Source organism: Nilaparvata lugens, chromosome 2 (genome assembly GCF_014356525.2).
Source record: "Nilaparvata lugens isolate BPH chromosome 2, ASM1435652v1, whole genome shotgun sequence".
Taxonomy (NCBI): Eukaryota; Metazoa; Arthropoda; class Insecta; order Hemiptera; family Delphacidae; genus Nilaparvata; species Nilaparvata lugens.
The window spans coordinates 34,660,740-34,730,729 of record NC_052505.1 but is presented as its reverse complement, the minus strand read 5'-3'; the positions used below and the strand labels follow the sequence as shown (position 1 = coordinate 34,730,729).

The following is a 69,990-nucleotide window of genomic DNA, read 5'->3' as shown; positions in this document are numbered from 1 at the left end:
CAGTTGTTATTTAACTGATGTTAAAAAACACTATAACCAAGTCAGCATATTGTCATTTCAAAACAAAAACCGAAACCTCAACCTCCCCTTTTACATTTGAAACATCAATAAACATAACTATTTGAAAAACTTCTAATCCCTTCCAGCATATTGCAATTTCAAAGCAAAATCCTAACCTATCTTTCCACCTTTGAAATATCAAAAAGCATAATTCTACCTGGACCCTAGCCCTTTCCAGCAAATTGCAATTTTAAAGCAGAAACCTAACCTTACCGCATGGAACATTATTAAATATAATCCAAAAAACCTAACCACTAACCCCTAACCCCTTCACATTTAATAATTTATATTTCAAAGCAGAATCCTAACCCCCTAACCTATCCTTTCACATTCGAAACATCAAAAAACATAACTCAAACTGCACCCTAGCCCCTTCTAGCATATTGCAATTTCAAAGCAAAAACCTAACCTATCCTAATAACACATTATTGGATATAACCTAAATAAAACCTAACCTCTAACCCTTTCACATTAAATACTTCAGACTTATTCATCATCTCTAGAACAAAACATAAACATGTGGTTCATTTCATGAACATGTTCACAAACATGTGGTTCATTTCATGAACATGTTCACAAACATGTGGTTTATTTCATGAACATGTTCACAAACATGTGGTTCAAAGCAAAATCCTAACCCCCTAACTTATCCTTTTACCTTTGAAACATCAAAAAACATAACTCTACCTAGACCCTAGCCCCTTCTAGCATATTGCAATTTCAAAGCAAAAACCTAACCTATTTTAATAAAACATTATCAAATATAACCTAAATAAAAACTAACCCCTAACTCTTTCACATTTCCTGACGTTGTTATAACATTGTTAAATGTTTTCAACAATAAAGATTTCGACTTTGACTTTGAACGATAGACAAGGATAGCAACACCATTGCAAATCGTACACTACCATTATAACGTGGACCTCACTATAGATACTCAAAGAATACTTTTGAATAACTATGTTATAACTGTGACTGTTGCTGGCCTTTACTCTGTTTCTGAGACAAAGAGAAGCTGCTTGCGAAATTTGTTTTTGTTGTTTTTGTTGCCAATGCCATTGTGATAAATTAAAGAGTCGCATAGTTCTGATGATAACATTCCGTTAGAGGGCAGGTAGAACGCCTACGTCACTAAACTACTAAATTTTGCGCACAACTGCCAGCGCGCACAGATTGCGATGCAAACAACTGATAGTGCGCACAGATTTTGATGCGAACAACTGTATACCACCCGGTCTAAGCTGTAGCCACAGCGTATCTTCTATCGTTTTCTAACCTGAAAAAAGAGGAAGTTTTCACATGTGTTGTGTGTGTGTGTGTGTTCCTCTGTTTGTAACCTCAAATTAATGTAATAAGTTTTTGAAATGTTCTATTATTTTAATTAAAGCTTATTATTTTAATAGTTATTGTAATTAGTAATTGGGGCTGCACTTTAGTATATGGGCCGCGGAATCTAGCATTGAGACCTACATAGTTCGATAGAGGAGGTCAAGACAAGATCAACCATGTATAACATTGTTGTCAATTTCCAAGGATTAGCTGAAAAAACATGGCGGAAAGTTCAAAATGTTAATATCAATTTTTATTTTTTATAATTTTTTTATAGCTACAATATGTTTAAAACTAGTGCAATCTTATGTAAAATTTGACGAGGAATCCAATGAAACTAATTTCAGGTTCGTAACTTCAGTACCTAGTTTTTGAGTAACTGCAAAAAAATGTGCGAAAAAGTGCAAATTTTTGGTTCAAAAGAGGTGAACCTGTTTGCATGGTGATTGTGATTGATAGGTATTTGAAACTACGGTATTGGATTTAGTAGAATGATAAATTCTAAAGAAAAAATGTCCAGTAACTTGATTGCCCAAACTCAAAATGTTCAAGATATTTGGGCAAATAAAAATATTGCAACTCCATTTTTTGCTACCTAGGGAGAACTTAGGTTAGAGAAAGCTTAGATTGGGGAAAGCTTAGGTTAGGAGGAGCTTGAATCAGGAAAATATTAGGTTAGGGAAGGCTTAGGTTAGGAAAAGTTTAGATTAGAGAAAGCTTAGTTTAGGAGAAGCTAGGGTCAGGAAAAGCTTAGGTTAGGGAAATCTTAGTTTAGGAAAAGCTTATATTAGGAAAAAAAGCTTAGATTGGGAAAAGCTGAGGTTAGGAAAAGTTAAGGTTGGGAAAAGCTTAGGCTGGGGGGAGCTGGGTCTGAGAAAAGCTTAGGTTAGGAAAAGCTTAGGTTAGGAAAAGCTTAGGTTAGAAAAAAGCTTAGGTTAGGAAAAGCTTAGATTAGGAAAAATCTAAGGTTAGGAAAAAGCTAAGATTGGGAAAAGCTTAGGTTAGGAAATACTTAGGTTAGGGAAAGCTACTTTTGAGAAAAGCTTAGGTTAGGGGAAGCTTAGGTTAGGAAAAGCTTAGATTAGGAAAAATCTGAGGTTAGGAAAAGCTTAGGTTATGAAAAAAGGTAAGATTGGGAAAAGCTTAGGTTAGGGAAAGCTTACATTGGGAAAAAGCTTAGATTAGGAAAAGCTTGATTTGATTCAATTATTTTTTCGCCACACTTGGATGTAATGAGCTGGTTTACGTGTGTCATATGGAGGCCAAAAGTGATTGTATGCTATGTGTTATCAGTCAGGCCCTAATTTTCAACAATACGCAATGGCTGAGAGCATAAAGGCGTAATACATCAGTACTTAAAGTTCGTTGAATAACAAACATGATCTAGGTTTGAATCTCGGTCAATGATATTTTTTTTCAATAAGAAAAAGAAGAGGGCCCAAAATAGAACCTTGTGGGACACCTGCCACAACATCTCTAAAGCCAGAACATTTACCATTAATAACAACCCTTTGCCTCTGATCAGACAGGTATGATTTTATCAGCTTAAGCTCATTCTCTCTCACTCCATAGAAGAAGAGCTTGTCATAAAGAATATCAAAGGGTAAACAATCGAAAGCTTTGGTGAGATCAATTAAGGCTGCTGCTACCATGTTTTTATTCTCAAAGTTTTGGAGGACAAAATCAACAATTTTTTCAATAGCCATGACAGTACTGTGTTTGGGACGAAAGCCATGTTGATGTTCATACAATAAGTCATTATTTACAAAGTATTCGTATAATTGCAAGGCAAGACATGATTCAATAACTTTACCAAGAATAGGGACAATAGCTATGGGTCTGAAATTTTCTGGTTTACTCGAGTCACCCTTCTTAAAAATTGGAGTGACATTTGTATTTGAAACATTTAGGAAAAACACCGTCCTTGAGCACTTTGTTTATTATGAAAGTCATTGGATCTATCAGACTGTCACTAACTGCTTTTATTGTGAAATTAGAGAGACCAAAAACATCTTCACTTTTCGAGAGGCTGAGATTGGCCATAACCTGCTTTACCTGTTTACAATTGACTGATTTCCATTTGAAACCTGAGGTAGGAATAGGCTTACGAAAGTTCACCAATAGGTCAGAATGTTGCACTTCCCCATTTTCCAAGCCTGCTCTACATTGAGAAGATTTTACTGTCAAAGACACATTGACAAAATAATCATTGAGATCATTGGGAGTTATTAAAATTTCATTACTTGGTTTGATGGTCCCAGACTCTTTTTTGACAATCTTCCAAGCCATTCTACATCTATTTTTAGCCAATTTAATCAAGTTATCATTTTCTATTTTTTTATGATTTTTATTTGTTTATTGTATTCTTTCTTATAATTCGAGAATCTCAATTTGTCATTTATGTCATCAGTGAATTCCCACTTGTCATACAATAGGAGTAAATAATCACGCATGGCTTTTAATTCAGCATTGAACCATTTATTAGAGCTAGGGCTGTACTTAGTATTTAGTTTTTCTGGTTTTTTATATATGAGCGGGCATATTTCATTGAATAACGAAGACAATACAGCCACAAAAGTTGTGGAGGAGAAATTCGCATCCTCTATGCTATATAGTCCAGACCAGTTAATTTGTGATAAGCACTCTTTGAAATTACTAATTTTTTCCTCGCTCATCAATCTCACAAATGTACCTTGACTTTTTTTATATGGTCCATCTCTCTGTAATTCATTCATTCTAATCTTCAGCCAGACTCCTACATGGTCGGAAATAATATCTTGCGGCAGTAAGGACACCTGTTGAGAGTCAGAGGGGATGTTCGTGTGGATGCTGTCCAGACATGCATTGAAGCGGGTTGGACTTTTGTTTGTACTGTACAGATTAAATGATCTTAACACTCCCAGAACCTCTGAAATTTCTCTTCTTTCATCATCTAAAAGATTCACATTCAGGTCACCAGCTACAGCAAGCCAATCATTCTTTTTGAGATGTTTTCCATTGAGATGCGCAAGAAGATTCTCTAGTTTTTCTACGAAAGCTTTAAAATTTGATTCTGGTGAACGATAAATGCACAGGATAACCAGGTTGGACTGAGTCAATCTAACAGCCGATGCCTCGCAAATAGACAAAATTGTGAGATGTCAATACATTTAAATGGTATTCCTATTTTCACAAATATAGATGAACCACCATATGGAGATTGCCTTGCATAAAAATTGGCTTGCTCAAAACTTTCAGGCACATAATAGTCAACTTCTTCTTTACAGAGCCAATGCTCATTTAGACAAACTACGTCAGCAAGTTTCGAGTTAAGGACAGCCTCCAATTGACCAAGCTTGTTTCTAAGTGATCTGATATTAAGTAGGCAGATATTCATGTCACATTGAGAAAAAGGAGTTCTCTCTTGAGCCTTGTCATTATTTATTCGTTTAAATCAGTCAATGAGACATTTTCTCCACACCTTCTAGAAGCATCTACATAGCCAAGTGATGAGTTCAATTCAGCGGAAACCGAACGAGATACTAAAGTGGCTGGACTAGATACTATGTGGTCGGTACATGATTTGTCTTTTGTTTCTTGACTAGCCAATGGAGAAACTTTTATAGAATTACAGGGCTGGCATGAGTGTGAAAGTTTGACTCTTCGAAATGTTTCAATGATTCTGTCTGCGATAATGTTCTTTCCTATTGCGTTCAAATGTAACCCATGTAGGGTGTGAAATCTTCTTCCCAAATTGTTCATATCCATTATTTCAACGTTACTGAATTCACTGGCAATTGATTCGATCATATTATTGGTGTCACATATGAGATTATTGATATGTGAGTTCGAAGGGAGGTCGTGCCTATGTGGAATATTTGCAAGTAGGATTCTAGTACATGTTGTCAGCTTTGGGAGAAGACTATTTATCGAGCTCAGTAGATCATTATTCCGTGTAGCACCATCAATATCATTTGTACCGCCCATGATTACCATCATGTCATTGTGAGATAGATTTCCACCTTCATTCACACACTCCGAAGTCACTTTGGAGAATTTAGCTCCAGGCTTTAGAATACTAGAGAGACGACAACTAGATTTACTTGAAATTAAATCGCTCAATCTTCTGCCATGGCTGTCAGCAAATAGTTTTATAATACCCTGTGTTGCGTGATTATAGCTTTTAGTGTTTGAGGATTTTTGATTCTTATTTTTCAATACCTGCGGGAAAGGAGGCTCAGAAGTTACTCTTGAATTTTTTATGGAATTCATTTCTATGATTTTATTTTTTAGACCGCATACAGTCTCTTTTAGCTCATCAATTTCTTGCAATAAGGAGTTAATTTTGTCAAATTTGGATCTTAATTCATTCCCCAAGTCTTCAATTTCTGTGTGGAGGAGATTGTTATTCTCATTTAATATTTTTATTGTATTTTCTCGGAGATGTATTATATCCAACCCATCGCAGTCAGGCTTACATTTCTTTGTTGACAGATTGTAGCATGATTCCGTTTGCGTGGCAATGCTTTGAAAATCATATTGTTTCTCAATAGTTGTAGTTGGCAAGTCTTCGATACTCGGTTCAGTCTGAGTTCCATAATCAATGACATATTCATTGATCTCAGTCTGAATTCCGCGATCAACAAACGACACCTCACCTGGATTTTTACTCTCTGTTTGAGATCCACAATCGACAACAGATTTATCTATAAAGCTCATTAATTTTATATCGTTGTCAATCGATCTTTGTATTGCCGCGTCCCATTCAGATCTTAACTTTTTAATTTCACTTTTTAGTGTTCTATTCTCCCTCTCAAGCCTATTTATATTTGTGGAGCAGGAAAATTTGGAATTCTCAACGCATTTAGGTGAGGAGCACCTTTCTGTATTTACAATATTTAAACCTATGCTTCCTATTAGCGAAAAGGAGTGATTAGCGACACAGTCATTCTCAGAGCACTGCTCAACATCAGGGGTGTAGTTGATTTCATTAGCTCCCACACTCACAATCTTCTTACTACTACAGTCAGTATCCAACTCAGAAGGAAATACTCTTTCTTCCTTGTCAATACGGTAATCGGAGTCGAGCATGCGACAGAGTAATCTAACTCATTGTTACTTAGATCTACATTACAATCTGGAGCAGAATGATTATGTGAGATAGGAGGCTCAATAACTCTGGATACGGACCCATTTGTTTTGAGAGATGCTTTACATTTTTTATTAAGACACCACCATCTAATATCACCCAATGCAGTTGGTGTTGATTTCCTAAAAGAGTACTTTTAATTAAACAGTTGGTGTAGAGTTGACAGCTATGGTACTATTGGGCTTATTAATTAATATACCGTAATAAATTTTCAATAAAAATGAAAATTAAAATAGAAATAAAAATATATCATACTGAATAATCCAAATTTCATCGACATTTTTGAAGCATTTTCCGAGATCTGTCGAATATACAAACACAAGTAGTATTGATAGAATCGGATCAATTGATAAAAGCAACTCCCGTCATAAAATTCCGTCTCATGAAACATTGAGATTTAATAAAAATTATCTATACGCTTAAGAATAGCTCCGATTGAAGCAGCAGTGCCCAATCAAGTTTTTGCTCAATAAATGTATTTTAAGTTCTTCAGCTTTTGCCTTATGAAGTGACTGAACTCAAATCTTGTTTAGAAACCATCCTCAACTTATGCCAACCTGACAGAATTAGACTGTTAATCAATTTAGTTGTCAATTTTATCGTAATAGTCTGGGCGCAAATGTCATTCCGTGGTCATTTTTGAGTAACAGACGTGGAAGATGTCTCAATTCCCTCGTTAGGTCTAGCATAATAAGGATCGTAATGATGATAAGTCGAAATCACAGGCAACAAGATGGCCGCCAAAATTTTCAGGGTTCTGCTATATTGCTTGTATTTCAATAACAGTTCAAGATATTCAACCGTTTTTTTAGACGAAAATACTTTTAAAATCTTCCTCTACAATTTTTTTTCTATAAAATTTTCCTCTAAAACGCATATTTTTTCAGTTATAACTTTCAAAAGCCCAAAAAACTTTTTCTCTAAATTTGTTCAAATTTCATACCATTATAACTTTCTTTGTACAAATGAGTCCTCCAGCACCCTCCAAAGAAAACCCTGCATGATTTCTGGTGCGTTTTTCCATATGCATGAGGTTACAAGCTAGAACTATAAAATCGATTTTTTTATGACTATTCTCTAAGATAGAGACTTGCAAATGGTCTCAATCACTTCGTTATAACAAGACGATAGAATATCGATAGAAACAACAAAATTATTATTTGATTATCATTAATTATATTGATGATAGAAACAACAAAAATATTCCACATCATTGAAAAATACAAGATGGCGGTCATTATTGACAGAAATTATTATATCGCTTGTTATTCAGTTATTGTAAGAGATATTGGATTGATATTACCACTAAAGTGTTCAGAAGTAACCAAAAAATGATGTTCATAGAATCAACTCATTTCGACCACTCTTCCCATTATTTATTCAACTTTAAAAACTTGAAACATACATTTTTCGGGGACAATATTTCACTTTCTACCCTGTAAATATATTCGCAGTGGACAAACACTAGCATTATTGGCACAGTGTTGTAGAATATTTCCAAAGTTTCAAAATGACATTTGGTTGGAGGCTGTGAGTCCATATTACGGCTGGAGCGTCATCGGAAAAAGAGTAGTGTAGAAACACAAAGACAGCGTCGAGTAGCGTATGTTTTGAAACAAAGTCATGCATTGAATGGTGGTTGTACACACTGGGTAGCGTATTGGAGCGTAGCGTAGAGTAGTAGCGTAGCGTATACCGCAGGAACAAACTAGTTTGTTTTTCTCGGAGCGTATTCGAGCGTATAACCTCAAATATTACGATGATCACAATAACTCTGACTGGCGGGAGCATTTAAACACTGTGTGGTAATCGAGTATATTGAAAATGAGTATAATTTTTCATGAAAAAAGAAATATGTTGGAAATAATATAATATGCTCATTCATTTTTTAAAATACTGATTAATAATAACACTGATTAAAGAACTTCTATAATATAATTTTCACTTATAACTTATAAGTTATTGAGTTATAATAGTTATAATTATTGTAGTTATTATTTTATGAATAATAACTCATAACTTGAGGTAGCACTAGTATTATGAGGTATAATCTTCCTTTTAGAATAAGGTATAACTTTCCTAGCATAGAATTTTTCAACACACTACAGTTGAAAAAATATAGACATACAGAGTTATTGGAAATCATGGAAAGAGCTTAACATTATTTCTTTTACAAGGGTAATTTTAAATAAATAAAAACATTGAAAATCTGAATAAAATATCAAATTCTACCATTTAAAGTTTTAACAAACACTCAACTTATAGTAACATCTACTTATATATTTAAAACTATTAAAAGAGAAGTCTGATCTGTGAAATTTCCAATGTAGCCTATCTACTCATTTATTTCTATTTTCCATCTTTCCATGGATTAATAAATTTATAGGTATTCATTATTGCTTGCAGACCCAGAGTATTGAACTCTCGGCGAGTATTATTCATTAATCCCAATTCATTGATTAGTCCTGATAATAGATAGTAATATATTATTCCAAGTTTTTGTCAAAAAATATTGTTCAATAATTAATTATAAGCCTACTCAATAATTGTTAACTTAATATTTTCATCTTGTTGAACTGTGTAATCTTCTTATCTTCTTGATTATAATTTGTAAATATTGTGAAATGGATTGAATCTGAATTTGAATTTTGCCGCCTTTACGCTAAGCTACGCTTTCTGTGTGTTTTCGAATACGCTACTCTACGCCACGCTTTTCTGTGTGTTTCTACACTAAAAAGTACCGTTTGCAGCGGAAAACACGCTTTCTCCACCAAATGCCAATCCCAACAATTAGAAAACCGTGTAAATCATGACTCCTTGAAGGTACAGAATTGGGAATGGTATCAATCTCTTTATAATGATGTGTAGAAAGATATTATCCATGATGGCAATCTCAAAAATGTTTGTCATCATGAAAAAACAAGGTGGTGGCAAAAATATGTCGATTTTCAAGAAATCGTCTGTAATTCTAATAATGTGGAGGATATCGGATCAATTATAATGAAACCACAATATCTGAAAGATTTATCCAATTCCACCAACTTTTACTATGGTGAATATAACTGGGTATAATCGACTGGATTGATCTTGAATCTGTCCGCTAGGCGGAACTACGCGGTCAAGAGCGGATATCTTGGGAACTATAGAATTTACAGAAAAAGTTGTGAGATCAATATTGTAGGAAATTATCTGTAAGCCTCAATTTTCGACAGTCATGTTCGTAAAATACAAAGTTTCCTAGTTATATGTGAGATACCAAAAAACGGTAACTTTGAACCACCCCCACCCTCTTAGCACAGTGGGTAGGGCTGAGGACTTTTGATATGTTTACCTCCTTACCACTTCAATCAGAACTGCAGGGTCAAAAACTGTCTTCCAAACTTTTTCGTGTATAACATTTGATTGGGCTAATAATTGACTGCTCGATTAAACAGAGACATTTATTCAACTTCTTCAAAAGTGATAAACAAAGAAGTAACCGCAGGCAAGCATGGACATTGGAATACATAATATTATAATTAGTTACTTCTTGATTAACAAAATAAGCAATAAATATTATTTAATCAAATTCTACTAAAAATAGAAAGAAAAATAAATAATTCAAAAAGGGTATTGCGATTTTTATTTTTCTTTCTATTTTATTACAATTAGCACTATACAGAAAAGAGACAAATTTTACTAATTTGACAAACAATTTTTCGCCACACTGCACAGAAAGCAGCTGTTTTCCAGTCCCTACATAGATCTGAAAGACATTGTTTGCAGAGGACTCTCGTCTGACGTCAGAACAGGTTTCTTTCCGGCCTAGGCCGGAAAGAGTACCCTTTCCAGCCGCTAACATGGAACTAAGAAAGGTGATCAAAAAACGTTTAATTATTCAAAAATTGAAACATTTATAATAATATCATCTTATTGTCATTTGAAAGAAAAATAAAGTATAAACTCAACTTCCCACATCATTGAACATCATCTTTTAGGCTATTTAGACAAATCAGAATAAAAAATAAAAATACTTGGACAATTTCCTGATATTCAGATTACCTCAGATTTGCTAGAGCTATCACCTTCCACTTCTGCTTTCGGAAGTGCTAAGTAAACAACTATTCTCATATATATATATATATATTATATATATATATATATATATATACCTATTGTTTATTTTTGTGTGTGGCAAAAAATAGCGTTCGCACCACGGCCAGAAATGTTTTACCGACTCTCAATCTTTTCTAGTCCTCGGCATATTACGGCCGTGGACTTAAAAACCGATTTCGAGCCGGAAAAATCTCATTTTCTGCTGTAGGTGCAAAATATACTATTCACTTATACATTTATTCTTCAAAGCTAACCTTAAAACACTACAGAGAACATTGAATCATTGAAAAGAACATTTCTTAGACAAAATTGAAATGTTCATTTATATTTGTATTCCCAATAATTTCTGGTTTTTCGAAATTCATCAAATCTAATGTTTAATTGACAAGGAATTCAATGAGACTAGTTTCAAGTTTTTTACTTATATAGGTAGTTATATTGAAATAATTGAAGATTGAAGAGAATTGAACATTGAATTAGGTTTTCAAGAGGTAACATTTAAGAGGGATTCTAAATATAGTTGGAGGTAAAAATTCGAAGAATTTTTAGAAATAACTCAAGTTTGGTACTATGAGTTGTAGAGAGTTGAACAAGATGCAATCCTTTTTGACATTGGCATTTCATGTCGATGGCCATCTCTATTTGTGGGATATTATAGAGCCAACAAGTCAGTATTTCAGAGAACATCTCTCTAAAACATTTTCAGAATCACTGTGATTGATTTGGACTAAAATAAAATTCGAGTAACTATTAAATACCTAAGTTCTATTCAATCTTTAGTTAAACCTTTAATGTAAGCAAAAAATTATAATACTTGTGCAATTTATAGTAAATGACCAACAAAAATAAGCGTTTCAATTATTATTTATTTATCCAGGTTGAAAAGATATGACATTTTTGATCAGGAACCGATAATAGCTGCTCCTCCGCTTGGTCTAACAAATTCGGGTTGAACCTCCTCCCATACTTTCTCTAGAATGTTGCCATATTTTCTCTCAATCATGACATCTGGCTTCGAAGGTAATGCTACATAATAACCTGGAATGAAAAGAGGGAGTATTAATGCTTTATATTTTGTTATTTTCTTTACATTTATTTATTGTTGTCCCACATATTCATGTGTTTTTTTTGTGTAAGTATAAAGGTGCGTACAGATTTACACGCCGCGAACATGAGCAATTCACTTCTAATCAGCTGATGCCAAGCCTTTCATATCTATATCTTATACCGTTTCTGTAAAAATACAGATACAGTCAGCTGATTAAAAGTGAATTGCTCATGTTCGCGGCGCGTATATCTGTACGCACCTTTAGAAATAAAATTTTATTTTTATTGCCGTTGTTGTTGTGATTGTTAATGAAAACGGCAGATTCAATTCAATATTCAAATCAAAATTAAATGAAATATTAAGGACAGTCATTTCAAGCCAAATCATTCTATGATTATGCTTCAATGTTTTCGAATAAATAAATAAATGAACTACTTTAATATAGCTACTTGAATGTTCAGTTATAGAAAATCACTAGTAATCTTCGATAATTTGCTTTGTATATAAAATAGACATGTGGACATTTTCTGGAACAATATGGTGATTAAAATAAAAATTGAAGATTCCTCATTATCATTGAAGTTTATCAACTTTAAATATTAAGTTTAATATTAATTTAGATGACGTAATCAGAAAATAGAACACTATAAACTGTTTAAAACTCAATAAAACATTAATAAATTCACTTAAATAGAAAATATTTAAAGAGCACAAAGTTACAACACCCATCAGCCAGCCATGTTCAGAGAGAAGAACCCACAGGAAAAATCTATCTACCAGGAAGAGAGCAAAGCTTCTAGACACCTCAACGTTATGGACACGTCACCAAAAAATTATAAATTACAAGTTTAGAATTCACATTTTATATTTGTTCTCAATAAAACTTTATTTTGAAACTGTTATTTTAATTTTTATATATCATCTCTATTTAAATAACCATTTATCTATTAATTCTGTTAACCCGCCTCGGTGACACCATGGAACAATGCAACAATCATTTACGATAAAATTCTCAGTCAAAAAGTTTGTCCGTATATCGATGACTCTGATATTTACTATAAAGTTTCATAGATCTCGAATTGAAGATTCGATTCCAATGTGAGAAAAAATGTAATATTACAATACCCCCCTCTTGACATAAAAAATTTTACTGTTTGAAAATTGTTGAAATTAAATTTGAGAACAGTAACAATTTTTTCTATAAAAACATTACATGTCAACTATAATTGAAAATTATTATAAAATTCATCAATAGCATTTGTTATATGTTTCCAAACAATATTTCAAAGTATCAAAATTACTTTTGATTTAGCTTTATAATTTAAAGGAAAATATCTCAACAGAAAGTTTAATATGTAAAGAATAGTTTTTGAAATTGCAAATAAATTTAATAGATAGAAATTTAATTTTTTATTGCATAAAAAAATTAGTATGTTGAATGAAAATTTATTATTATTATTTATTTTTTTTTTAAATGAATTGATGAATTGTTACATTAATTTTCACATAAAATTTCAATAAATGAAAAAATGTTCATTTCTTTCACTATTGACGTGGTTGATTTTATCGATGCACATTTTGGAAAACAGTCCGTTAAGGCACTCAGTATGATTTTCAGTTAAGTGTGATGACGTTAGTGTTGGGCTGATACTTGTAGTCGACTGATGCATATCAACTCGATACAGGTGACATCTCAGTTAGCATTGCCTCATGCTTGTAGTAGACGGCTGCATATCAACTCGATACAGAGTCACGAAATTTTGTATCATATTTGTAATTATACAATGTACATTTCAGGCTTGAAATGACAATGTAATTCGTTTTTTGGAAAAGAGATAGACGGCATACAGGATTAATTTAGGTGAGGATTAATTTAGGTAAGGTTTGGTTTTTTGATATTTTCAGCTTTCAAGGTTTAGAGTTCTGCATACAGGAATAATTTAGGAGAGGATTTTTTGAATCAATTCTTCCATGATACTGTGACTGTTATTCTGAACTCACAGTTGCAAACGTGAACATGGATGGCAATTACCTCCAGGTAATGTAGTAGTGTGAAGTTTGAGATACAAAGTCAGCAATAAGCGTTGGCATTTTTATTGGCGTATGCTTGGTGTCGGCATTGGCATCAGCGTTGATATTGGCATTAGCATTGGCGCAGGCATTGGCATTGGCGCAGGCATCGGCGTAGATTTTGGCATTGGCATCAGCATTGGCGCAGGCATTGGCATTGCGCAGGCATCGGCGTAGATTTTGGCATTGCATCAGCATTGGCTCAGGCATTGGCATCGGCCAAGGCATCGGCATAGATATTGGCGTTGGCATCAGCATGGGCGCAGGCATTGATTTTGGCGTAGTTATTGGTTTGATATTGGTGTTGACATTTGGCGTAGTTATTAGTGTAGGCATCAGCGTAGATTTTGGCATTGGCATCAGCATTGGCGCAGGCATTGGCATTGATTTTGGCATTGGCATCAGCATTGGCGCAGGCATTGGCATTGGCATCAGCATTGGCGTAGATATTGGTGTAGATATTAGTGTAGATATTGGCGTTGGTATTGGTGTAGACATCAGCGTAGATATTGGCGTAGTTATTAGTGTAGGCATCAGCGTAGATATTGGCGTAGCTGAGTCACACTAGTTCGAAAATCACCCAAATGTTCTTAACACTCTTCATGGCGTTCACTTGTTGCTGATTTCGAGATTCACATGATAATTATTTCAATGTTAATGTCTGTGCTGTACCTGTTATCTTAAAATGCTTATAAACTAGAAGAAAATCTTGATTAGGCTATCAATACATCTAATACACATGATAATTATTTTTAAGTATATATCAATATAAAATTGAAATTTGTTAACATCTTATTAAGTCAGTCAGCAATACATAAATTGTGAAATATGGAGATATCAATTATAAATTAAAAAAAAAATATTTCATTTTCCATCTATTCATTGTTCAAATATTTTATAAAAAGCAAATTATTCAATATTATTAATCATAGTTTGTTGGATACTATAGTTTATTTCGACTTTTCAATGTTCTAAACACAACACTACATTTCATGACAAAACTTTACTATCAATCATTAAACAGAAATCATTCAAAACATCAATAATATTTTGCTTCAAGGCAATCAATATTCGTAAGTAATCTGCATCTATGCAATCAACATTATTAATCATTTTTTGCATCTATGGCATCAACTTATTAATCAACGCAAAAAATATTATCTCATTACTGCCTCTCTAAGTCATAACCTCTGGTCATTTCTTCTTTAGGCAATAATGGTTTTCCATCTCAAAAACAATCACATACCAGCAAAATTCTAATCAACAAACCCCACTAAAAATTCTACATACACTCCAGCATCCATTTCAAACGATAATCAATCATATCAAAATTTATAGAATAAACAGTTTTAAAATTTTGAAAAAGATATCAATTACAAAAACTTTAGAAAATTTTAACCTTTACTCATTTCAATTGATAAATAACACAACGTTTTTATTCAATGAAACATTATTATCAAGTAACTTTCATTAATACATCACATATATGGCTACACAATTCATTAATACTTTCAATGTTGAAGTTTATTTATTATAACAAAAGAATTTATACATAATAGATTCAGCTGTTGTAAATTGAACCATTTATTTTTTTAAATAATTTATAATTTAAAGACTGTGTAATAAGTACAAACATTTCAATATTACAATAAAAGACGATCAAGATGGATAATGGGTAAATAAGTTCACTAAAAAATACAAACAAGAGAAAAAGAAAACTGGTAAATAAATTTCCTAAAACAACACACATTTTCAAAGAGTGATACATGATGAAAAAATATGTCACAAGCACACAATTCTTTACACTACGTGGATAGATTTTAGAAAAGTTTAGTTTTATCAACAATTTAAAGATTAGGAAAATAAGCTACTATTTTAACTTCTAAAATTATTTCAGTAAAACAAATTTAATGACTATGGACAAGATTGGTTAAGATATGCATCATAGAAGAATTTTACTGAACATACACACAAACAGGAAAGAATCGAAATTTGAAAAATTAAGGCCAAGAAAATAGGCTACAGGAAGAAAAAAGACACAATTATGGACTCTTACCATACACTGCATGCGATTATGCTATTCTGAATCCCAGCATAACACAGGATTCCTAATCATTGTGTGCTGGGGATACCCTTTCATCATGTGATTCACAGTCATCATCTTGTAAATAAGCAACTTGAAACAACCTTGAATACTAACACATCAATGGTGACTTTGTGTTTTGTTTTCTTCAAGAACATGATTTTATTCAGGTTCATTTGTTTCACCAAAGCCGTTTGCTTACTAAGTTAGTCATGTTTACTAAATATGCTTTGCATACACCTTTTCAATTCTCAGTTGAAAGTTGAACTCATCACTTGATTCAAAGCAAGATTCATTTTGTTTACATTGTTCCTAACCTCTACAGAACCTGTCTCATGTAAACATTCACTTTGTTCATAGTTTTCCTAACCTTCAATGTAGCATATTACTTTCATGATAGTTGACTTTCAGTGAAGACAACTCCCTATCTACTTCTTTACTCAATTCTACTATCTCATTAAGGTTGACTTTTTCAACAACAGTAACTAGGCCTACATTGTCAGAAACTTGAATGAGTTGATCCTGTATCTTAACACTACTATTATCCTGCTTCAATTTATTTTCATCTTCATGATTATCACTCAATGTTTCATGTGCATTTTTCAATAGAAGGTTTATACTAACCTGCTCTAGTCTAATGCTAGCAAATTCTTGCTTCATATCATCAAACTTAGCATTTTGCTCATCAAACCTAGCATTTTGCTCATCAAACCTAGCATTTTGCTCTTGTTTAAAATTATCAAATCTTTGTGTTAGGAATGCTATAAGATTTATATCATTTTTAATGTTTGCCATCTTGTAATATGCACTGATATCTATTCATTAAAACTTGATCTCTCTTGAACCGACTTCCCATTCAGCAGTATACCATTCATAACCTATCAAGATATCTATCCTACTAATAATTTTTCATAACCAGGGATTTCATGGTGTACCATTTGGGACATATTTATTTTGTAATTCGGTCCCACCACAGGGGTAACATTTGCCGTGCTACCAGTTTCTCCTTAATCGGTTGGATAGCATTTAACACCTATTAACCTAAGGATAGTTGTCGGCTCCAATGTAATAGATTCTTGATAAATTCTGAATGGATCTATCGCCTATGAATGAGAAATCCAGTTTTCAGAGCAAATGAACTTATAATCTGCAGAAGAATTTTGGCAATATATTACACAAATATAGAAAGAACAATAACTTACAAGCCTAAGCATCTACAGTTACTATGAACTAAATACTTATCGAGTTTACAGTTGAAAAAACAGTGGCTATTGGCTTGTATACACACAAATCAATAAACAGACAAAATAGAACACTATAAACTGTTTAAAACTCAAATTAAAACATTAATAAATTCACTTAAATAGAAAATTATTTAAAGAGCACAAAGTTACAACACCCATCAGCCAGCCATGTTTCAGAGAGAAGAACCCACAGGAAAAATCTATCTACCAGGAAGAGAGCAAAGCTTCTAGACACCTCAACATTACGGACACGTCACCAAAAAATTATAAATTACAAGTTTAGAATTCACATTTTATATTTGTTCTCAATAAAACTTTATTTTGAAACTGTTATTTTAAATTTTTATATATCATCTCTATTTAAATAAACCATTTATCTATTAATTCTGTTAACCCAGCCTCGGTGACACCATGGAACAATGCAACAATCATTTACGATAAAAAATTCTCAGTCAAAAAGTTTGTCCGTATATCGATGACTCTGATATTTACTATAAAGTTTCATAGATCTCGAATTGAAGATTCGATTCCAATGTGAGAAAAAATGTAATATTACACATCTCGATGGCCATCTCTATTTGTGGGATATTATAGAGCCAACAAGTCAGTATTTCAGAAAACATCTCTCTAAAACATTTTCAGAATCACTGTCATTGATTAGTCCTGATAATAGATAGTAATATATTATTCCAAGTTTTTGTCAAAAAATATTGTTCAATAATTAATTATAAGCCTACTCAATAATTGTTAACTTAATATTTTCATCTTGTTGAACTGTGTAATCTTCTTATCTTCTTGATTATAATTTGTAAATATTGTGAAATGGATTGAATCTGAATTTGAATTTTGCCGCCTTTACGCTAAGCTACGCTTTCTGTGTGTTTTCGAATACGCTACTCTACGCCACGCTTTTCTGTGTGTTTCTACACTAAAAAAGTACCCGGAAAACACGCTTTCTCCACCAAATGCCAATCCCAACAATTAGAAAACCGTGTAAATCATGACTCCTTGAAGGTACAGAATTGGGAATGGTATCAATCTCTTTATAATGATGTGTAGAAAGATATTATCCATGATGGCAATCTCAAAAATGTTTGTCATCATGAAAAAACAAGGTGGTGGCAAAAATATGTCGATTTTCAAGAAATCGTCTGTAATTCTAATAATGTGGAGGATATCGGATCAATTCAACCATCTGAAAGCTCAAAAATAATGAAACCACAATATCTGAAAGATTTATCCAATTCCACCAACTTTTACTATGGTGAATATAACTGGGTATAATCGACTGGATTGATCTTGAATCTGTCCGCTAGGCGGAACTACGCGGTCAAGAGCGGATATCTTGGGAACTATAGAATTTACAGAAAAAGTTGTGAGATCAATATTGTAGGAAATTATCTGTAAGCCTCAATTTTCGACAGTCATGTTCGTAAAATACAAAGTTTCCTAGTTATATGTGAGATACCAAAAAACGGTAACTTTGAACCACCCCCACCCTCTTAGCACAGTGGGTAGGGCTGAGGACTTTTGATATGTTTACCTCCTTACCACTTCAATCAGAACTGCAGGGTCAAAAACTGTCTTCCAAACTTTTTCGTGTATAACATTTGATTGGGCTAATAATTGACTGCTCGATTAAACAGAGACATTTATTCAACTTCTTCAAAAGTGATAAACAAAGAAGTAACCGCAGGCAAGCATGGACATTGGAATACATAATATTATAATTAGTTACTTCTTGATTAACAAAATAAGCAATAAATATTATTTAATCAAATTCTACTAAAAATAGAAAGAAAAATAAATAATTCAAAAAGGGTATTGCGATTTTTATTTTTCTTTCTATTTTATTACAATTAGCACTATACAGAAAAGAGACAAATTTTACTAATTTGACAAACAATTTTTCGCCACACTGCACAGAAAGCAGCTGTTTTCCAGTCCCTACATAGATCTGAAAGACATTGTTTGCAGAGGACTCTCGTCTGACGTCAGAACAGGTTTCTTTCCGGCCTAGGCCGGAAAGAGTACCCTTTCCAGCCGCTAACATGGAACTAAGAAAGGTGATCAAAAAACTTTTAATTATTCAAAAATTGAAACATTTATAATAATATCATCTTATTGTCATTTGAAAGAAAAATAAAGTATAAACTCAACTTCCCACATCATTGAACATCATCTTTTAGGCTATTTAGACAAATCAGAATAAAAAATAAAAATACTTGGACAATTTCCTGATATTCAGATTACCTCAGATTTGCTAGAGCTATCACCTTCCACTTCTGCTTTCGGAAGTGCTAAGTAAACAACTATTCTCATATATATATATATATATATATATATATATATATATATATATATATATATATATACCTATTGTTTATTTTTGTGTGTGGCAAAAAATAGCGTTCGCACCACGGGCAAAAATGTTTTTCCGGCTCTCAATCTTTTCTAGTCCTCGGCATATTACGGCCGTGGACTTAAAAACCGATTTCGAGCCGGAAAAATCTCATTTTCTGCTGTAGGTGCAAAATATACTATTCACTTATACATTTATTCTTCAAAGCTAACCTTAAAACACTACAGAGAACATTGAATCATTGAAAAGAACATTTCTTAGACAAAATTGAAATGTTCATTTATATTTGTATTCCCAATAATTTCTGGTTTTTCGAAATTCATCAAATCTAATGTTTAATTTGACAAGGAATTCAATGAGACTAGTTTCAAGTTTTTTACTTATATAGGTAGTTATATTGAAATAATTGAAGATTGAAGAGAATTGAACATTGAATTAGGTTTTCAAGAGGTAACATTTAAGAGGGATTCTAAATATAGTTGGAGGTAAAAATTCGAAGAATTTTTAGAAATAACTCAAGTTTGGTACTATGAGTTGTAGAGAGTTGAACAAGATGCAATCCTTTTTGACATTGGCATTTCATGTCGATGGCCATCTCTATTTGTGGGATATTATAGAGCCAACAAGTCAGTATTTCAGAGAACATCTCTCTAAAACATTTTTCAGAATCACTGTGATTGATTTGGACTAAAATAAAATTCGAGTAACTATTAAATACCTAAGTTCTATTCAATCTTTAGTTAAACCTTTAATGTAAGCAAAAAATTATAATACTTGTGCAATTTATAGTAAATGACCAACAAAAATAAGCGTTTCAATTATTATTTATTTATCCAGGTTGAAAAGATATGACATTTTTGATCAGGAACCGATAATAGCTGCTCCTCCGCTTGGTCTAACAAATTCGGGTTGAACCTCCTCCCATACTTTCTCTAGAATGTTGCCATATTTTCTCTCAATCATGACATCTGGCTTCGAAGGTAATGCTACATAATAACCTGGAATGAAAAGAGGGAGTATTAATGCTTTATATTTTGTTATTTTCTTTACATTTATTTATTGTTGTCCCACATATTCATGTGTTTTTTTTGTGTAAGTATAAAGGTGCGTACAGATTTACACGCCGCGAACATGAGCAATTCACTTCTAATCAGCTGATGCCAAGCTTTTTATATCTATATCTTATACCGTTTCTGTAAAAATACAGATACAGTCAGCTGATTAAAAGTGAATTGCTCATGTTCGCGGCGCGTATATCTGTACGCACCTTTAGAAATAAAATTTTATTTTTATTGCCGTTGTTGTTGTGATTGTTAATGAAAACGGCAGATTCAATTCAATATTCAAATCAAAATTAAATGAAATATTAAGGACAGTCATTTCAAGCCAAATCATTCTATGATTATGCTTCAATGTTTTCGAATAAATAAATAAATGAACTACTTTAATATAGCTACTTGAATGTTCAGTTATAGAAAATCACTAGTAATCTTCGATAATTTGCTTTGTATATAAAATAGACATGTGGACATTTTCTGGAACAATATGGTGATTAAAATAAAAATTGAAGATTCCTCATTATCATTGAAGTTTATCAACTTTAAATATTAAGTTTAATATTAATTTAGATGACGTAATCAGAAAATGGAAAACCCAAGTAAAGCCTGGTATTCATATAGGAGAGGTGATTAATTGGAATGTCTGCTTTTTGCTGATGATCTTATATTTAGTGTTACAAGAGTATTGGGATGATCTTAAGCAAGCTCTTTTCAAGGTGAATGAATTATAATGCAGCATGTAAAAATTTAAAGTCTCCTCTGGGAAAAAAGAGTAATGGCTTTCAAGGGCAAAGATCCGGTAAGAAAGCAAATAGTTATTAACAATCAAATTTTAGAGCTAGTCTTCCTTTCCAAATATCTTGGCTGTGATATCACGTAATCATGTTAAAGATGCGGACAACAAGCTGCTTAGGTTCCAACACATATGAGGGACAATCCATCGAAATCTAAGAAATAGTACATCCAAGGAAACAAGTACAAAAGTTTTACAAATCGATTGCAATACCTACACTATTATATGGAAGCAAAACATGGGTATCAGTACTTCCCAAGCGTGATGAGAACAGGTTGCAAGCATCAGAGATGTGATTCCTCCATAGAACATTATATGGATGTAGCAGAGAAGATCGCTACAGGAATACAAATATAGGGACTCAACTCAACATCCCACACAGCACAGAAAGTCTCAGATATATATCAGTTATGTATCAATGATATGTAAAATATACATATCACATGATATGTCTGATACACATCAGTTAGATAACATTAATGGCCGATTTCCAAAGGTCAGTAAACAAAACGAAAATGGCGAATTCCAAACAGTAAACAAACTATTCAGTGATGCAGAACTGCAAATGCAATGCTCACCAAAACTGGGCTACAGTGCATGTGCAGAATTGATGCATTATGGGTATGTTTCAAAGAAAGGTATCTGATAGATAACTGGAAGATAACATCTGATACATTGAAAATATGCTCACTAAAGCTGTACCACAGTGCATGTGCAGAATTGATGCATTATGGGTATGTTTCAAAGAAAGGTATCTGATAGATAACTGGAAGATAACATCTGATACATTGAAAATATGCTCACTAAAGCTGTACCACAGCGCATGTGCAGAAAAGATGCATTGTGGGTAAGTTTCAAAGAAAGGTATCTGATAGATAACCAAAAGATGAAATTTGTTAAGTTGAAAATCGGCCATTAATGATATCTAACTGATGTGTAACAGACATATCATGTGATATGTATGTTTTAGATATCATTGATACATAACTGATATATATCTGAAACTTTCTGTGCTGTGTGGGATGTTGAGTCCCTATATTTGTATTCCTGTAGTGATCTTCTCTGCTACATCCATATAATGTTCTACGGAGGAATCACATCTCTGATGCTTGCAACCTGTTCTCATCATGCTTAGAAAGTACTGATACCCATGTTTCGCTTCCATACAATAACAAATTTTATCTTTCGATTATCTATCAGATACCTTTCTTTGAAACATACCCTTAATGCATCAATTCTGCACATTCACTGTGGCCCAGTTTTGGTGAGCATTGCATTTGCAGTTCTGCATCACTGAATAGTTAGTTTACTGTTTGGAATTCGCCATTTTCGTTTTGTTTACTGATGTTTGGAAATTGGATAAATTGAAATCTTAAAAATATTAGTATTAAGTATCTAACATTAAGTATCTAACATATAAGTATCTAACAATAAATTTATATTAAGTATCTAACAAGATTTTTCTTCTTGGTATTAGAAATATGATTCTCTACACTTTTTCCAATTTTATTTGAGAAAGTATCAAGTTAATTTGAGAAAGTATTAATTGTATTTGAGAATAGTCACTTGTAATTGAGATAATGGAGATAATGTCAAATGTAGATGAGAATAGTCAATTGTATTTGGGAAGTCATCACATGTAATTGAGAATAGTGAATTGTATTTGAGAAATCGCCAAATGTAAATGAGAAGATATCAATTGAAGATGAGAATATTTTCCAATTGACATTTCCTGACTCTTGCTGTAAGAGATAGAATAAATAGGAACAGGAGTGACTGTTGGAGCATGTTAGGATGAGTGATTGCATCAGTCATTTGGAAGATGAGATCGCAGACGTCCCAGAATGAGATGAGTTGATTTTAGAGGCACAGAGGTTTGGAACAGGCAGTAATGCCTAACCCGTGAAAGGAAGAAAAGAAATAATTCAAATTAATGAAAAGTCATGAGTCTATTACAGGTTACAGGAAACTTGAACATAGTTTGGAGGGGTGTATTTCAATTAGCTCAGGTGTTCGATTATCCCAGGTGCTCGATTAGTCCAGGTGTTCGATTACCCCAGGTCGGACTTTTTTGATTAGACCAGGACCTGGTATAATCGAACTACTGGGTTAATTGAAGCATTCTGTCTCGATTAACCCAGTAGTTCGATTATACAAGGTCATCTAAATGATACCTGGTCTAATCGAGACACAGGACCCGGTATAATGGAGATGTGGGCTAAACGAGACGGAATGTTTCGATTAGCCCAGTAGTTTGATTGTACCAGGTGTCATATATACTGTAATGGCAGGAGCACGAGCTGTTATATTTATATATATAAAGTACAGTCAGTAGCTACGCTACCATAAAAATAGGACCCGCCCGGCTGAAGCATATATCGTTATTGTCAATGCCTTTTCTAAATCTGAATATTCATGAAATTTTTGAAAATTGGCTCACTCAACAAATGATATTTTTTGATTCGAACAATCCAAAAAAGCATGTATTTAGTGCTTTTATTCACCGACATTGGTAATGAAAAGGTATGCATGAAAGAGAGCCTTGCGAAAAAGGTCCATTTTACAAGGAACCTGGTGCAATCTACACATTTGACTATAAAAAATTCTACAACCTGGTGTAATCGCACACCTCAACTTATCAAAATATACGTTGGAAGCCCATGTCTCAATTAGACCAGGTCCTGTGTCTCGATTAGACCAGGTTTCTTTTATACCACCTGGTACAATCGAACTACTGGGTTAATTGAAGCATTCAATTTCTAACCCAGTAGTTCGATTGTACCAGGTTTTCAGCTTCATTGTAGAATAGGACCTGGTCTAATCGAGACCCCTTTTGGAGGCGGATCAAAATGCAATATTGTTGAGTAATTTTACCTGGGAACCAAGAAGGTGGCTCAGAGCCTCGTATTTGCATTTGTGTGAAGTGCGCCGGAATCGACGCATTCAGTTTGATGTTGAAGCGCTGTTCGTCTTCATCCTCCTCGTCGTCGATGGCCTCCATGCCCTCGTACTCGGGGAACAGCAGCGACATCATGTTCACGTGTGTTGTGCCCGTCACCAGCTCGCAGATGTCGTTGGCCGGCATTGTATCGGTAGCTGCCAATCAATTATTCGCAATATAATGGACTGATAATACTAGAAGATTACACAAAAACTATCAATTATATAAAGAAGGTGAAGGAGTGAGTCAAAACTCCAAAACTTCAAACTTCAAAACTTCAATGCGATTAGATGGTCAGAGGTTCTTTAGTTTTTGTAAAACATATACCAAAGAAAATAAACTCCAAATTATTAATAGTCAGGTCCATGTTATAATGGCAGTGTTTAATTAGCATTAATTAGCAATAGTATTGCTATCCTTGACTATCATTCAACAAAGCGGATATAGCGCTATCTCTTTATCGCTTTGCTCTGTTGCCAGATCGTCTTTTAATAATGTAGAATTGATAATTAATTAACAAAATATTTAATTTCAATTATGAAAATTCATCATGAAACTATTGGGAAATATATTTTCTTGCTCAAAAAAATGATTATTTTAAACGAGAATGAACAGTTAATATCACAACATAAACCTGTATCAGCTACCGTCTATAGAAGGCATTGACAAGACAAAGGATCGGCAACTTTGTTTCGCTCTTTCAATTAAGAAAAACGACAATATTGAAAAATGCAAATAATATTAAAAAATACTATGAGAATGGATATAAGAGAGGAAAGAAAAACAAATTCAACCTACTATAATAACATATTATATAGATCTTCACACACAAATGAAGTGGTAGGTGCTGGTCTTCACTTACACCATACAAAACCCGTAATCTATCTTATTTTAAAAAATGTAGGCTACTTGAAGTTTTACTTGAAATACTTAAGTCGCTACCCTCCTTGGACTGGTGACCACCTGACTGTCAATCTCCACTAAATATCATCCATTGCATCGAAAATCGCTTCCCGGTGGTTTGATACCCATTCATCTCTCATTATCATTATCCTATCATCCAAGCATAAGCCTGTGGATAGCTTATTTTTCTCCTCCAGGTAAAATCAGTCATAAGCTATAGTCCGAGAGATATTACTTCTAACATGAAGAGAGGAAACCAGATTTCTTCTTCCAGAGTATGAGGCATGGACAGGTTACTGGAGAGGAGTAAGCATGCTACGCACAATTGGATGCTGAGACAAAAGTAGGGAGAATACTGTTAGGTAGTGGGAGTGATTAGTGAAGGAAAGAGCATCGGGCCTCTCTGTCTTCGAGAAAGAACCATGTAATAAGTTATGTCTCTCGGAATATAGTCATCAGAGTTATTAAATAGCTAATAAAACATGTTTTATTTATATTAACATGAAATAATTCAATGAAGGTCCAATTATAAAATATTTGAAAAACAATTATTTTCTGAGTAGTAGTGAAAGTGATTTGTGGTAGTTATTCATACCGTAGGCTACTGAATAAAATGATTAGATGTCTAATCACAGATTTATTAAAAACGAGATACTTGTTTCGGTTGTTATCAATTTCAATTACCATTACACCATTATCAATCTCTGGTAAACTCTCAAAACTCAAAAGTGACGAAGCAGTGTGTGATTACACAGTCTTAACTTTTGGACAACATTAACATTTTATCAAAATTTTTGGAGAGAAATATTACAAGCTCAGCCTAGTTTTTCCTTCAATGTCTTAATTGTATTATGAATACAGTGTTTTATACAATAAATGAATAAAAAAATAAATAAAGAGTCTGGTAACAACCGAGACCATTATCTTTTTTAATAAATCTGTGATTAGACATCATTTAGTATATTTTATTCAGTAGCAATTATCATACTCGTTTGAACGTTTGTATGCTATATTGTAAAAACAGTTTGTAGTAAAAAGAAGTTGGATAAGAATATCAAAATATTTTGATATATGGTAATTGAAACATAATAATCATATCAACATATCCATAAATGAGCTGGTATTATTAGTTCCACTATCTTTAGTTACCTCTTCTCCGATTCCCTCTTTATACTTTCAACAAAGCAAATTCAAATTACCTTTTGGTTCTTCGACGAGGTTCATTGAAGGCATAACTTGCAGTATTCTTGGATGGTCCAACATGGCAGGATCTTCCAAGCCAGGAAATTCAGCGGCAGTCAGCATCATTGGGGGTGCCAATGGCACCACAATATCCTAATCGTGAGAAAAAATTTCTTGATGAAAATTATAAACTATTATAATAAATTATTATGATTGGTTACAGTTTTCTATCGAACCGAAAAATATGTTTTAAAAACTCAAGTTTCATATTGTGCAAACTGTATACGGTAATATAATGTTGCTGGTATCAAGAATGAAGGAGAAACTTAAGTACATTCGTAAATAATATACACATATTATGGTATACATGTTTTCTATGGGAACAATTGATTGACAAAGAGCATTAAAATTCATTGTCTATTCAAAAGTAAGAATGATGAGAAAATGTGATACTTCAGTAAAGCTGCAGTTCAGAATGATTGATACATTCATCTCGTTCCACTTCCTAATTTTGAACAATTCATCCCTAAAAGCAAAATTGATAATAGTGTACAGTTTTGAAAATAATACTGTGATAAGTAAAGCATGTAGAATATAGCTTAGCCTACTATTGTAGTATTGAATAAAATCGAGTAGGTTGATTTCTATAGCATCTCGTACGTTCAAACATAATCCTACATTATGCTTCTCCTATTTAAAACAAATGTTTGAAGTTATAAAAGATTTTAAGGCCATTGAAAATGTCGATGACAAGTGGAGTAACATAAAGGATGCATTGTTTAGAGCTGGTAAGGACAGATTATCTCCGAAAATGGTGAAGAAGAAGGAATGGATGACGGATGCAATACTCAATCTGATCGAGGAGAGACGAAGTTATAAAGGTAAGAACGAGAGAAAGTATAGAGAAGTGAATCAACTTATTAAGAGAAATATTAAGGAGGCCAAAGAAGAATGAGTTTTAGAGAACTGTAAAGAGATAGAGGAGAGTGAAAGTAAATTTGACAGTTTTAATATGCAAAAAAAGATTCAAGCTATGACTGGTGGAAGAAAGGCAAGAGTGTCTGTTCTTAAGGATAAAAATGGTAAAATAATTGCTGACATAAATGAGAAGATGAAGAGATGGACTGAATATATAGAAGAGTTGTTTAATGATAATAGATCAATAGTAAATGAGGTTCATACAGAAGGATCAGGAACAGACATTCTTAAAAGTGAAGTAGAGTATGCTATTAAAAGATCTAAGGGGAGGAAGGCTGTGAATCCGGATGAAATTCCTGTGGAATTGTTGAAGCTCATGAATTACCACTTGAAATAATGGTAAATCTTTTTAATGCCATCTACCAGTCTGGTATCATACCACACGAGTGGCTTCAATTAACGTTTGTGCTTCTTCCAAAGAAAACTAATGCTAAGGAATGTGCTGAGCATAGAACTATAGCCTTGATGAGTCACACCCTAAAGGTATTCCTCAAAATCATTCATAAAAGAATTTTTAATAAGTTAGAGGCTGATATGAGTGACACACAACTGGGTTTTCGAAGTGGCCTTGGCACAAGAGAAGCATTGTTTGGATTAAGTGTATTGATGCAAAGATGCCTGGTTGTAATAATATGGATCTTTATATGTGCTTTATTGATCATGAAAAAGCCTTTGATAAGGTGCGGCATGACAAACTGTATGAAATTCTCAAAGGTAAAAATATTGACAGTAGAGATATTAACATAATTACCAATTTATACTAGAATCAAACAGCAAAGATCAGAGTTGAGAATGAGATGAAGATTTGTCGTGGTGTTCGTCAGGTCCTTTCACCACTCTTGTTTAATGTCTACAGTGAAGCCATTTGTCGAGAAGCTTTAATGGAGCAAAATGTTGGTCTTCCCATAAATGGAGTAACTTAATAATTTACGCTATGCAGATGACACACTTCTGATAGCGGGAAGTGAGAATGAGTTGCAGCAATTACTGGAAAATGTGAATAACTAACTACAGCAATAACTATGGGTTGAAGCTAAATCTTGAGAAAACCAAGTGCATGATCGTCTCGAAAAAGCAGAGAGTGCCAATTAATATTGTAGTGGACAATACACCTATTGAGAGTCACAGCATATAAGTATCTTGGAGCATGGATTACTGAAGTGAACGATCAGACCAGGGAGATCAAAGGACGAGTGGAAATAGCACGACAGGTGTTCATAAAAATGAAAATATTTCTGTGTAGCCGAGATATTAATCTGGAACTTAGAATACTCATGCTGCATTGTTATGTTTTTTCTACAGTGCTGTACGGCATGGAAGCATGGACTTTGAAAAAGTCAACCTCAAAAACATCGAGGCATTTGAAATGTGGTGCTATAGAAGGATGTGGAGAATACCATGGACAAGAAAAGTGACAAATAGGGATGTAATGTTAATGATGGCAAAGGAATGTGAAGTTGTTGCGACTATAAAGAGAAGAAAATTGCAATATTTGGGCCATGTAATGAGGGATGAAAAGTATGAGCTGTTGAGACTTATATTGCAAGGAAGGATCATGGGAAAGAGGAGTGTGGGAAGAAGAAGGATATCCTGGCTGCATAATTTAAGAGAATGGTATGGCTGCAACTCAAGGGAACTATTCAAGGCTGCAATCAATAAAGTGAAAATTGCCGTAATGATTTCCAACCTCCGATAGGAGAAGGAACCAGAAGAAAAAGAGAATAAACCAAATTTTAAGCTGAGCTTTCTGTGTTGATGCGAAGGTCATGTTGTGGTAGATATGCATATTGAATGAAAACAACTTTATATAATTTTTGTCTCAACCACTACCTATATATAATAACTATATATAACAACCACTAACTATATATCATAACAATCTGAGATACGTTACCTACTAGTTTCGGTTTTTATACCATTATCAATCTTTATTAACGACGTCTAGAGTTTGATGATGGTGTAACAAGCGTTTACAGGTACTAGATATTGATAATGGCGTAACAACCGAAACTACTATCGAAATTTTTTTTAAGCTGAAGATAAAGATCGCATACCTTGACTAATTAGTAGGCTAACTGGAAATCAATTCTGATAGCACATAATTCAATTCAATTTTATTAAGCCAAAACACTTAACAGTAGCACTTACGGTATTTATTTAGGATTTTAACGGATATATATATATATTTTTTTTTGCTGAGGGTGATGTGTCCACATGAGCTCTAGGCTTGTGCGTGGGTAATGAGACATAATTATAAAATGAGAGGTGAATATTAACCTACCTACAGTTTTAGTTTAGGTAGGTTCTGAACCAACTATAGGGAAGCAATATTTTTCAAATAAATCGTTTAATTTCGGTAAATGGATAATGTAAGTTATAACAGATTTCGATAAAATACAAGTGCTATTACTAATTTCCCATAAAATACTGGAATCTCTACTAGCTAATGAATAATTCTTATAATTAATTAACCTACGAAAATCATCAAAGCTCAAAATTGATGGATGAAGTTTCCCTTCTTTGCAATACATCAACGAGTTAACAACATTATTTATTTCATCATCCAACAATTGTATAGTCAAAGTAATTAAGTCAACTGCTTGCATATTTTCGACAATATTGGCAGTTTCGTTAGTAATATTTTCTAATGCTTTATTATTTGAATTAATATGTTCAACATCGAAATTGAATTTCTTAATTAACTCATGGTTCATTTCAAAATTATGTTCTTCATTTTTAACAAGATGTAATTCATTATTTTCTATTTTTTCAATAACTTTGTCGAGGTGTTCTTTGTCGTCAGCAGTCATAAGTCCTGTCAACCATGATATGGCGTTTCCTAATCCGTTCATTAGTCCACGTTTTACCTTTTTATTTTTATTTTCAGAAATCATTCTAATTTAAAATATTGGTTGAGTGAAATTTTCTTCAAAGATTCAATAATGTCAGAGGATATGTAAGCGACTTGCAGATTATTAATATGAGTCTGTAATTTCAAAGATTGTATTTTAAGGTCAGTCACGTTAGTAAAATGGATAACTTTGTATGTGTCGTTAATGAGCATAGATTGTCCTATTTTAATCGGAATTATTCCTGCTGTCTTTGACAAGTCTGTCAGTCTGTACGTCAACGTTGCTGGGATCAGGAACAACAGAAGGATGGTCATTGCCTTCATCTGCAACAATTAGATTATCTTTTACTTTTTTACGAGGCCTTTTCATTCTGTTAGGGTGGATTTTGATTAAATTTCTTTTCAGTTTAAACCTATCACCTTCCTTAGTAGCTGTGCTATACCTTGGAACATTTTTGTGAAATTTCGGGTTTTTGATGAATATCCTATCTGGTATTTCAGGTGGTTCCTCTCTATTTTTGTTACATTTTTCTGTTCGTTTTTCTTTTTCCTCGATTATTTTCTTGTAAACGGCATCATTCAACGCTTGTATTTCTTTGAAGTATTGATTAGCAAGTTCTTCAGTGATTACTGCGGGATTATCCTGATCTTGATTATTTGGTAAATAATTCTGAATTCCGAAAGTTAGTTACAAATATGGCCTGAAATGTTTCACTGCCCAAGTTATTGCTAACATTTCTTTTTCAATAGTAGAAAGATTTTGTTCAGCGGGATTGAGTGTTCTAGAAGCGAATGAAATTGGGAGATCTTTATTGTCAGTCATTTGACTAAGGACCGCCCCTAAGCTTACATTGGATGCGTCTGTTGTCAAAATATATGGATCATTCAATTTAGGTAACTGCAATATTGGTGCGTTAGTAATTGCTTCTTTCAGAAAATTGACAGCTTCAATGAATTTAGGATCTTTTGGGTTTATAGTGGATGTTTTTCTCAATGCGTTAGTTAAAGGTTGAGCTATTTTAGCGAATCCTTTTATCATTTTTCTGTAGTATCCTGCCAAACCTAAAAATTGTTTTATTTGTTTAGTAGTTTGTGGAACGGGAAAATCTTTTATTGCTTTTACTTTTTCAGGGTTAGGCTGAATGCCTTTTTCCGAAACTATGTGACCTAGAATAGAAGTTCTTTCTTAAAGAATTCGGTCTTGTCTAATTGTATTTTTAGTTGATGAGTTTTCAATCGTTTGAATACAACGTTCAGGTGTTTCATGTGCTCTTGTAAGCTATCACTAAAAATAATAATATCATCAAGATATACAAGAACATTTGGTAAATCACAAAATATCAAGTTCATTGTCCTTTGAAATTGAGGTGGACCATTTTTCAACCCAAATGGCATTCTGAGAAACTCATAATGACCATTTTCAGTACTAAATGCTGTTTTTGGTATTGATTCGGGTTCCATTTCAATTTGATGGAATCCTGAAACAAGGTCAATAGCCGAAAAGTACGTTGCTCGACCGATTTTTGAGAACAAGTCTTCAATATTCGGAAGAGGAAATCTATCATCTTTAGTTTTGTTGTTCAATTTCCGATAATCTACTACAAGACGAACTTTGCGTTTTCCTGAAGCATCAGGTTTCTTCGGCACAACCCATAAGGGAGAGTTGTACGGAGAATTAGACGGTCTTATTATCTTTTGTTCGAGTAACTTGTTTATTTCATTACTAATATCCTGCCTAAATGAGATAGGATAGCGGTAGTTTTTTGAATAAACAGGTTCTTCGTCTGTAGTCACTATTTTATGCTTGAGCAAGTTAGTAGCAGTTAATATATCACCTTCGAATTTTATTATTTCGGGATATTTCATAAGAGTACTAATAATGCATTCTTTCTCTTCTGAGTTCATATGCTCAGTTCTCAATAAAGAAGTGATTTCGTCAATGGAGAGGGGATTATCGATCATCTCACCCATGTACAATTCACATTCTTCTACAGAAACTGTTTCGATACTCAACGTTTTGTCACAATCAGAAAAATATTCAATCTCAATAAAACCATTCCTATCAATATCAGTTACAATATTATACAACTGCAATTCCTTAATACTAACAACACATAGCTTATCTGATGGAGTGCAAACATTAGTTTTAATTTTCAATTCATTCCAACCTTTGTTGATTTCAATATGATTCATTCCTAACAGTGGTATCGTGCAATCTTTCGTTATGAGACAATTGGTCTCCAAATCAATTTTGCTTTCAACCCTTGCAATGTTTGCTTTCCAATAAGAACATCATAATTATCGCTAAAATCATACACATAAAATTTTTCATCTTTATCAACACCAAGCATATTCTTAACATTAATATTTACACAACCTTTTCCATTAGATTCACCAGCGGGTGTACGAATTTTATAATCACAATCAATTATTTTTGTCTGAGGAGAAACCATTTGAGGTTTAATGAAATTATATTTACTACCTGTATCGATCAAAATTCGTGAATCATTGTAATGAATATGAGGCAAATCAAGAGAGATCGTATTCAAATCTAATACTACGTTTTTGGATTGTTGTTCGAGCCTACTTCTAAAAAATGATTCATTTTCTCGCAAAGGTCACTTACAGCATTTTCCATAGAACTCATTCTAGCATTCATGCTTTCAAATTCGGAAAACTCATTTTCAGAAGATTCAATATTGTGAACTGGAAACTTTTGAAAGTTGGAAACTGTTCTCATGCTCACATCGTTTGATTTTTGATTCAAATTTTGGTTGTTATTATTGAAGTTTGCATTTGGATTATTGAAATTACGATTTTGAGATTGAGAAAAGTTTCTTTGATTTGAATTGTTTTGGTTTTGAAACTGATGGAAATTTTTCGGATGCGAATTTTGATTGGAATTTGACGAGTTTTGTTTTCCTTCAGATTTACTGAAAGTTTGATTCATTTGTGTTACATCAGTAGTAAATCCTAAATGTTTCAAATATTAAATGCTGCAAATCACCCCGAAGACTTCTGCAACTGCAAATAGTGACAACAGGGTAAACAGCTAGAAGGAAATTCGATGAGCGCTACTTTTCAAAAAATATTTGTCAGCACGGGAACTGATCCTTTAGCATTTGAATAAATGCAAAATCTCAGTAATCTCCATCTGTACAAATCAAAATGGTTAAAAATTATGAATGAATCAAGTATCAATATGGATGGTTCAAAGTAATTCAAGTTCAACAGCAAATATTTAAAAATATTGTTGAAAATAGCAAAGAAAAATATATATATTCTCTCCTATGAGTAGTAAGCTCTTCTACAGCCAAATTGAAACAACAATCCATTTAACATAGTTTTATTTTGACAGTTTTCATAGATATTGCCGTTCGTTAATGAAATGGAACTAATATTATAATGTGATAAAATTAACCGCCAATACTCCCCTCCACCCCCTCTCTGACCAAATACTCACCCTCATAACCTTAAATACTTTAGTTTCTCTCGAGCTTGAGAATGTGCAATACCAGCACGAAACTGTCGTCGCCACACCAAAGAATGTGAGTGTTTTTTCACTTCAAAGTTATATTAAACTACAATAGTTTTAATAAAATTAGTTTATAATTATAATGATTATCAGAACTGAGCATTTAATAGCGACACCCTAAACATTTCAGCACAAAGTAATATGAACTACTAATTCTGAAACAATAGGCCTAATGGGTAAAGAATTTGAAAAATATAGTCTATTCTACTCACATTCTTCATCATTTCTCCAAAATAGCGTTTTCTTATATTTGCAATGTGTAGTCTATACATCTTCATTTCCTCGTTCAGAGTTCTTCTAGGCACTGCATCTGGCCCTCCAAACATTTCATGATCCTTGTAATCCTCCGCATCAAATTCATCACTAAGTTCTTCCTCCTCGCATCTCAACTAAAAATAAAATTATAGTCAGAAACTTATCAATAATTTTAGTATGATAAATTCAACGTTATAACAAACAGCATAGGCCTATATAGCACCGATTATTCTTTACGAACCGCCGTCTCAAAATTATAATTATATGGGCTCATTTTTTCATAGCACTCATTTCTGCTAAAATACGGCTAATAAAGAGTTAATGGTATTAGAATAACTTGAAAAAACAACATGACTAGCTTATATTTTATAATCATGATTACCAGTGTCGTGTGTATTTTGATTTTATCGGTTCAAAACATGAAGCAGTTTTTAATATAGTCGACTTCTAGGCTATATTTATTGAATTATTATGAAATAATATTGTCTTGCATGAATCCAGGGATTTTTCACTTAGTTTGGACCGAGTAAATAAACTGAATGAAAATGTTAACCGTTCTGCACAAACCGAATTAAAATCGACTTAGGCTATAATAGTATTAAGGTCATGCCAGCTAGAAAAATACATAAATATATATTATTGGTCAGCTAGAACACTATATATTATTAGTCATAAGACCCGCGTTGCATCTTAGGCTCATCAACAAATCTGGAAATCCCACTATATAAACCAAGTTTCCAACGCTTGAGCAATCTTTAGGAGTGCAAAAATTTATTATAAAACTATTGAACTGATTGTACCAAGAAGTTCATTCTGGATTATTCTATTTATAATATTTGGCCATATTCTCTGGCGAATAAGTCTCCTATAGTGATGTCCACGTATTATAATGGCAGTGGAGAAAGATAGAAGAATAACGTTGCCGATCCTCTGTGTTGTAAATGCCTCCTAGCTGATACAGGTTTATTGTTGTAATATTAACGGTTCATTCTCGTTTGAAATTATTATCAATTTATATTTTATCAAGCAAGAAATTAATTTTTTAAATAATTTTCTAATGAATTTCCATAATTTAGATGAAATATTTTGATTATTAATCATTAATTTCTACATTGTTAAAAGACGATCTGGCAACATAGGAAAGCGAGTAAGAGATAAAGCGCTATCTGCTTTGTTGAATGATAGACAAGGATAGCAATACCATTGCTAATCAAGCACTGCTATTATAACGTGGACCTCGAATAGGCTGTAATATTGTCGTCGACCACTTGGCTATTGCTGTTACCTCTGGATCGGGCTCATAACGCTCCTTGGTGGCACCGGCACTACTGCCTGGAGTGGACGGCGCAGGCGCATTGAATGGACTGATGGCGGCCGAAAATGAGCCGTAAGTTGGTGCTTGGCTGGTGGCGTTGCCTTCACTGTACATAGCTGCAGTCTCTCCCTTTATTTGCTTGCAGTACTCCAGAATGTCAGCCAACTCGTCGCTCTCACAATTTTTCTTAGGTTCATCTACTTTCTTGCATTTCTTTTTCTAAACAAGAAAAATAAGGAATAATTGAAAAGCTGTCAAAGAAATGAGAGCACAACTTTATATGTAAAATCACAAAATTGAAGAAATCTCGAGATTAATTTGCCAATTACACAAAATGAAAAACGTAAGGATAGACTCAACATTTCATTAGTAATTTTAAGAATAAGACATTGATATTGTCAATAAATATTGACATTCATTCAAATATTCATTTTAATTTTAATCATTCATATTTATTCGAAAATTAATCCATATTACAGAACCAGGTTTCATGGTAATACCTACCACATCTTCAGCTGAACTCCATGAGACCATGAAACCTGGTTCTGTGGTATGTATCAATTTTTGAATAAATATAGTTTTATTGACAACATCAACGTCTTATTCTTTCAATTATGGAGAAATACCACGACATCTCAATTTCTATCTAAATTTGGGAAAGGAACAGTTTTGGGCTTTTAGGCCCGGTTGCACGAAAAGCCGGTTAAATTTTAACCGTGATTAACTCCACGAGAACCAATCAGAGAAGGCGTTTTTGAAGAGACGGCTTCTCTGATTGGTTCTAGTGGAATTAATAACGGTTAAAATGTATCCGGCTTTTGTGCAACCGGGCCTGAGCCTGTTGCTCCTTTCCCAATCATTCATAATTGAGAATATGATATATTGTACCATCAATGTATAGATACATAAATCTCATAGCATACAATCACATCATAAGTATTGTCTCCCTATTTGTAGTGATAACGTCAGGTATTTATGGATGAATTATTGATAGGGGAAAATACTGGAATAAGTTGTTTGTATTAGTTCTAATGTATGAATAACAAACTTACGGTTGAACAGGGATTACGTCCACAGCGTGAAGCACTGGATCTTCCTGATGTAGGATTAGATGGAGGACAGGAGGGGGAAGGCTCAGGTGTAGGGCATGTACCTTCAAAAAATTGAATTGGAATAACATGAAAAATAGAAGACTGAAATAAAATTAAACAATATATCTCTAATGTAAATTTCAAAGAGAAATGTTCAATTTAAATAATTATGATAATCATTCTAGGGTTGAATTCTTCTAGGATTCTATTCTTCATGATCAATAATGGAGGGTTGTGTGGCAGAGAGGAGCTGGAGTCCTAACTCCACCCTTAATATAGGCAATCAATCAATTCTCGTATTAATAATTATGAACTATCATTATTTATTGAACTAGACAATTTGGATACAGTGAGAGCCCACTCTCATAATATCAATACATTAAGCTATTATTGTGTCACCTGGTCATATTGGACATATCTCATATTGATCAGTATTTTACAGTTTCAAAATTATAATCCAATGAACAATCATTTGTCATTGACAGAAAGATTGTTTATTTGTTTGCTACGTGATATTGACTGTAGCTTTTCTCTATTTAATAACAAAAAAATGTTATTGTAAAGCCTACTCGAGGTGACTTTCATGTTTGCCATTGACTGATTTATACCCCAAAATTATATTTTTTGAGGAGAGCTAGTGTGATAGAACTCATAGTAAAGTCCGTCTGATCTAGTGAAGAGGATAAGCTTGTTTTTCTTATAATACAGTTTTTTCTGTCGCAGTTCGGGCAGTTTAAAAAAGAAGAATCGTATTATTGGAGAGGTCAGGTTTGAACCAATTCATTAATTCAGATAATTTGATATTCATTTTAATTGGTTAAGTCGCGTCTATCAGTGAATTCCAAACGGAAGAACATCTCGAAAGGTATAGCTGTTTTTTTTGTTACCACAAAAATTGAAATCTTTGCAGCCAAGCGAGTAGCGTTCATATTTATTTAAGAATTTTTAAAAGCTATTTTGTGTCATTGTTTTTTTAAAATATATATTTCCATTCGAAATAGCCCAACCATAATATTTAACCTTATTGTCATATTTAAATAATGTTATCAATTTAATTAAAGTGTTGGTTATTCTTCTCTTCCATTTTTGTTATCATTTTCTTCCCCACCGTTACATATTTGGTAGAGGCTCCTCCTCACCATTACAATTGTTAATAAAGTTTCTCATTTTAAAATGTTTTTCTTTCTGAAAATTGGACTCCAAATTAAAAATTGAATTGAGCGTAAACCTTAAGACTAGCGTATGAATTAGGGGAAGGAACAGTTTTGGTCTGTGCCTGTTGGTCCTTCCCCAATTATTTTAATGAATTAAGTTCTGTGTATCATTAAATAAATAATGATAAAGATGAGACAATGAAATTTTAGGTTCATTGAAAAAAAGCTATTTTATAATAATTTTCAAAAATGATTATTGATCAATTATATTGATTGTGATACTGGTACCGTACTAACATGATGAGTCTTTTTGTTCGGGGTTCCATTCTTCACATGGGTCCTGAAATCAGAGTTAATATACAGTATTAATTTCATAGGCTACATTCATTTGGAATTTTGGCTGTCTTATTTTCAATACCAGCATTTGGTAAATACGGGCTGTATAACAGTCACTTCACAGGAGTTAATCAGGTGCAAGACACTAGTTTAGAAAAGACATTACACCTGAGGCAGCCAGGTCATTTTTCAAATTGAATAATTAATTATTATTAAAAGAAAATCAAATTTTCATTCCATATTTATTTGGATAAATATACATCTCTCAATTCGGACAAATGAAATCCAGAGTTCAAAATATGAAGGCCTACTACAGATCACCTAGGCTCGGTTACCATATCAAACTAGTCTGATATCGTCTATAAAGCCTACCCCATTATTTCTGATATTGTCTTAGTTCAGCTCTGCCATTGAAAATGAATTATAGGAATATGAAACGAATCACGCATTAATAATTGATATTGAAACTTCTATACATTGAAAGATTTGAATGTGCATCTGCGGTGAGAGGAATTATATACTTTATTGATTGATACAATAAGTACATCATCAAAATGATAGGGAGAGAAAAAATAATTTTCCAATGTCTGTTGGCCATAAAAAAGGATGAATTCAATTTGGCTAGAAATGAGGATGTACATAATTATAATACTAGACATCGTGCGGATCTGCATGTCTATATAGAAATAGACTACACAAGATTTCATCTTGTTTTCCTGTTTCAGGTGTAAAATTCTATAACCACCTACCTGAGAGAGTTCGGTCCTTGCCAAGTAGCTTATTTGCCAGCATGGTCAAAAATAGCTCTTGGATACCCCTCTTTATAAAATTAGTGAGTTTTTTGAAATGAGTGGATGTGAGGGTTACATTGTTGAACATAGTGGGGAGTGACTTCTGGGATGTAATTTTTTATTCTATGGGATGCACTTTACTTGTTTGTTGATGCTATTTGATAGCTAATACTTTATTACTTTGTAACATTCATTAAATTAAACATAATATATTATGATATTATATTGGTAATAGAAGTGGACATATTATATGATTAATATACTTTGGACATAGTGAAAATAGTCATCACAAAAAGACAATTAGACACTGGACTTTTTAAAAGCTGACATTTTATATTTATTTTATTTATAATGAATGTTGTATGTGACCTGGCTTGTGTAATGATGTACTTTGGCTTAAATGAAATCATTGAATCAATTTGAACGGTTTCTTTTTATCATTCACTTTTAATTTTCCGATTCAGATAATAATTGATAGGTAGGCTATACATAACGGCCTAGCCTGTACAAATATTTATACGACGCGTGATCTATTAGGCTATCAACTCCTTCACAGAGTTCTTACCTTGACTGTTTCAAAAGAAAGATGGTAAAACCAGATGTTTAATCTAGGCATGCTTATGATGTGTATGCTTGTGCATGTTTATGACTTGACTGTATGATTTGTGATTGTATCAATCAATGAATACTAACCTCAGGAGGACATGGGTCAGGTGGATTGGTGACTAATTCGTCGGAGCAGCACAACTGTTGCCTGACAAGGTCATCGCGGTATCCTCTGAATGGCGTCAATGGTGCTAAGTTCGGTTGGTTCTCAATGTAACCAAATATTTTGTTGCGCAATTGGTCCTGTCCATAGAAAACACATTTAATATTTCACCAGAATAAACGTGTTCATATTAGCCTATTAAAATTTGAGATTATTATCACACTTTATTAGAACATGAGCAGCATACATGAACAATGAATCCTTTTTCAATTCCTACTTTAAAAATTGAACATGATTTCCTTATAAGGTCTGAAGCTTAATAATATAAAAAATTGCACTTGACAAAACCATAGAGAAACAATAGCATAAACTTACGCTGCTACTGAATTGTTTCTCTTATGACAAAACGATCAAAATTGTAAAATGATAGAGTAATAATGATGATATATTGATAAGATACTGATGAAATAATGTAGTTATTTCAAATAATAAAATTATATACCCACGTTTTGTGGAATAAGCTACCTACTTCTGAGGCTCTTGTAGCCCGAGTTTGAACAGTGATAAACAATAATTCATCTACGCACATAGTATATAATATTGTTTGAGAATTTTCTTGCAAATTCAAGTTAATCATGGAATTACTAATTCTGCAAAAACTATTTTTATAGTAATTTTTATGCTTGAAGGAAATACTTCATGAATAACAAATAGATATAAAATCACTCACAGTCGTTGCAAATGGTTTGATTGGTCGTTTCTTGGTTTTTGGTTTCGATTTGTTCTGTGAAACACCCTGCTCAGGGCTGCAAGGATCGGGTATATTGGAACACTACAAAAGAAATACGGGTAAGTTACAATGATAAAAATAAGAGCAACACAGTTTTATTAGGCAGTTTGATTAGAATTTTTAAAACATCAACGTCTTTAATATTTCATAGGTTTCAACTCGAAAAGTCAAAATTTATTTATTCAAAACATCCACATGATGATGTATGAAATTAAAAACATTTTCAATCTTGACCATTTTTGACCATAAGTTATGACAGATCCCAATACTGTCAGTTACAATACTGTGAAGTATCAATACAAAATACGTATACTATCAAGTGGGATGTGATGAGAAATGTAAAGGTCTCAAAATTCAACAAGCCAAATATTTGAACAGACTCACCTCATCATTTGCCTGGCCAGCATTCTGTCTTGCCATGTACTGCATTCCATATTCATTATCCTAAACATGGAAATCAAATTTTATTCAAGTAAAAAGGTAAATTCGTATGGGATTTGTTGGTAAAGAGTCCCTTGCGGGAAGGTATCCCTCGCCTGAATACATATAGGTACTTTAAGCCGTCAATGGGCCTTATTACGGCTGTCATACTTCAGCCGAGACCGACTATAACGTGCTCATCCAATAATACGGGAGAAAGCTCGTTAAAAACATTTGGTGATAAGTAGGTGGCGAATTGTTACATGATTCAAGTAATATGTGACCTCACACACTTTATATAGAATTATATACGTATATAAATAACCCTAATGTTATACACATGAATTACTTCTTGAATCCAGTCAGGATTGAGAATTGGCATGAATTTATGAAGATAAATAATACACTTTCTTACAAACTCGTCTCTTATTATTTAAAGAATTATATTTATAGTTTCCAAAAACGTGTGTAGCTGTTCATGTATATTCTTATTACGGTAGAGAAACCTTAAATTTACCTAGAATTGAATATAAATATTGAAAATTAAGTGATTTCTAAGCATTACAGAACCATTAAGAAATTTTAAATACGGTGGGCCTAATTCAGCAATTACGGTAGAAAACTTGTCATACATAGATAGGGTAAATAATCTTTTCCATACAAATATATTATCCAATTGAAGAAGCCCAGATTCCATAACAATTGAATTAAGGAGTTGTTGAAGTGGCAAGCCTTCCAACTTCATATTTCATCTTCCTAGATGAGGTAACTTGTGAACGGTTCTTATATTTATGCTAACTGTTAAAATCAAAATTGATGCCCGACTTAATCACCTGTTGGGCTTTCATCTCGTTGACCCTCTGCTGATTCTCTGCATATTGATTGTATCTGGCGCTATCCTCTTCAGGTCTAGTCCAGGGTGGCTTGGAAAACTCTTGACAATACTGTGATGGCATTACATTGTTATTTACACAGCCACCTAGAAATGTTTCAAGTGAGAGTTATCTTTATTCATTGTTTTCATTTTGAACTAAATATGTGTTGTAGTTCCAAAATATGCAGTAGCCGATCACTGCTTATTATTAGTTTTCTGTATTAACATTCTAAATTCAAAATTTTTGTAATTATTTTTGGACCAAAAATCTCTGTGCTTAAACGTGCTGACGAATCATAAAATTTTTAAAACTTCTTTTGATTAGATTCGGTTGCACAGAAGTCTGTTTAATTTTGAACCCGATCAAATGTCATGAAACCCAATTAAAAGCCTTCTTCTTAGACAAATTTTATCTGATTGGCTCTTATGTAATTTAATCATAGTTTTAAATTTTTGGCAGGTTTCTGTGCAACCGGACCTTATAGAGTAATAAAGTTACCTACATTAATGGAATAATTAATAAATAGAGTCGTCATGTTAAGTGAAAAAATAAATTTATAAAGATTGGTGTAGCGGTATTAGTCTGATTCAATGAAGTAATTATAATTATTACGTTTTGTCAACACAACTCACCTTGATTCGGTCTGTTATTTCCCTTACTGCAACTGAACTGGCGATTGTCACTCATTTTTGTTTTGTTGCTTCTCAGTTTCTAAAAAACAACAAAAATAAGGTATAAAGCCAACATTACTGGAAATAATAGTGATTTATACTTTTTATAAATTTTTAGTCTGTACAGTCTGTAGCCGGAAAACTTCAATAACAAATGAATATTTTGCTCGGTATAAATTTGTATACGGTATTCAATTTATCTTAACACTTATTCATTTCGTTCTATCCATAAAATTTGAATTCTATAGCAATAAAAGTAACTAGTCTATTGTCAATTACCTGCCCAAATATTATTGAAGTGTCGTTTGAAGATCAACTTGGATACAGCTCACTGTTGTAGAGTGTACCGTGGTGATATTGGTATCAATTTTTTGTCAATTAATCTCATCTACTATAAGAGCTTATTCGTGGAGACTGGTATTTTACTCACAAGTTGATTGTATTTGAAAAGGGTTTAAGATATGAATTTACTTTTGTACTGTAAATTTGTTTCTGTGATGTGTGAGCTCTGAATTGTAAATGAATGAATTCTGTGAAAATAACATTTGGTTGTTTGTTCCATTGTTCTTCTTCTTCGATCTGATAAGAACCATGTGATTTGTTTCACGGATACTAGACTCGTATATCGATATCAAAAGATCTAGGCCTACTCCGATGGTATCAAAATCACAAGTATCATCTACTTACTACAAGTGCTATAAATAAAGGAACAAATTTGCTGAAACACGTATAGGGATAAGAAATTTGCGAATGACGCATCCTCACTTCTGAACTACTCGCAACTGATTAACTTGAAATTTGCATATATAGATTCTTGAATAATAATTTCCCGAGGATGGTTATAGACCTATTCTTAATTCTTCAAGATTTCAGTAGGCCCAGGTCACAGAGAAGAAGAAAGAGAAAACCTTCTACTTTGTGAGTAGGTCAAGTTTCTAATTAATTAGAGGCACGTGTAGCACGGGTTATTCTGCTATTCTACTATATAGATTATTGTTCTTATTTCATTGAATTCTTCATTTTCCAGTTATCCAAGCCTGAGCTTGAACCAGCATATGGATATTAATCAGTTTTCCTCCTCTCTCAGTTGGCTCCTTCCTTGATGATTGGAGTGTTTCATCCGACCAGGTATTCTTTACAGTATGACCCGCATTCATCCAGTTTTCGTCCAGATATATTATTCAACTTATATCTTTTGCCATAATAGAGCATAAAAAATTGCATCGCCAGTTGTCAATGTAATGCCATTGTCAGTTATTATTCCTCTCACATCAAGAACTGGCGATCATTTACTTTACTCCATTGAAATCCTATATTTTTCAACACTTTCCACAATATGAGAATGTACGTAGCCTACTTGTATTAAAACGATTATCATTGTTGAGCTATTTTACAAGCTTTTTCATATGGTTGGAAGCTCCTTTCTCTCATAATATTTATAATAACTATCTGCTGCCTAATCGCGTCTGCAGAAAAATGATCGTCCATCACTTTTCGGGCTCGGTAGAGCTCGATGCTCACCAGGCGTTATAATAATATTGTTCCATTGAACGAGCGTTAGCAAGTTCTTACTTTCAACTCAAGGCCAAAGTCGTTGTTCATCTGCTTGTTTGTATGTTCCACAATAACTTCAGAAAGAATTGATGAGATTCAAATTTTGAACACATATTCTTTGACCCTTTTTACATATCAACTTCGTTGGACAACAAAATTTACCGACTCCTTCGTCCCTTTTCAGGATATAACAAATAAAATTGAAAGTGCATAAAGAAAAAAATGTATTGTGATTTATCATAGTCAGCTGAAGAATAAAATTAATTGCATGCAATTACTAAAGTTTTTCCATTCATTCATAGGTCTAAGCTGAGGCTATTTGGGAGCTATTATAGTCCTCTATGCGCTGACACATGATTCCAGCTGGTTAATATACAACTTTCACATCAACAAACTGACATGGGTTGAGAATTTATTGAGATATCAATGTGCGGTTTTCGCCATTCATTTTCTCTTAGAACTCTACCAATGTACCTGGAATACCTATTCAAGGTACCTTGAACTCTACTGTATCAAAATCATGTATCACATTTAAAAAATAAATTTGGATTCATACAAGGGTCTAAGATGTTGAAGCTACAGAGTAATTTTTCATTTCAAATAGGATCTCCAATGAAACCTACTGTCAAATTATTCATGTGAAAGAATATAGCTGTTTCCTAATTTTCACCAACTCTGTATAATAGAAAGATCTTCACAACTCTCAACCTTTCAAAAATAGAATAACATTCAAAAGGTAACTACAAATAGATGAAATAATTATTTACTCTAAATAAAGTAATCTTGATAACTATGCAGTGGAGTGGGACGCGAAATATTTATGCAGGGTGATTCATAATTATGGTAAAATAATTTAATACGTGATAGTAGAGGTAAAAATAAGAAAAAAAGTTCTTATAAACATATATCCATAAACGCTTCATTAGCGAGCTATACAGGGTGAAAGATTTCGCCCGGAATTCAGTTCCTCTGGTGAAATACACCGATGCTGAATTGTTTGGGGACTTAGTTTTTGAAAAAATTATGCTGGATTCATATGGAAAAATATCTGAAAAACTGAATAAAACTAGTCTGGAAGCTGTAGTGTGAGTAGTTTTTGAGAAAAAAGTTGAAATATGCAAAAAATTCAAGTAGAAAAACACAGACTTCTACGTTTGATGCCCAATAACTTCCTTTAATGACCAGTAAACAAATAATTTTTCGCAATAAAAATTGTAGAGAATTTAATTCTGAAAGGAATGATGTAAGCTGTGTAAACTAAATTTGAATAAAAGTTGGATAAAATGTATTCTTATGTAGTACATTACACCACAAAAATTTGCTGTTTTATGAGGAGAGAACTAATAACTCATAAGTTGTAGCTGATTGCAAATAAAATATTCGGTTTTTATGAGAAGTTTTTTTTATATGAAAGTAGCATATCTAAATGACATTAAACTTATACCAAAAGACTAGTAGATTATGCCATTAAGCCTGGGAGGAAGCTAGAACACAAGTAGATGATCTCCTATGATTCCTGCCCAAATGTTTACTGAAAACTGATGTTGTGGAAGATTGGGATTGATGGCATGAGGATTCTCAGCTGCCCAAATGTGTTAGTTGTGGACGTTAACGATAGCTGTTCTTGTAAAGTGTGCCTCGTCGGTAAATAAAACGGTTGTTAAAAAGTTTGGGTAAACAAGTTTTACTAAAAACCATCGGCAAATACCAGCATGGGGAATACAGTCTCGTGCAATAGAGTATGAACTTTCTGGAGGTGATATGGATGTAATTGTTGCTCTTTTAGTATCCTCCAAATAATAGATTGATCGACATTAAACTGCACTGACAATTCTCTTGTGTTCTTCTCGGGATGTTCATAAATTTCATTAAGAACTTGTTCTTCTAACTCAACAGTCTAAGTAGATCGGGGTCTGCCTGCATAAATGTGCTCTTTGGATATCAAAGAATCTGTCTCAGACAGACGTTGATGAATAGTGGCAAAAAACCTTGAACTTGGACATACTCGGTTAGGAAAGTTCTCTTGATACAAACGTCTTGCTTCAGTACTATTACAGTAGTGTCCCATTCCATAGATTAAATGCATGTCAGCTAATTCGGAGTATGAATAATGTCTAAAATTACCTGCCATTTTTTGAAAAGTCAACACTCAACTTAAAAGCGAAGTGAAATGGTTACAAATAACTGGTTAATAGGTTAAACAAAAAACACAGCGCGGCTACAGTAGGCCTAACTTACAGTTTGTTTTTTTGTTCAACAGTGAGCTAAAATATTTCTGAAAATAATTTTCAGCTGATAATTTCTTTTAAATATTTTTTTATTTAAAACAAAATAAATCAGCTGTTTTGGAACAGCAGTTCTTAAAATCAATGTTCTATTATTGCAATCAGCTACAACCTATGAGTTATTAGTTCTCTCCTCATAAAACAGCAAATTTTGTGGTGTAATGTACTACATAAGAATACATTTTATCCAACTTTTATTTAAATTTAGTTTACACAGCTTACATCATTTTTTCAGAATTAAATTATCTACAATTTTTATTGCGAAAAATTATTTGTTTACTGGTCATTAAAGGAAGTTAGTTATTGGGCATCAAACGTAGAAGTCTGTGTTTTCTACTTAGATTTTTTGCATATTTCAACTTTTTTCTCAAAAACTACTCACAGTACAGATTCCAGACTAGTTTTATTCAATTTTTCAGATATTTTTCCATATGAATCCAGCATAGGTTTTTCAAAAACTAGTCCCCAAACAATTCAGCATCGGTGTATTTCACCAGAGGAACTGAATTCCGGGCGAAATCTTTCACTCTGTATAGCTCGCTAATGAAGCGTTTATGGATATATGTTTATAAGAACTTTTTTTCTTATTTTTACCTCTACTATCACGTATTAAATTATTTTACCATAATTATGAATCACTCTGTATAAATATTTCGCGTCCCACTCCACTTCATAGTTATCAAGATTACTTTATTTAGAGTAAATAATTATTTCATCTATTTGTAGTTACCTTTTGAATGTTATTCTATTTTTGAAAGGTTGAGAGTTGTGAAGAGCTATGACATTTTTAAGATTCATTTTTTTAGATTGAACGCCTATTTTATCTATCCACCATTACTTTGAATCCTATTCCATTTTTAAGGCTGATAGGTGACCAGGAAATTTGGATAAGAGAAGATGAGTAACAAAATTAAAATTAAAATGTGGGAAAATTCATTGATAAGAAAGTATTATGGAAATGAATTATTGAATCCAACGTATGGTAGTGCAAGTGCACCCTTTAATGGTGAGTGTTGCAGTTCATGAAGCAGGAGTTGAAAACTTATGGCTAGATATCGTACTAATTAATTTATTATAAGTAAATCGTTATACTCCTTATATAATATTTTAATACAATTTTTTTAAAACTATTAAAATAATAAATTCTATTTCTATAATATTATAGTCTAAGAACAATGCGATAATAAATTATTTATGCTCACAATATCACATTAATTTATCATAGGAAAAATATGTAATAGGAATTATTATTCTATATTTATTTCGACAAAATAATATTATTTGATACTGATGTATTGTGCATAAGATAATTGGTTTCATTCAATTCTCTCTCCAACATGTTTAATCTTGGTAACATTTCACAATCATGTTTTGACTTGCACTGTTGAGCAAATGATAGTAATTGCATAAAAATTGACAATGTTCTGACCGATTGAACGAAATTTTGGAACGTCAATGAATAGTAATTATTTTGTTTACTTATTTGGACTTGGAGTGTGTATTGCAGAAGCGAGCTGACCGATTTGTAGATAATATTCAGTTTGGGGGCTCACTATCTCAGCACCTTTGACCTCTTTGTCACTGATGGCACGCTAGAGGCCCAATAATAGAGGGAGAATAACATTGGCGCTCGCTTTGGTATGGTGATCTCTCTCCCTGGCGAATTGATGCGATGCGCAGCTACACATAGGTCAGGGATGTCAGTGACTAATTAGGCAAGCTGTTTGACGTACTAAACAACCATCAAAACGAAGTTTCCGGTCAGAACTTTTGTTTTGATCATCCATCAGTGGTCCAGTGTCTGTGATCATGAAGAGTGTAAGTGTTATCGCACTGCTGTGTCTTGTGCAGGGATATGCTATAATCAGCACCAAAGGAGATGTATTGTTTGGTGAGTAAGCCTACGCCTACACCTATTAATGTTTCACCTTAATGTCCTCATATTATTGATATGAATTTAATGATTGTCTTATATGAGAACCTTATATGTTTATCAAGCTCTCCACGTTCAAAGAGATAAGCTATTCAAACACCACTCGGTAATTGTGTCACATGTATGTGTACAACATGCTTTATCAATATTGGAATTTTTCAGTGGTCTTGAAAAAAACGATTTTTTCAAGATTATTTATTAGAAAAGTTGATGTTCCCCCAAATTAATGGTTTATATAACAGCTATTCATTAGTTTGGTTTTAATTCCTTTGAGGCTTGACTAGCTTAGTTTTTTCATAATTATATCTCAGACCATTGTCTATAACACATATTAGTCTTTTCCAAACTTGTTTCTCTCCCATACATAATGAACTACATATTTCACAATATAGCCTCTCATGGACTTGCGTTGATGAAATATGTTTGGTCAACGGTATTTAAATTTGGGAAGTATCTAACATCTTCAAAATACCTGCATCTTATCAAAATATAATATCATACGATAACGCCTTGAGTGTGACAAAAAATATAGTAGGCTATATATAAATTATTTTTTTTTGTAGAAATTAGATAAGACCCTACTGAATGCCTAAAATTACCTATTACCCTATAGAATACCCAATTGAATACTATATAGGTGCCGCTTAGAGTATTTTATATTCGTTTAAGAATTGATATATTCTATACCTTTAATTATGGAATTAACTTTATAATACTGGAAGTCTATTTATGAGTAGGCTTGCGACTTCCTCCTCTTGATCCTGTCACATGCATTGAAGATGATTATTATTAGTATGATACCTGATATGAGTATCAACGATACTCATCATAGTTAATGGGGGATTAACATAGGTGATCCCCCATTATGTGATCATGAAGATCACACTCATCGACAAGCCACCAGAAAATTTTTATAATTTTCATTAATTCCATTGACTAGTAGGATTTATGCTTTTCATTACTCAACTTACATCCAATTATTATAATTATAATAATTATCAAGGAGAAGAGTGAATTTAGGCTTGAACTGGTTATGGAATTTAAAACCAAAAATTGCAGTAGCCTAATACTTGTCGGCTTATTACCCAAATAGTAATGATATTGATTTCTAGTGAATTTGACAATATATGAACAGCCAAAATCTTGAACGCTCACTTCAAACTGACAGTATCCACTATAAGAAATACCAACGCTCCCCATACAATCAAAGCTGACAGTTTAAGTGAATCTCAATATAAGAGAGGCACATTTATCTTTATACCCTTGATAGCTTCTGATATAATTATTTGACTTTGGCTGATCAAAAATAAGTGGTTCAAGGCTAGAATCTTGATGAAAAAAAGTTTCTGGGTTACCGGTATATCAATAGTCATCAAAACGCAGTGAAAAAGGCTTCATTGACTATAGGCCTTACTATATACCGTAGGCCTAATATTGATAAATGATTGACAGACAGACGGACAAAACTTTCTTTATTTCAAAGAAATTCACATAACAAAATAAAACATGCTGTGCTCATTTATTGTAATACAAAAACAATTAATAACCATTGTGTTACAACATCATCCTAGAACCTAAAATACCGTATATAAATTGAAAAATAAATTTAAGGAAATGAGCACAATGAATAATATGAAGATGGTCTGCATGGGCTAGATGCCTGTGCACAGACCAGAGTTACTAAACAATGTTTTTTATAGCGAGAGGTCTTAATACCTGCATTAGAGGTGGCTATGATATGACAGATGTAAAAGGAATTGGTTTGAGAGAAAGCTTCCTGTAGGGCGATAGCCGCAATACCGATGTTACTAGCATATTAATTTGTATTGTGAATATGTGTCACGGTTCTGAGAATGTTCATATTTGAATATAAATGTATCAAAGTATTCTTGATAATTTTCTTCATGAAGTCAATATGAACGGTCCATCTTATCTTATTATTGGAAAAAACACCCAAGTATTTATAGGAAGTGACCACATTTTAATATTTAAAAGGTCTTTCTGGGCATTGGCCTTTACTTCCTCTCAGATTCTGGGATATTTGCGATGCGTTTTTCATTATAGGTATTCTAAAACTCTTCTCATTCTCACATATTATAGGCTAAATCGTTTAGAAAGGTGAGCAAATATCAAGATAATCATTTGAAACTGATACTCAGACAATCTATTCATAAAACAAAATGATCGAGTAATTATCATGTTTGGGAAAACGGGGCAAAATTATTTTGCCTCCTCTACAAGTTACTTAGAGTTTGTTTTGAACTCTGGTGTAAACGTATTATAATTCAAATATCGGGGCACCGAGCTTCGCTCGTTATTTATTTATTGACTTTTGATAAACCAAACACAATTCTTTAAGATGGTTGGGGAAGTACTAATAGCACAACCCAAAACTGTTTCTTTCCCGAATTTTGATTTATACCTACGCTATAAATAGTCCAGAAAGTAGGTTATGTTCCATACACTTGAATTCAGGTTCAATTTTCTGAGCAAAAATTTAAAAACAAAAAATATATAATTTAGATTATATACAATCCAAATGAAATAACAAAATAACACTCACTAATCACTTGAAATTGTCAAATAGTGATCAACTTTGAAAATTATGATATACTCTAGGAGGATTATTATGTCATGTCATCAAATCGATTAAATTGTCTAGCAAGATAAAATTTCTCGCTGATTGATTATGATTACACAGCTGGAAATAATAATTCTGTCTCTCTCCCACACAGGCATACGCGTCTTCTGTTATGGAGAAACGACGAAATTATCATCTGTTTTCCAATGATGAATTATCCTTTTGATGTCGTTTAGCGAGTTTTCCAAAGAATGAGACCTAGTGCAATCGAATCTTTATACCATAAACCTACTTTGTTCCAAATTTCGTGAAAATCGTTAGAGCCGTTTTCGAGATCCTTAAAACATAAATAATCAGATATAAAAATAACCAGATATATACAGAAATTGCTCGCTCAATATAATAGGATATCTAATATCGGGAGACCGAGATTTGCTCTGGAGTGTAAAAGCATAGATAATTTTGTAACGAAAGATTGAATTTATAGTTTATATTTATTTATTAATTTTCTCAGTCGTACAATTATTTTTACAGTTATATGAGGAGGCACAACAGGCCTATGCCCAAAACTGTCCCTTTTCAAATTCATACTACAGTCCAAATCAAAATCTAGTTTAAGCTACTATCACTCATAAATGTAACAATTTATTCACACTTCAAAAAACAAACACATCATCAATTACAAATAGATATACTATCAATTCGATTTATTATGATTTACTATGTTTGCCACAATATTAATTTGTTAATATACTAAGTACTATTCTACACTAACAGCATCTAGCTACTATTTTGGACATTCTGAAGTAAACATGTTTTCTAAAAAAAGAGAAATTAACGAAAATAATTTTCTCTTGCTGAATTTTTTTTCTCGTGAGATCAGCTGGATGATCCCACACACATGCACTCGTTCACTCTCTTCCATTACGGTATCGGCAGTCGAAAAAATCTTCAGCTGCTTTTCCAAGGAAGTATTTATTCTTTTAATCTCCTTCAGCGAGTTATCCAAGGGTTGAGATCATAAACCTACTTTGTTCCAAATTTCGTGAGAATCGTTAGAGCCTAGGATATAAATAAAAATCGAGCCTCAAATTTTGACATTTTGACATCCAATAACTTTTTTATGTGTGCACCGAATTTGATTATTGTTTATTAGTTTTGTTCGTTATGTTCAGGACCAGGTTTATGGTCTATCAAATTCATAATCCGACTTCAGGACTCTTTCCTACGGTCCTTAAAATTTTGCATGTAATCCTTATGGGAGAAGATTTGTAAGCTGGTCACACACAGAAATAAAAATCAGCTGTTATAATCATTGCGTCATCCAACAGCCGTCGGTAGATCTGTTTTTCAATTTTCTTTCTACTGATTCACAAAATTTTAATTCTTAATAATGCCGCGGTACGAACGACGTCCAAACTTGGGGCGTAGAACTCGAAATGCTTTAAAATTAGAATATGCACGGGAAAATCAGCAGCAAGGAGATATACCATTCAATTCCCAAGCAGCAAGCTCTATTCAACTATAACTAAAAATACAAACTGCTGCACAACTAACTAAGCACGTAGGAAGTTCATATTGAGATATAAATGTAAATACTGATTGTTGGATAATTTTCATAAAAATATAGTGCATCAGATTAAGCTAAGGCTAAGCACACCTGAGGAGGCGAGGCTTGGTGATACAAAGTGTTCATCTTATGGAGATTGCCTTATCACACCGTTCCACGCCATGCCCGATTCAGTGTGTGTGAGTTTTTCCATTCAAACCAATAAGTAAGAAGCACCTGGATGCAAAATGCCGCAACGCGCCTCCTCAGGTGTGCATCCAGGTAAAGTTTGTCATTAGTTGCATTAACTATATGGCGGTACGAAGTTCGCCGGGCCAGCTATAGTTATAGATGAATTGTATGGTAATTGATAACCTTTAACACTAGGTACCGTACATGTGACTAGAACGCCCGATAACGTTCACCAGCTACAATATCATAAATCATGCATTAAATTATCAATGTGATTTGGAAAATACGCTTTAGAATTATTTATAATTGTTTGTGTTATAGCCCAATAAGGAGAAGATTACCATCTATCAATAGAGTCTTCCTTGAAAATGTTATAATTGAATTAATATTTATCAAAATTATATTGATTATTGATTCAATCCAATCTAATTTTGAATTCATTTGGTCTTATAGGCTATAAAAACTATTTACTATTCAAAATTAAAATACTGCATGAGGATAATTCATATTTCTGTAGCATTGCTTCCAATGTGGTTCACAGTGAGTACTTTACTAATACCCTACTTTATATAATTTTTAACTGGGTTTCTGCTTACAGATACATTAGAATTGTCCAAAGAATCCAGTCCAGAACTTGATCATGACGAAATCGGGAGCCTAGATCCTTCACTGAGCCTTCCTGACAGCCCCTTTTCACCAGACACTGAAGATGATCTGCAACTTATGTTGGCAGATGAAGGTGTTGAGAATAATGTTGTTGACATCCCAATCGTATCTCCCAGCGTCGATGTTGTTGAAATAGAAGAAACAACCGTTGTTTCATCTACATCAACAGAGTCAACTTCTCAACCAGAGACAACAACGGAAGTCCATTGGACAACAAAAATTGTAGCTCCATCAAGCACTACAACAACTGAACCCGTTCAAGAAAATGTTGAGCGAGACGAGCCAGAATCAACAACAACTTCCACAACTGCCACAACAACGATACAAGAGAACGATGAAAACGAGGAGACTGATTCAACAACCACAGAATACTCCACTACTCCAGACGTCTCTACAACTCCAGAGGCTTCAATTACCACCACTGAAGACACCGTCCAGATTGCGATTGAGGAAACAGAGAGGAGAAATAAGGAGTTGGCTCTCAGAAAAGTGAACAAGCTGTCTGATCAAATACGATTGGTTCTGCAGCAGTATAAGAAAACAAAAACTGTGAAGATACTCGATGTACCCATACCAGATCCAATGTCGATTCCAGAAATCACAACCCGTTACTCATCGCTGGGAACGATCAATTTCAAAAATATGGTGGTCTATGGTCTCTCAAATTTCACAGTCAAACACATCAACACCGATCTCGAAAAAATGCAGGTAGGCCTATGTCAAACTGTACTAATATTATTATGTTAATAGTAATTTATCATTATACTTTTGATTTGCAAACTCATAACTTATCATTTTCATGAGTCATTACTCTTAAGAGAAATGAACCACTGTAAAAATGTTCATCTATAAAAAAATATTTCTCACTTTTTTAAAAGTGAACAATGTCACGATGAAGTTAATTCTTTTAAATTACAATATAATTAATAGGATAATAATAGGATTTAAAAAAATGAGTTAATTTCAATAATACGGTATTTTTGTTGGAGCAAATCAATGTAATATACACTTAACAATAGAAATGTCAATAAAATTACCGTACGGTACTGTCTATATTCATCCATTTTATTAGTTTCATTTGGATCTAGTTTCTCATTTGCAAACTTCACTAGAGTGGATTGGAATGATGAATTCTTTTACAATACAGTTTTTTACATTTTGTTCGCTTTTTATCTTTAATAATTTTGAGATCACGTTTTCAGGATAAAACACTATCTTCAAAACAGAAGTTTATAAGTTTATGCCAAGGTTTTGTGTTTTCATTACGATATGATAAGCATTTGTTGGCACAGATAAATTCATTTGGAATAGCTGGTAATAAGTAAATAAATTATATTTAGAGAGTTATTACGAGAAAAATATATATTCAAAAAATGCTGATACGTTCAATTATTACATGAATCATTTTCATCTAGCATGTAATCGAACTTATCAGCATTTTTTGAATAAATGCTTTTGTAAATATTATCAAAATATAATTCATTCATTATCATTCTTTCCTAATGAATTTATTTGTGTCACCAAATGCTGTTATATATTTTTATGAAACACTAAAACCCTGGCAGTGGAACACATTTGGTGGAAGAATGTGGAAGTGATGAATATTCCAATTAAAGTTAAATTTATGCTTCACCAAAAATACACTTACAGTACAAGTTCTAAAAATAATTATGGATGCATGTAATACTGTAATATTAAACCAGCGTTGGTTTGAAGGGCCCTTTATAAATTACTGACAATTAACATTCATAAATGTTCAAGCCGAGTTATATTATTTACCCATAAATAAATTAACCAAACTGATATTGCAATCTTATTTTTCTGTTTAAGGTTTACGTGATGCTGAAAATAGATCGTCTAGTAACTATAGGCAATTATTCGATGAGAACGTGGTTCTCAAGAGCTGCCGGTCCTTGCACTACGATAATGTACAACGTGACGGCTGAGAGTGCAGCTGCGTTGCAGCGTAACGAAGATGGTGATCTTGAGGTAGGTCTCAATTTACGAAAAGTACAATTCGATGAAATATACTCCTTGAAGTTGGACAATATCTCCCATGATTGTAAGCGACAAAACTGTAAAAGTGTGTTTGGTTGAAGAAATTAATTTTAGCGTTGTAACTCACACGTTACCGTACACCAATTAGCATTTTACAAATTTTGTTGATACGTTTTTAAGACTTTTCTCAAGGGACTCTAGTTGTATCATTTCCCATTTATCTACAAAGCAACTCTATTATTGCTTGTTTTATGCATTCAAATATTGAATTTATAATAATTAAGTTTCATAAACAGGCTATATTTTCCAGATAAATTATTTCACCCAATATTATTAATTTATTCTATCAGAACTGAATGAGACGAATAAGGAAAAATAAAATATCAAGTAAGGAAAACCTCAATAAATCTGTAAAATCGTTCCATTAGTCTTATAACAAGTACGGTAGTACCTATATCCTTTCTTGCTTATCTCTGGTTCCTAAACTTAGAACATTCAAATCGACCTGGAACTAAATTTACGAAAAGTAATAATAAGAATAGAAAAAAATATTCACCAGTTCAATTTTTATTATTCATAAACTACCATTACGCTATTATCATTGTTTTTATCATCCATAACTCAAGCCTGGAGCTTACTTTTATGTTTTTACATTTATATGGGCATCATTCCTTTAGTGAATACAATATTATGAATAGTGAAAATAATATTATACTGTTCATTTTAATAATCAAGGGGTAATCAAAGTGTAACAAAAATACTCTACCTAAACATTGTCCCTGCTATTTTGATGGGTTTGTATTGTTTTGCTATACCAACTTGTGGTTAAGTGAGAGAGCATTAATGACTTTCCAAACCACACCACGTCTTCTGTAGAAGTTATTCCATTCTATTCTATATTCTGAATTGTTTGCAGGCATCAGAATCAGAAATGGATATGACATTCGAGGATGTGAAACTGGACTTCAAGAACTTGGGCATGATGGGAGCCGTGTTCCAAGGCGCCATGGGATCTGTAGCATCATTGATGTTCGATGGCATGAAACCTGCCATTCTCGGCGAAGTCAACACAAAACTCAGATCCGATGTGAATAAGAAGTTGAAAACAATGGCCGCATCTTTGAAACTGGCCGATATGAATCCAGTAGACCAGGCTGTTATGGAAGGAAGGAGATACGTTCAGGACCAAGGATACGATCCGTATTTCCTCAAAAACTTCACGAGAGATTTTGGCCTGATCACAGTTAATGTCACCAATTTCTATTTGCGTGGATTGTCCAGGTTCTATAGAGTTGGTGAGATACCATTTTCCATGGATTCAGGAGTTGTGGAAGCTGGATTACATGTGGCTACCAATCGTCTGAATGGAAGCTGTATTTGGTCTGTGGGTATTGGCCACACAGTCATCAGGAATGGAAGCCTAGACTTCTCAACTGAACAATTACAGGTAAAAAATACAATCCTACAATAAATTACAAAACCCACAATTCTTAATATTTAAAAAAAATATTTTATTTTCAACAAAAGTATAACAAAAACAATGTAATACAGTTGAAAAAAGTCACAGATAAATAACAGAATAACATAAAATATCAATCTTAAAATAAAACTCTAATAACATTCAACAATTCATTGAATTTGCAAGATTATGATAATAATTTTTTTCACTCTAACAAGAATTCGTCAACCTCATAGAAAGCCTTCTCACTAAGAAAAGAATATAGTTTTGTTTTGAATTGATTTTCTTCAACAATATTTCTCAAATCAGCCGGAAGTTTCGCAAAAAACTTTTGTCCCCTATAAGTAGGTGTTTTCTCAAATACACTCAGCCTATGTCTCTCAACTGAAATGTTATTTCTTCCTCTGGTGTTATAGCCATGAATATCTGAGTTAACTTGGAATGAATTCAGCCTATCCTTCACATGTAATATTGATTTGAAAATGTACAATGATGGATCAGTTAAAATACTTAGGCTACCGTACTGAAAGACTCCCGACATGTCTGTGAAAATTTGAGCCCCTCCAGGTATCTTATTGCGGACTTTTGCAAAACAAAAATTCTTTGAATGTTTTGCTTCGAGGTACTCCCCCATAATTCAATGCCATAAGCAATGTGGGATTCAATCAGTGCATAGTAGACACTTTTTGCTGTTGTTTTAGGCACCCGTTTAAGAATATTTCTAAATGCAAAAAGTGACCTACTCAATTTAAATGATATCTTGTTCACATGATCCCCCTAATTATAAGCTTGGAATCCATCGACAAACCTAACATGTTCACAACAGTGAAACTTTCAATGTTCGTTTCACCAAGTGTTATGATGGGGTCAAAAGGACGATACTTATAATCAAAGCTGATGACATGACTTTTGTTTGAATTTATAGTGAGGTCTGAATCATTAAAAAACTGCACAACCTCATTTGCCATGTTATTTGCCTCAATCTCCAAATCTATGAGATCTGATCTCTTAAATAGCAAGATACAATCATCGACATAGAGAGTAATTTTATCAGTGACAGGAACATTGAATTGAATATCATTTATATATAATATAAAGAGTAATAGGCCTAGAATGGAGCCTTGTGGTACGCCTCGTGTCAATGGTAACTTGGCTGAGTTTAATAACCCATTAGGAGCAGATATATATGTGTACTGGAACCTGTTGGTTTCTCTCATCTCCAGAAAGAATTTTTCTCCCGAGATGAATAGCCAGCCTACTCTGTATTAGGAACTCTAAGCAATTTTATACTATTGAAAAAATATGGAAATCATAGAAGTGTTGTGGGTAAAATTGAAGTTTGCGTCCTTTTCTTCTCTACTGAACTCGAAGAATGAATAATTATCAACATGGAATAGCTGAGATCAATATTTGTAAGAGTCAAATCCTATACGAAATCTATCATGAATATTATATCAATGATATGATAGTTGATGGGAAAAAGTACCAGGAGTTCCAATTTCGTTATTTTGCTGTGGTGTTATTCAATCATTCAATCTTTGTTGTTGACAATAAATTATTCGTTTGTTTCTAGTACTTGCAGGCTACTCGATCTCGATACAACATGATCGATATTCCAAGCGATTTCTCAACTGTCAATCATATTGAAGTAGGCTATATAGAATATGACGACGTAGGTACTTTATGTACAAAAATTTGAATAATTTTTCAAATAAGCCACTCGAGCACTAATGTAAAATTTACTCCAGAAATGTTTCTAGAAAGTAGAAAGCAGATGAATGGAAAATAAGTAGACTCATGAATCTATCAAATAATAATAATACAGTTTTAGTTTGAATTTATTTATAATTTATTTCATTGATATGTAGTCTACATTGAGTAAAATAAGATTCAGAAGCAATGCTCATCGTTATAATTATGAACATATATCATGATTGCAGTGTCCCAATGTGGGCTGTCCCGAGTTGGGCAGATGGTCATGGCTTTGTTCTAGACAGAATAAGTAGATTAAAAATAAGAGTACAATAATGTTCTATATGTCAAAATATTCATAAAATAATACAGAATGCATATTAGCTGTGAGACTGACCTTAAATGGTAGATGTTTAAAGTAAAAATTAAAATTCCTCTTCTCAAAAAGAACTTTGAGGTTACAAAAACACGTTTTTATTTTTTTCTTAATAACGACTTGTGCTACATCTGAAATTATTAAGTCTGTAATTAAGGCTATAAACAGTTGATAAAACATCGCAGTTGTTGCCAACCTAACACTCACTAATTTCCCACAACTTGAAGTGTCCCAACGTGGGCTGGTTTACCCTATATTTCAGGCCAATGATTAATTTCTCACCACCAGTGAAGTGTGAATATAATAAATCAATGAAAGTAACAAAATAAATAAGTCTATTCTAGTAGAAAACTATTCATATTTAAAATATTTAAAAAATAGATTGTAAGGAATCATCTTTTCATAGATTCGCATTCAGAGTTTTATGTCAGTCTTAGAGATTTTTATCTCGGTATTTTTAAAATTCATTGTCAGAAATTTGAATAAAATTTCTTTTGCCATTTGAGTTTCAGTTTTTAAGGCTGCTTTGAAATATCATTGAGTGCTTCTGAATCTTAATAGAATATCTTACTGAAAAATAATGATTGTTAACTATTTTTTGTAGATTCGTGGTGTAGTGAGGCAATCATTGGACCTTGAAGAGCAGCCGAAGCTACATGATCTGGACATCTTGCTGGGCAGACTTGAGCTGAAAACAGCACGAATCGACTCACTCGACTACTTTGTCGAGACGGCTGTCAACAATCTGCCATCGTTGCTCAGGCACATCATTGTGGATGGCTTGGAGGATCCAATCAAGTTCAAAGTCCAACAGATATTGGACGAGGTTGACGTACAAGCTATTGTTAATGAAACTCTCCCAGCAATTGATAAGTTTGGTGTTTGAAATGTTTCATAGTTGAAAGTAGCCTATATAATGCTTCAATAAAACATCCTAATTCATAATTCATCAATAAAACCAACCAACCTGATTATTTATAACTCACACTAATCTATATATCATCTATCTAACCAAGTTTTGTTACCGTACCTATAATAAACTTGAATATTATGGAATATACGTATATGATTATTATTCTTATCCCAAGCTTCCACCTCGACGAACTGGGTCAGATGAAGAATAAATTTTGAATAATATAATGACGGAAGGCCTACCTTTATTGAAAATATGTATTCAGGGCTACTTATATTTATTCATACAATAACATCATAGTACCCTTTTTGAAAAGTTTTTAATATAAAATGACAGATTAAAAACACAAATTAAAACTTCTATGTAGTTTCCATGTTTCACATCATCTTCAGGTTTTTAAAAACCAGGTTTTTTAATCTGTTATTTTATATTAAATCTTTTCAAAAAAGGGATACTATGATGTTACCTGTTACTAATATAAATGTTCCAAATTCATAAAATTATGCAGAAAATAAATTAAATTAAACTTGAAATATCAAGTGAAAAATGCACTTACTATTAGTAGTGATGATCGTTTCGACCTGATGTAGCCCGTGTAGCTCATCATCAGACTTATCGTTAGAAACTTACTCTAATTTCAAGGTTATGTATGGTAAGGGATGTAGGTGGAGGAATATGTAGGGATGATGGGGTGGGGGTTGTTTATGCACTAGTAGGGCGGTAACTTTGAATTGTGTACTATGTTGTGAAAGAGTGTGTGGGATGAGAAATTCATTTGATCATTTAGGAGACTGTTGGGAAACTGTTGAGTGGTTGTAAATTTCATATTGTTCCAGTACATATTTTAGTTTTTCGCTTTTTTTCTGATAAGGAGGATTCCTAGATTTGGTGACTATGTCAGTGTATGTGACTATGTCAGTGTATTTCTTTTACTGTTTTGCAACTCTCACCAGCGGGCAAAGATTTTCTTTTTGCTGGTGATGCCTAGATTTTATATTTTATTTTAATTTTATTCAAGTATATGTATGAGTAATTATGCTTATTTATTTATATTTTTTAATGATATGTCATATTATAAAGATTTTGTAATATGTTTTGAATATTCTAATTGGCGATAAAATGAAATTGAAATTAAATTGAAAAAATGAAATTGAAATGTGTGGTCTGTTGATAGGATAATTATGGTTGGCAAAATTTGAGTGACTATGTGGTAAGGTGGCTAGGTATGAAGGCTAGTAAGTGCATTTTTCATTCATTTCATAAGTGTTTTGAAATCAATTGAGTTTTTTATCAATAGTGAAGAAGTATGGATATGCAACAAATAAATTATATTATTCAAACACAATCCAACTTAATTGCTATAAATTGATTATTTCTTTTGCTGAAAAATGAATTGCAATTTTCGTTGGAATAGTTATGATGTATCTATTTGCATTTATATATATATTACGTATTTAATTCCAAATGTATATTGCACAGAATATTCTTCATGAATTCAAATCCATAATTCAACTTGATCAATCTACAAATATAGCTTCTAGTCTACTTTGAATAAGAAACAACTCCAAAAATTTGTGACACAAAATAAACAGTTGAAACCCATTTAATGACAAAGAAATTAATTGGTTTCGTACAAGTGTGGTTGGTTGATTGAGTGAGAGAGTGAATGATGTGTAGCAGCAGAAACGGAAGCAGGGAGATGTCACTGAGGATTTAAACAAAGAGCGACAATGCTGAGGAGCAAAGAGGTTGATTGGCTTGTTGGCATGGAGGTCAGGTGCATTGCGTGGATCTCTGATTGAGTTGGACCATCATGTGGATTGCGGAGGGGATGGGGGGTTGGAAAGCTGATTGTTCAACCCCCTCCCTACCTCTCCAACAGTGTTCATCCCTTGACGAGTACCGCCTAATAGAGTTCAGGTGCCTTCTTCATCACGATTTCAGAATTATTGCCATTCACAGTCCACACAGCTCGAAAATGAATAGATAATGATTGACTCTCTTATATTCATCCTCAGCCTCGTCAAGATTCTCGGGCATATTCTTGCTACGTGCCTGATATTTCTTTCCAGTAACGGTCGAAGCTGTGAAAGGAATTGTGACTTCACGTTTTCAAGTTCTCTTGAGTAAGGTTTATCAGGTTAGAGCAGTGGCTCAGTAAAAATGGGGCAGAAAATTGTAGATTGAGAGTATATTGAGAATATTATCTCTAATATTATGAAGGGAGGAATCGACTTATACATGTACAGGATAGGAAATACATGATTGACGAATTATCACTTATGAACTGATTAAATTGCAATTTTACATGAAATGGGTGTTTACGATAATTGATTTAGACGACCTATCCGTCAACTCTTCCTATTTGGCAAGTCAATGCTATATAGTAGTACATTACAAAGAAATATAGAAGTTGATTCAAGTTAGCAAATAACACGACTTGCTCAAAAGTCTGTTAACTTATAATCCCGATTAGGCCAAATACCACGAGAACCTCTGATTGGTTCTCATGGAATTTAATCAAGATTAATATTTAACAGGCTTTTGTGCAACCCGGCCATGAGTTTAGAGCCACCATTGCTAGAACACATTTAGTAACTATAATATAACCTGGTTATATAGTTACTGTAGAGCATATGACTTGTAAATTCATTAGATTTGATGATTCATCAGATTTTTATGTTATATGAATGTTAGGACTAAATGTGATCATTTAGAATTTTAAAACGTATTTAAAGTAGGCGCACACAGATCGTCATCGGACGATTAGATTTGATGCATTGTTTTCAATTGAAGTGCGCATACCTATCCGCATCGTACGCATCGTAGATCGGAAATGCCGTCAGGAATTCCGAGAGGAGCATTGAAGCCGACGGCTCCAATCGTATTTAATGACTCACCGGCATTTATTTATTCCCTTGTATATTCTGTTAGAGTGTATAAATAAATATTTGATAGGGTTTTAACTTTTTTTAAATGTATAATAAAGTTTTAATTGTTATTAAATATGTCCTAAATCAGTATCAAAACTAACTAGGTCCTTAACATAATAATGTATCAATATACAGTGGAGTAGAATATCAACTATTAATAAACTGTATTACATAAATGTACTTTAATTGGTTGGTAATGTATATTTGGTATATTATAGTATTAGAATAGATAGAATTTCATAATCTCACCAAAAAAAGAACATACGATATTATGCATAATGTCACTTAAGAGAGGGAGTAGTTAGAAATTTCGCCTTATGTCAATGCTAGTTTATACGTCTTCAGAAGTTTTTAATCGAAATATAGAAAACCAGACATGAAATGGTTAACTAGAAATTTAAAAATACGTACCTTAAGCAGATTGCTAATCTCTGTTCAGGCTCAATCGCACGGCGATAAGTGGTGTTCAGTTTAACTACCTATATAATTATGTTGTCTGAGGACATTCAAAAGCTCAAAAAACATTACTTGCGACATGCGGAAGTATCTAAAAAATTTAACTTTGTCTTCAATTAAATCAGGAAACAGATGATTCAATTCTCCGTATTCCATCTTTTTCTGATTGTATGGAACTACATTTTTCGTTTTCTCTTCCTACGTCGCTGTACCTCTTCTCCATCCTCGGCTAACAAACAAGTAACAATAATTATAACTTCTTCTTAGCTACTGCTATCCATCACTTATATACTGTAATATTAAATTTGTTCATTAAATTCCTAATTCACACTCGACTCGACATACGTCGCAATGCACTAAAATGCCAATACTCCGATGACGACTAGTGTGCGCAGCACGTCAAAAAAGTATGATCCGTCCGATGACGATCTGTGTGCGCCTACCTTATCCTCCGGAAAATCAAAAGTACTGTATTATCAATAATTATTGACATGATTGAATTAGCATGTCAGATCGCAGAGTCAACGTTTCAACTGGTAAACGCAATATAATATTAGAATAACATTATAATTACCTAGAGTAGACTTATTTATACTAGTTCCTTTTCAATTATTTATTTTTACCTGTTGTGTACAGATCAGTGATGTTATCTACTCAGAAGCGAAATAGTTGAGCATTGAACTAATTAATATGAAACAGATCCAATTTTACCGTATTATTGACCTGATTAATATATTATGTATTTATGGCCTTAATGATATAGATTTACCATATTGTGGAATTTATCTCCATAACCAAATTTCACCCTTTCATCCCAGAATTTACAGTATTGTTCAGGGTAGCTTACGTCTCCTATACTTGAATTCATCCTAAGAGTATTTTCAACTTCAGACATGTGAAAATATCATATGATTCGTTTATCGGTTCCAGATCTACATTTTGTGTAACGATTTTTCGAATGCTACTCACAAAAAGGAGATTTTCTGCCGCTGCAGATCAGCTTTGGGGGAAAATAATGGGGAACTCAGAGCTCTTAAACTCCTGAAAAGAAACGGGATCATACTTTTAATTGTGTACGAATATCATTTGATCCCCGTTTGCTTTGAGAGATGTGCAAAATGATCCCTCTTCCCTCCACCATCTCTCTCGCACTCCCCTTCCTCACTCTCTCCAACATGTCGGCGTCTATTTAACTGAGCTTAGTTAGCGATGACAAGTTGGTCGGTCATTGTTAAAATGAGTTTAGCCTCGTTCCACTAATCTGATTAAATTCGTTCCACTCAACACCGAACGTATCCTTTGGCGCACTAATTCAATCTTGCGTTGTTGCTAGATTATTTTACTTTTCGTTTGAATGTAGCGTACATTCAACCGAATTCAATTTCGACAGATTCCATCAACAGGTTCATTCATCATCGTTGCTGCTTTTGAAAGAAGTTTCATCGTTGAAATTGATTGAGTGCTGATGAGATGGCTAATGAGTCCAAATTGTTTCTAAATTATAAGCACTCATATTCCTATACAGAAAAATTATCTTGAATTGTTTAAAGAATTCACGACTAGTACTAGTTTTGGAAAGTCAATATCCTATTTATTTATTTATTTATTTATTTCATTTTACAAACAAAATACATTTCAAATAAAAAATAATACACATTTTTTTCCATGCATGGGCAAAATGCCTGTGTGCAGGAAAGAGTAACAATCTGAATAGTTCATAATGACAATAGTTCATAATAAGTTAACATAATGAAATACATGACAATATATGTGAAAGATGGAAAAGATTGAAATGAGTGATGGAAAAATGAAGTATGTTGTGAAGAAGAAGAAGAGAGAGAAAAATGAATGAGGGGCAGAAAACTCACTGTCAAGCCAAGAACAAGAGAAACGGATCAGAACAATGGCCAACCGACTCAGCATGCATTAAGGCTAGTCTTATCAAAAAGTATAATTTGATTTAAGGAAATCTAAAATTCTTATCCTACCAACCTCCAAAAGCCATCTATTAATGTGGCGTTTGTATACGCCTATGGACCGAGTTTCAATGTCTTTAATGTGTTGGGGGAGTTTTGAGTAAAGTATACTTGCTTTATAGAAGGAATTTGTTGTGTTTATTGATTTGAGTACTCTAGGAATAACAATGCCACCGTTCACCGAGCTCCTGGTTGTGTAGCCATGTTGCACTTGAGCGAATATGTCTTGTTTATTCTTGTAGATGTGCATAAGTAGGGATCGAACATACAGCTGATTAATATTAAATACTTTAAACTCGTTAAATAGGGTTTCAGTAGGGTACCTACTATTTTTCTGTAACGCCGTTTTAATAATAGATTTTTGAGTCACTTCCAAGGGATTCAAGACAGTCTTTGTGGCGCCTCCCCAAGCTAAGATACCATACTGTAAGATAGATTGGGCATATGCATAATATACTTGCTTAAGCATTTCAATATTCATGATTTTACTTAGAAAATTGAAAATGTATAATAATTTCCTTAATTTATTCCTAGTGAAAATGATATGGGAGCTCCATTTCAAACGTTTATCGAATAATACTCCTAGATACTTATATTCTGAGACAGCTTCAACTGTGTCACATACCATACATTCATCCAATGCTCCACATGAGTGCAATTTTAATTCCACATCCACAGGTTCGGCATCTTCTCTCAGACAAATTGGCATGCACTTAGTTTTACTCACATTGACAGTTAGACGATTCTGATCGAACCATCTTTTCACTTTATTCAGTCCACACTCTGCATGTTTGTATACCTCATTCCAAGAGTGACCATCAAAAAGTAAAGCTGTGTCATCAGCATATAAGAAGCAATCACCGTTCTGTAGATTAAGCTTTCCCAAGTTATTAATAAAAATTAAAAATAAAATTGGTCCTAGGGTGCTTCCCTGCAGAACGCCATAATTCAACTCTCTACTTATACTATTTTCATTGAGAATAGTGACAATCTGGCGACGGTCCGAGAGATAGCTCCTGAACCAGTTTAATGACATGTCCCTTACACCAATATAATACAGTTTATTCATGAGGATATCCCGGTCAACTGTGTCAAACGCTTTTGCAAGGTCTATAAATAGCATAAGAATTTTCCTGTTTTCCCTATTAGGGTGTGTATATCTTTAGTCAAGTTGAATATATTATTATTTAAGTTTTTGTCGCTCCTGAAGCCAAACTGATTACTATACAGAATGTTATGTGAGGCTAAATAATCAACTAATTGCTGTCTAATAATTTTCTCTAGTATTTTGGCAAGAACACAAGTTAATGTAATAGGTCTATAACTTACATGACGGTTTTTGGGCCGTTTTTGTATATTGGAATAACTTTGCCAAGTTTAAGGATTTCCGGAAAGACACCCTCTGTGATACTTAAGTTGACTATGTAAGTTATTGGATATTTCAAAATTTCAATATTTTCCTTTATAATATCTGTGGAGATGCCATCGATTCCTGGAGATGAACCTCCTCTAATGCTATTTACAACCCTAACCACATCTTCCTCAGTAACATGTTGCAAGTCAAGTCTGGAGTCCAATTGGTGATCTCGATCATCTACAACAACTTCGCTGACCGGGGGAAATGCACTGGCAAGGCTGGCACCAACATTAACATAATAGGCATTAAAATCATTGGCAACATCAATTATATTGTGTCTGTCAATTGCAGCTCCATCATGTATAAAATTACTAATAGGGAATTTTTCTCTATTCTTTTTAGTTCCTGTCATTTCCGCTATACTACTCCATAGCCTCCTGCTATCGTTTTTCACCTCCATGATTTTATTACGATAATAACTTATCTTTGCTTCTCTAATAGCATTAGACAAGGTATTCCTATAAGTCCTAAAAATGTTTTTCAAATGATAATCCTGGGGATGCCTCTTCAACTGTTTACTCAACTTATCTCTGTGTCTGATTGATTTAATGAGACCACTAGTAATCCACGGTTTGAGTTTTAAATGTAACTGAAGCTGAATTGACATTATTAAATTGTTTAATTGAGGTCCAGTCATGCTCTGAAATAAGGGAACTTACTTTGGCCTTGTCTATAATAGTAAAATTCTGAGGTATCCCATTAGAAACTTCAACACGCGACAGAGGATCTATGCCCGCTACAATGAAATAATGATCAGTGAGTTCAGACATAATGACACCAGAGCGAACAATATCTGTGTCACCATAGTCAGTAAAGATATGATCAATACAACTCTTTGAAGTACTGGTAACCCTAGTTGGGACGCTAATGCAACTCACAAACCCAGTACCGCATAGAACATCCTGATAGTGTTGTGACAATGGATCTGTAGTCTCCGGCAAAATGCAGCAATTTATATCCCCAACAATCCAGTTTGTTCTGTCAGTTTTTTTAGAAAGGCAATAAGACTCCAAATCTTGAACGAAGTGATCCAGGTCGCCGGCTGAAGAGGGACGGCGGTACACTGCCAAAACGCAGTGCCGCTCTCCACTTAATTTCATGTCAATTTTTAAACATGTTGCTCCATGCAGATGAATTTCCTCACATCCTACCGCTAGACCCTTACGAACAAATACGATCACCCCATCGTTTTGATTTCTACTTTCCTTATTTAAAAATACATCATATCCCTCCAAACAAGCAACAACATTCGCCTCATCAACCCAGGTCTCAGTTAAAACAATTATATTAAATTTAATTTTATAATTATTCAGTATAACAGTAAGTTCATCGAAATTCTTATTGAAACTACGGATATTTGTATGGAAAATAGTGATTGCCCCATCCCTCAAGCCTGACAGTCGGGAAAGAGGTCAAAGCCATCAGTATCATCATATTTTTCAGCATTGATACATTTGAAATCAAGCAAATCGTCAGTCATCACTACTTAATAATTCTAGTAAAATCAATTAAAAATACTATAGTTTCCAAAGTAATAATAAATTCAACAACGCTAACTGTATTTAGTGATACTGAACTCAGTCCAAAAAAATTCAAGATTGGAAAAAAAGATGCTGAACGACTTATCAGGAATGATAACATGACTGCGACCAACATTATCGTTGACATTATTTCTATAGTTATATTTACACGAAAAGGAAAGGATGAAGATGAGATGTGGTGATTGGAATGACATGATAGAAGATTATTGAAAGAAGAACAAATAAAGAAGAAATCATATTTCATAGAAAGTGAATATGAGAACAATGAAGTCATAATGCAAAAACTGTGAATGTGTCATGAGGCCTTAAAGATAAAATCATATCGGAGTAGAGTCCTTCACAATAATAAAAACAGTAAAAATAGTCTGTAATGAACAAAAAAAAAATACGTGTAGAATCCTTCACACGGAATAAAAACAAAAACAGTAGAAATAGTTTGTTAGGGAAAAAAATTACGGGTAAAGTCCTTCATGATTATAAATAAAACAAAATAAATAGTCTGTCGGAAAAGAACAATACAGCGTGAAATAATAAAGTCCTCCATGAAAGAGAAAAAAATTATATCTCTGTTTATATTTGTAAAATACCATCAGGATAAAAGTAACGCAAACAGCCGTACTGCCGATAAAACGATAAGCTTAGAGTCCATGTAGATAACTGGTAATACGAATAGCTCTTGAATGTGGTTAACGTAGAAAGATAAGCGGTAGACTATGATAAATTGAGTTCTGTTTTTGAATAAAAATTTATAATAGTTCTTGAAATGAAATGAAACTTTTGTTACATCTACATAGATAGATGTAGGAAGAAATAGATAATACGGCTGTTCTTGACTCTTATCCCGAACAACTATGTAATTCTCTGAAATTTGTCAAACAGTTCAAATTTGATGTACCAAATCCTGAATTGAGTTTATCGTTTGTGCTTTAAAGTTCACATCCCTTTTCACCCAGATACGACCATTTTTGAACCACACAAATTTGAATTTGCCGTCCTTTTGCATGGATTTGGATGTCTTAAAAATTGAGCGATTCAGGGGAGACATTGTTTCGTTAATATAAACCACTGAGTCCCTGCCTGTCCAGCCTATCTCAGAAAGAGTCAGTCTACCTTTAGTTTTTTTGCAATTAAGAAGCATATTTTTGTATGAGTATCCGCAAAATTTCACTATGATAGGGGGATATCTACCATCCTGTTCACTTGAATTCGTGCCTGTGGGGAGCCTGTGATAGTTATCTAACATAAAGTTTTCAAGTTTGAAACCTACAGCTACAAAGATTTTGTTCAAAATTTCGGCCAAGTTTTCTCCTTTTACAAACGGAACGCCAAGAATATCAATACAATTTTTCCTCAAATACTGTTGAGTGTGATTGTTTTCGCTTGTAAGTCTATCGAAGTTATTATTCATTTTTTTGTTGTCTTTTACAATTGATTCAATATCACTAAAACATTTTCCTATGTCTGCTGAGTGTTCCTCAATCTTTGCACTATTCTCCTCATTAATTTTGAACAGATGATCAATGCTTTTGATAATGTCTTTCTGCTCGTTTTTAATCGCAGTGATGTCTGTTTGCATTGTATCCATTTTACTGATAAGAATATTGAACTTTTCATCAATAGAAGTGACTTGGTCAACCGGTTCACCTGCGTTGTCAATCGAACTCTCACTGTTATCGCCACCACTCAGCTCCCCACCACCCACAACCTTCTCATCCCCACCATCTGGCCCAGCATTCGACCGTAACCGATAATCATTCATGGCAGCAAATTTTGTTGAAGAAATCTTTACAGTCTGAATATATCAACGAATATTACAATAATAAAACTATTTCAGACCTACTGAAGATGAAAAATGGACAGCTTGCTACTTCATTGATCACAATTACACACTTCACTTCACAAAAACTGACTAATACTTCGTAAAACAATTAAACAAAATAACCCAGCCTCAACAACACCCTTTCACTTCGACATCTAGACTGCAACTGGATATATATACAGGGTGATTCACGAGGATATGCGGTAACTTTGAGAGCTCATTCAATATGTAAAAATAATGAAAAAAACTTATATAAACATAGGTCCGGAAATGTTTCGTTAGCGAGTTATACAGGGTTAAAGATTTCGCCTGGATTTCAGTTCCGCTGAGTAAATGAAGACTCTCTGAAATTCTGGGAAGTTAAATTTAGGGGCAAAATGCCATTGTTTCTTATGGTTTTTTTACCTGAAAAATTGATTAGAACAGGTCCCAGAACTGTAAGATGAGTAGTTTTTGAGTAATCCAGTGTAAAATGCAAAAACATTGAGTAAAAAAACACAATTTTTACATTTGGCCAGCAATCGCTTTGTTATTTTACCAATAAACTGATCAAATTTCAGAACAAAACTTGTAGAAAATTTAA

At 33.2% G+C, this 69,990-nt stretch overlaps 3 protein-coding genes across 3 annotated transcripts; 1 reads left to right on the top strand and 2 right to left on the bottom strand.

Moving 5' to 3' along the window:
• Positions 1 to 20,225: 20,225 nt before the first annotated feature.
• LOC120349858 lies at positions 20,226 to 26,597 on the bottom strand. The gene is made up of 3 exons (XM_039421081.1): positions 26,314 to 26,597; positions 24,145 to 24,366; positions 20,226 to 20,417 (listed from the first exon to the last, which is right to left on the bottom strand). Exons 1-3 carry the CDS (start codon positions 26,420 to 26,422, stop codon positions 20,281 to 20,283), a joined length of 468 nt encoding a protein of 155 aa, XP_039277015.1. The 5' UTR covers positions 26,423 to 26,597; the 3' UTR covers positions 20,226 to 20,280.
• A 7,118-nt stretch (positions 26,598 to 33,715) lies between these two features.
• Positions 33,716 to 58,480, bottom strand: LOC111054896. Its single transcript, XM_039421080.1, has 10 exons — positions 58,374 to 58,480; positions 42,029 to 42,107; positions 41,355 to 41,500; positions 40,486 to 40,545; positions 40,042 to 40,143; positions 39,296 to 39,451; positions 37,773 to 37,815; positions 36,283 to 36,383; positions 35,201 to 35,449; positions 33,716 to 34,049 (listed from the first exon to the last, which is right to left on the bottom strand). The coding sequence occupies exons 2-10, from the start codon at positions 42,081 to 42,083 to the stop codon at positions 33,810 to 33,812; spliced, it is 1,152 nt and encodes a 383-aa protein (XP_039277014.1). The 5' UTR covers positions 42,084 to 42,107; positions 58,374 to 58,480; the 3' UTR covers positions 33,716 to 33,809.
• On the top strand, positions 47,311 to 59,410 carry LOC111054894. The gene is made up of 5 exons (XM_022342019.2): positions 47,311 to 47,797; positions 52,760 to 53,535; positions 54,658 to 54,816; positions 55,742 to 56,272; positions 58,957 to 59,410. Exons 1-5 carry the CDS (start codon positions 47,716 to 47,718, stop codon positions 59,236 to 59,238), a joined length of 1,830 nt encoding a protein of 609 aa, XP_022197711.2. The 5' UTR covers positions 47,311 to 47,715; the 3' UTR covers positions 59,239 to 59,410.
• Positions 59,411 to 69,990: the final 10,580 nt, after the last annotated feature.

What these genes read in the sequence shown, in the direction of transcription:
- LOC120349858 (XM_039421081.1), bottom strand. Translation starts at nt 26,422, where the DNA reads ATGATGCTGACTGCCGCTGAATTTCCTGGCTTGGAAGATCCTGCCATG. An exon ending in CCTCGTCGAAGAACCAAAAG is followed by an intron (nt 24,367 to 26,313) that starts GTAATTTGAATT and finishes ATTGATTGGCAG; the next exon opens with CTACCGATACAATGCCGGCC. An exon ending in GCCACCTTCTTGGTTCCCAG is followed by an intron (nt 20,418 to 24,144) that starts GTAAAATTACTC and finishes TTTTCATTCCAG; the next exon opens with GTTATTATGTAGCATTACCT.
- LOC111054896 (XM_039421080.1), bottom strand. Translation starts at nt 42,083, where the DNA reads ATGAGTGACAATCGCCAGTTCAGTTGCAGTAAGGGAAATAACAGACCG. An exon ending in AAATAACAGACCGAATCAAG is followed by an intron (nt 41,501 to 42,028) that starts GTGAGTTGTGTT and finishes AAACATTTCTAG; the next exon opens with GTGGCTGTGTAAATAACAAT. An exon ending in GACGTAATCCCTGTTCAACC is followed by an intron (nt 35,450 to 36,282) that starts GTAAGTTTGTTA and finishes TTTCTTGTTTAG; the next exon opens with AAAAAGAAATGCAAGAAAGT.
- LOC111054894 (XM_022342019.2), top strand. Translation starts at nt 47,716, where the DNA reads ATGAAGAGTGTAAGTGTTATCGCACTGCTGTGTCTTGTGCAGGGATAT. An exon ending in CCGATCTCGAAAAAATGCAG is followed by an intron (nt 53,536 to 54,657) that starts GTAGGCCTATGT and finishes TTTCTGTTTAAG; the next exon opens with GTTTACGTGATGCTGAAAAT. An exon ending in TCTCAACTGAACAATTACAG is followed by an intron (nt 56,273 to 58,956) that starts GTAAAAAATACA and finishes TATTTTTTGTAG; the next exon opens with ATTCGTGGTGTAGTGAGGCA.